General features: G+C 38.0%; 1 protein-coding gene and 2 pseudogenes across 1 annotated transcript; all 3 read right to left on the bottom strand.

Moving 5' to 3' along the window:
- Positions 1–1,216: 1,216 nt before the first annotated feature.
- On the bottom strand, positions 1,217–2,394 carry LOC100014179 (eukaryotic translation initiation factor 3 subunit H-like; annotated as a pseudogene).
- Positions 2,395–18,787: 16,393 nt separating this feature from the next.
- LOC100618103 (olfactory receptor 5V1-like) lies at positions 18,788–19,762 on the bottom strand. The gene has a single exon (XM_007485326.2). The coding sequence runs from the start codon at positions 19,760–19,762 to the stop codon at positions 18,788–18,790; it is 975 nt and encodes a 324-aa protein (XP_007485388.2).
- A 21,519-nt stretch (positions 19,763–41,281) lies between these two features.
- LOC100618062 (olfactory receptor 5V1-like) lies at positions 41,282–42,287 on the bottom strand (annotated as a pseudogene).
- Positions 42,288–72,089: the final 29,802 nt, after the last annotated feature.

The following is a 72,089-nucleotide window of genomic DNA, read 5'->3' as shown; positions in this document are numbered from 1 at the left end:
GAGCAGAAAGTAGGAGGGGAAGCAAAAAGAGAAATAAGGGAAGTGAACTAAAAACTTTGCTCCTGTGGCAAATTTTGCCTACAATTGACCCTGTATATATTTACAAAATAAAACTGCAATGTGGTTCACTTTTTAGTAAGCCTAACTGTAAGTTTATTAGTCACTTTGGGAATCTTTGGGCTTATATTATATATATATTTTTTTAAATGATTATTTCATTTGATTTTCCCAGCAACCTTGAGAAGAAAAGGCTGCACAGCTAATAAAAGTCAGGCCAGACTTGAACTCAGGTCTTCATGACTATAGGTCTAGCACTCTAGCTAGTATGCCACCTAGCTATTTCTATAGATTTTTAGGAAGAAGTGATAGTATCCAAGACGGCGTTTCAATTCATTATCCCCCAGATCGGAAATGAATGACCAGTGTTATCAAAAGTTACAGGATCTAATTTAGAAAGGGAGAGACCTTAGAGGTCAACTAACCAAAACCCTTCATTTTCCAAATGAGGAAACTGAGACTGAGAATGAGTGACTTGCCCAAGATCACACAGATAATAAGTGTATATATAATATACATTAATAATAATAATATACAATAATAATATATATGATATATATATATATGTATATATATATATAATAAGGCTCAGACTCAAACCTAGTTAGTTTGACTTAAAATCAAAGAAATATACTATGAAATAGATGCTTTAGGATAAATGGAATCAGGATGGTGGAGTGGGAAGAGCATTGAGTGGGGAGACAGAAGATTGAGATTCTAGTCTAAGACCTTCCACTTAACAATCAAATTGCCTAGTACAAGTCATCTTTAAATGAGTTTCCTTATACGTAAAATATAGTGGAGGTTGAACAAGGTTTTTTCAAATTCTAGTATTTCTGATTCTTTGAGGTTTGTCCTCTACATCTAAAGAATTTTTGTGTTGTCTAAAGAAAGTAAATTCTAATTTACTCCTCTAGAGCCCATTGAGCTCGTTGTTTTGAATGTTAAAAACCAATTTTATTTTTTTCATAAGAAAAATTTTGCTGCCCAAAACCCCATGATATCAAATGAATACTCTCATTTTCATTAAGAAAATTCTAGTTCTTAAAAAAAGAAAAATCTAGTTCTTGAAAGAACTGTCCACAGGTGGTCTCACAATACATAGCAGCACCTTATCTGGAAACAACTTACCATACCAGAGGTCATGGGTTTCCTCTTTCTAGTTGTTATATTCTTGGAGAACCTGCAACATGAAGACTTTGCCCAAGTTCTGTGCAGTGAACTCTTGGATATTCTGGCAGTATGTGTTCATTTGGCCAGCAATAAGCAGTGAATCCTGTAAAGATTAAAATATAAAGAAAATACAAGTAAGAGAGGCCCGTGTCTAGGCCCAAAGAGCCTATTCACGACTACTCACATCTTGCCTGCTAGGTGGAGAGCTGTGTATGCTCCCAAGCAGAAGTAGGAAAAAGGGCAGAGCCTTTTTACAACCAGGTTAAATACCCCATCTCACTCTTGGCCCAGGTGAGTTTACAAGGCATTCTGGGGAAGTGGAGCAAGGACTTCTGGGGATTGAAGTCCTGGATTCAAGTCTCCATTTTTACAATCCATCCTAGCAGATGGCTAGAAGTTTTTAGAGTTTGGATATGTCCTCTTCAGGGAAAGTCAGTTCTTCTCTGCTCTGGCACTGTAGATTCTCCTGCTGACATTGGCACCAATATTGATATTTCTGCTGTTGCTTCTTAATGGTGTTCCACATGCAGGAGTTGTATTTAATTATATCTTGGTTCATTTCATCCATTCTGTCCATCAACAATTGCAGCCTCTTCCTCAGATGATCACTGCTGGCTAGACTGAGCAGTTCATGTTTCTTTGCCCCAGCTGATTTCTTTTTTAGTTTTCAGATTAGTATATTGATTAAATGGGAATTTAGTTATAATTGGCACTTCTTTAAACATGCACTAAGAGGTGATATTTGCCTTTTTCAGTGCTTCAGGAGAAAAATCTTTCTCTTTACTAATTTCTATCAGCTTAGGAGTCAGCCCATATGCCATCAATGATAGATTTTCTTGAGTAGTTGTTATGGAATCATAAATGAGAACTATAGATTCTTCTATTGCATGTTGGTAACTGGATTGAGAGTCCAGGAGAGCATGAGCGACAAAAGAGCCATAATATGTAGACTGGTACCCACTAGCATATGATCAGGACCGAGCATCATTTCCATTTGATAATGGACTTCATCAAAATCAGCATCATTTTATGTGTGATGGAGAAAACGAAAACAATTGGTATTTTCAGGTGTGTCTTTAGTCATCAGATCAAAAGTACTCCCTGGACAAATCCATTCCCTTGTCCTTCTTCTTGATAATCTTTAGTTATTTTCAAAACAATCATAGTCTATGGTATATGTTGATGATGGAATACTATTGTACCAAAAGAAATAATGAACTAGAGGAATTCCATGCTAAATGAAACTACCTCCAGGAATTGATGCAGAGTGAAAGGAGCAGAACCAGAACATTATACACAGAGACTGATACATTATGGCACAGTTGAATGTGATGGACTTCTCTACTAGCAGCAATACAATGATCCAGGACAATTAGGAGGTGTTTATGAGAAAGAACACTATTTACATCCAGAGAAAGAACTGTGGGAATAGAAATGCAGAAGAAAAAAAAACTGATTGATCACATGGGTCAATGGGGATATGATTGGGGATGTAGACTCTAAATGATCACCCTAGTGCAATTATCAACAATATGGAAATAGGTCTTCATCAATGACAAAAAAATCAGTGGAATTGCTCATTGGCTATGGGAGGGTGTTGGGAAAGAACATGATTCATGTAACCATGGAAAAACATTCAAAATTAATTAATTAATTAAATAAACTTAAAAACATACAAAATAGGTGAATGAAGCAGTATAAAACACAAAAGAGTGCTTATAGTTTCTTGAATGGGAAGAAAATGGATTTCATGAACAAAGAACTGAAATAGTCCAGTTTTAGTATTGAGAACAGAGGCAGAATCAGTCTCTGGCAGCTTGCTACTGACTCCATGCCTAGAATGAAAGAATTTGGGCTTTCTGGGTATAGTAGAAGTCTCCTTTGCTGGCTGCTCTCACTTCTTGCCTCCCCTCAGGGATTTCACCTATGTTAGGTGAAGGACACCAGCTTAAAGATTTCCAAGTTATAAATAAGGTTATTTCCTATTAACCTGGCCAATCCCTAGAGGTCAGAGCAGGCTTTATTCCCTGAGGTTATTCTCTTGAGTCTCTGAACTAGTTCATCCTTAGTTCCTCAAGAAATGAGGCTTTGTTTTCCCCTAGGGTCATAGGCACACAGAACATTTCAGTGGCAAAAAGACCCTGAAAATCATCTCTTTGAGACTCTTCCAGACCTACTTCCTTGCCAATTCTTCTGAGTTTTACTTACTATATAATTCTGGGGCTTTAAAATTTTAGATTTGTTATTAGATTGATTATTATTTTATTACAAAATTTATTATTATTTAATATTAGATTAGATTAAGTGCCTACTGTCTATATCCCACAAGACTAGACACTAACAGAGGTCACTGTCCTTATGGAACTTACAATCTAGTCTGTCTGTTGTGGGGGACTTGAGGTGAACCCTCTAGGTTTCGGGATGGATAATCCCCTTTGTAAGAAGGAAAGACTCCATAACTTAACTTAGAAATAAAAAGAGAAATTAATTAATTTAGAGATCATGTTGAATTTGGCTGGAAGGACAGTGTGCAGGGTTTGACACTGTCTCCTATTGGAGATGTGTTCTGGACTTTTTATAGTCTTACAATACCAAGGGTCTACATGACAAAGGCTGAGATAATGGAATGAGGTTGAGCAGGAGTTGGGGATGTCCTAGATATAACCTGGTGGTATCAGTGTCTGTCTTTGAATCTAAGGTGGTATCAGTGTCTGTCTTTGAATCTAAGGGATATTCCAGTTTCAGCAAAAGGGGAAGAGAAGGAGGAGTTGAAGCCCCAGGTGAGGAATGAGCTATGTGTCCGGCTTTCGCTGGACTATGGCTGCCCCAGAGGTTTGCTGCTGGGAAGATCTTTAGATTTTCCAAACTTTACTGGATGGAGGATCTTGGCTCTCCTCGAGCTGTCCCCAAAAGTGATGAAGAGTTACACATACCTGAAATGATTGACCAACAACAAAATTGAAATAGGCAAAGAGATGGAGAAAAAGACAATCCAGCCATGGGGGGAGGGAGGTGGACAATGTAAGCAAAGTCTGAGTGGCAGGGAATAGCCAGGACATTCAGAATAGACGTATAATAGAAATGACAATAAAGCTAGCATTTATATAGCTCTTTTAAGGTCTGCAAAGTGGTTTACAAATATGATATCATATTCCCCTCACAATAAGCCTGAAAGTTAGTGTTTTACTATCTCCCTTTTATAGAAGAAGAGATTGAAGCAGACAAATGTTAAATGACTTGCTTGGCTTTGTACCTTATTGGAAAGGCTGTGATATCTCTTATCTGCAAAGAGAAAGCTAGAAAATGTGAAGCTATCCTAAAGGTTTGTAGATTCTTTGTATTAAGATTTTTTTTTTTTACAGCAATTTTGGAGAAAGATGTTGCCAATGACTTACCTGCATCAGGAAAGCAGCTCTGCCAGAGAAAATGCTGTAAGAACCATCATGATTCCAGACAGCCTAAAAAGATGACAACAATAGAAAATGCCCCCAGAAATCAGATACTACATCATGAGTAAGCCCATGGATGTAATCAACTGAACTGTCAGGGTTGGGTCACCCATCTCCTTCAGTTCTCCATATACACTGATATTTTATTTTGATTGTAAGACTCTTATGTCAAAAAAAGGGAAAGCCCCCTACTGGCTTCTTATCAATATTTCTAGCAATCATTTTTAATATGTTAAAGAAGCACCTAAATATAGTTAGACCCTGAACAAAGTGTATAATACCTTTGGAATTATTTGAATCCTGGTGAGACAATCCTGAAATGTATAGATATCATTTGGTGGGGAGACTGATATATCTCTCCCAGTGAATCAGAGGGAGGAATGTGAAAAGTTACTATTAATCCAAACCCCTTTTCGGCCCCCCAAACAACCTTTTTTTTTAAAAGCAAAAATATTTTAGGCTTGAAACTCTGGACATATCTCTCTGAGGCCATTGGTGGAATCCTTTCTCCTTTTGTCTGCCATTTTATTTTATTTCTATTTTTTTAAACCCTTACCTTCCGTCTTAGAGTCAATACTGTGTGTTGGTTCCAAGGCAGAAGAGCAGTAAGGGCTAGGCAATGGGGGTCAAGTGACTTGCCCAGGATCACATAGCTGGGAAGTGTCTGAGGCCAGATTTGAACCTAGGACCTCCTATCTCTAGGTCTGACTCTCAATCCACTGAGCCACCCAGCTGCCCCCTGTCTACCATTTTAGAAGGTGCTACATATTTGCTATGCAGCCAGTCTAAATATCTCATAGTTACCCCTGGCATCTGGAAGATCCAATTTGCCTGGACTGAGGTCTGAGTCCAACAATCAGGGAGGCTCAGGAAAGGGACACCATGATGTATATAAATTAGTGAAGGGGATAGGAAGTCACTTTCTTCCCTTGGAACAGTGGATTAGAGAGGATATGTGGTATGGCAGCTGATTCAGCTGGCCCGTGTAGAAGGCAGTTAAAAGAGCATATGGTTTGCATTTCTCTCTTTCTCTGGCCTGCTTTTTTCTATTTAATAAATAATTATAAAATTAAGATACAATCTCCAGAGAATTTTAATCATAACAGAAGTGTCTGAATCTAGATTTGAACTTGGGTCATCTTAACTTCAAGCCAAGTCCAGTGCTTTATCCACTGGCCATCTGCCTATCTCAATGGGAATAATAAATGGAAGAAAGAAAACCCAATGGAGGAAAAGCAACTTTATTCCCTTTTGTCAGAGAAGTTTCTTGGAATTGTGCTGAAAAGTGAAGAACAGTTCGGAGCATAGAGATTTGCATCTATTTCATAGAGAGAGAGAGCCAGCAGACTGAATTTCTTTTGGATTAAAAGAATATGGATTTTCTTCTAATAGGAAAAAAGTTCTAGACAAGCACAATGAAAACTACTCTTTTGTATCTTTCATTATTTTAACCATTATTCTAGTTTTAATATATCTTAGTTAATTATGATATAAGACAGAATTCAGTTCCATAAACATGGAAACTTATAAAGGAAAGGAATTGCTAAACTCTGACAAAAAATTTTTCCCAGCCATTAAGATCTGGAAATCAGGAGGTAGTCTCAAAGGAGGGAATCCAGTCATTAGGTTGGAATCTGGACTTTCTACATTTACTTCTGTACAAAATTAGCCTGTTTCTCAATTTCTTCACTGTATGAAAATATAGACGAAACATTCAGGGACATATATTGTACCTTTTGAGGCTAGCAGACTATCTAAGGCTATGTGATTTTTCAAGGACAATTTGTTATAAGGCCAGGACATCTAAGGTGATGTCATGGAAGTCTGTATTGGGTTCATTGATGGATTTTAAAAAATCTTTTCTTGTGGTATTATCTGCAAGGTCTTTGTGGCACCATCTGGAAAAAACTTAGTTTACAGGTCTTCTTGAAAATTATATGATAACCCTATGGGTGAGGAGACATACAGAGACAAAAACAGAGAGAGAAATATAGATAGATAGATAGATAGAGAGAGAGAGAGAGAGAGAGAGAGAGAGAGAGAGAGAGAGAGAGAGAGAGAATTTCTATTTTTGAGACTCTGAATTGTGGCTGAGATTTGTCTCTCATTCCTTATTTGCTAGGGAATTCAGAGAATGTTTTGCCCTACCCTAGAACATCTCTCAATTTAGGCAGATGGGAGATTGAGATTATAAACCTTAAAGGGCTATATAAATACTAGTTATCATCATTGAAAATAATTAATATCAATATTGATGATAATGATTATGATCATTATTGTTATTCGTCTATATTAGGCTAGTGATGAATTCATTTCCTGAGCCTTTTATTGTACTCCCCTATTCTCATAACACTCCTGTTGAGTTCAATCAATGTTTAACGGAGTATGCCAGTAAATAATAACAAATGGACCCTCCATGGTGAAAAAAGGTGTGCCCACATCCTTTAAAGTTTAATCTTACTTGTTTTAACTTTTTTTCCATTTGAATAAGTTTATTTAGTCAATTTAGAACATTATTCCTTGGTTACAATAATCACATTATTTCCCTCCTCCCCACCACCCACTCTTCCTGCAGCCCACACGCAATTTCATTGGGTATTGCTTGTGTCCTTGATCAGAACCCATTTCCATGTTCTTGTTTGCACTAGGATGTTCATTTAGAGTCTACATCCCCAGCCATATCCCTTCGACCCATGTATTCAAGCAGTTGTTTTTCTTTGGTATTTTTACTCCCACAGTGTTTCCTCTGGATGTGGATAGTGGTTTTTCTCATAGGTTCCTCCGAGTTGTTAAGGGTCATTGCATTGCCACTAATGGAGAAGTCCATTACATTCTATTGTACCACAGTGTATCAGTCTCTGTGTACAATGTTTTCCTGGTTCTGCTCCTCTCACTCTGCATCAATTCCTGGAGGTTGTTCCAGTTCCCATGGAATTCCTCCACTTTATTATTCCTTTGAGCACAATAGTATTCCATTACCAACATATACCACAATTTATTCAGCCATTCCCCAATTGAAGGGCATCCCCTCATTTTCCAATTTTTTTGCCACCACAAAGAGCGCAGCTATGAATATTTTTGTACATGCCTTTTTCCTTATTATCTCTTTGGGGTACAAACCCAGCAGTGGTATGGCTGGATCAAAGGGCAGACAGTCTTTTATTGCCCTTTGGGCATAGTTCCAAATTGCCCTCCAGAATGGTTGTATCAATTCACAACTCCACCAGCAATGCATTAATGTCCCAACTTTGCCACATTCCCTCCAGCATTCATTACTCTCCTTTGCTGTCATGTTAGTCAATCTGCTAGGTGTGAGGTGATACCTCAGAGTTGTTTTGATTTGCATTTCTCTGATTATAAGAGATTTAGAACACTTTTTCATGTGCTTATTAATAGTTTTGATTTCTTTAACTGAAAATTGTCTATTCCTGTCCCTTGCCCATTTTTCAATTGGAGAATGGCTTGATTTTTTTTGTACAACTGGTTTAGCTCTTTATAAATTTGAGTAATTAGACCTTTGTCAGATGTTTTTGTAATGATGACTGTTTTCCAATTTGTTGCCTTCCTTCAATTTTGGATACATTAGTTTTATTTGTACAAAAACTTTTTAATTTGATGTAATCAAAATTATTGACTTTATTTTGTGATTTTTTCTAGCTCTTGCTTGGTTTTAAAGTCTTTCCTTTCCCAAAGATCTGACAAGCATGCTATTCTGTGGTTGCCTAATTTGCTTATAGTTTCCTTCTTTATATTCAGGTCATTCACCCATTCTGAGTTTATCTTGGTGTAGGGTGTGAGGTGTTGGTCCAAGCCTAATCTCTCCCACACTGTCTTCTAATTTTCCCAACAGTTTTTAACAAAAAGTGGGTTTTGGTCCCCAAAACTGGGATCTTTGGGTTTATCATAGTCTGTCCTGCTGAAGTCATTTACCCCAAGTCTATTCCACTGATCTTCCTTTCTGTCTTTTAGCCAGTACCAAATTGTTTTGATAACCACTGCTTTATAGTATAGTTTGAGATCTGGGACTGCAAGTCCTCCTTCCTTTGCATTTTTTTTCATGATTTCCCTGGATATCCTTGATCTTTTGTTCTTCCAAATGAACTTTGTTATGGTTTTTTCTAATTCAGTAAAAAAGTTTTTTTTTTGTAAAAAAGTAAATTGTAAAAAAGTTAATTGTATGGAGAGTGTTTTGTAGTTGTGTTCACATAGTTCCTGTGTTTTTCTCGGCAAATGGAATTTCTCTTTCTAATTCTTGCTGCTGAGATGGATTGGAGATAGATAGAAATGCTGATGACTTATGCGTGTTTATTTTGTAACCTGCAACTGCTAAAGTTGTTGATTATTTCGACTAGCTTTTTGGTTGATTCTCTAGGATTCTTTAAGTATACCATCATATCATCTGCAAAGAGTGATAGCTTGGTCTACTCATTGCCTATTTTAATACCTTCTATTTCTTTTCCTTCTCTAATTGCTACTGCTAGTGTTTCTAGTACAATGTTAAATAATAGGGGTGATAATGGGCATCCTTGTTTCACTCCTGATCTTATTGGGAATGCATCTAGTTTATCCCCATTGCAGATGATGTTTGCTGATGGTTTAAGATATATACTGTTTATTATTTTTAGGAAAGGTTCTTCTATTCATTTACTTTCTGGTGGTTTCACTATGAATGGGTGTTGTATTTTATCAAAGGCTTTTTCTGCATCTATTGAGATAATCATGTGATTTTTGTCTGTTTGCTTGTTGATATGGTCAATTAGGTGGATGGTTTTCCTAATATTGAACCATCCTTGCATTCCTGGTATGAATCCTACCTGGTCATAGTGAATAATCCTCATGACGACTTGCTGGAGTCTTTTTTCTAGGATCCTATTTAAGAGTTTTGCATCTATATTCATTAGGGAAATTAGTCTATAGTTTTCTTTCTCTGTTTTTGACAGGCCTGGCTTTGGGATCAGTACCATGTTTGTGTCGTAAAATGAATTTGGTAGAACTCCTTCTTGGCTTATTCTGTTAAATAGTTTGTAGTGGAGTTGTGAATTGATCCAAACATTCTGGAGGACAATTTGGAACTATGCCCAAAGGGCAATAAAAGATTAAAAAAAGATAAAATTATAAAAGATAAAAGACCCTTTGATCCAGCCATAGTACTGCTGGGTTTGTACCCCAAAGAGTTAATAAGGAAAAAAAAAACTTGTACAAAAATATTCATAGCTGCACTCTTTGTGGTGGCCAAAAATTGGTAAACGAGGGGATGCCCTTCAATTGGGGAATGGCTGAACAAATTGTGGTATATGTTGGTGATGGAATACTATTGTGCTCAAAAGAATAATAAAGTGGAGGAATTCCATGGAGTCTGGAACAACCTCCAGGAAGTGATGCAGAGCGAAAGGAGCAGAACCAGGAAATCATTATACACAGAGACTGATACACTGTGGTACAATAGAATGTAATGGACTTCTTCATTAGGGACAATGCAATGTCCCTGAACAATCTGCAGGAATCTAAAAAACACTATCCACAAGCAGAGGATAAACTGTGAGAGTAAAAACAATGAAGAAAAGCAGCTGCTTGACTACAGGGGTGGAGGGGTTATGACTGAGGAGAGACTCTAAATGAACACTCTAGAGCAAATACAAACAACACGGAAATGGATTTGAGTCAAGAACACATGTGATACCCAGTGGAATCATGCACCGGCTATGGGAGAGGGGGGGGAGGGGAGGAAAAGAAAATGATTTTTATTTACAATGAATAATGTTTGGAAATGACCAAATAAAATAATGTTTAAAAATAGTTTGTATAATATTGGGATTAGTTGTTCTTTGAATGTTTGATAGAATTCATTTGTGAATCCATCTGGACCTGGGGATTTTTTCTTAGGGAGTTCTTTGATGGCTTGTTCAATTTCTTTTTCTGATATGGGGTTGTTTAGGTAATTTATTTCTTCCTCTGTTAGTTTAGGCAATTTATATTTTTGTAAGTATTCATCCATTTCACCTAGATTGCTATATTTGTTGCCATATAATTGGGCATAGTAGTTTTTAATGATTGCCTTAATTTCTTCTTCGTTGGAGGTGAGGTCTCCCATTTCATCTTGGATACAGTCAATTTGGTTTTCTTCTTTCCTTTTTTAAATTAGATTGACCAGTACTTTGTCTATTCTTTTTTGTTTTTTAAAGTACCAGCTTCTAGTCTTATTTATTAAATCAATAGTTCTTTGACTTTCAATTTTATTAATTTCTCCTTTGATTTTTAGGATCTCTAATTTAGTCTTCATCTGAGGATTTTTAATTTGTTTGCTTTCTAGTTTTTTAATTTCCATGCCCAATTCATTGACCTCTGCCCTTCTTAATTTGTTAATATATGAACTCAAGGATATAAATTTCCCCCTGAGTACTGCTTTGGCTGCACCCCATAGGTTTTGAAAGGATGTCTCATCATTGTCACTTTCTTCAATGAAGTTATTGTTTCTATGATTTATTCTTTATCTAACCAGTTTTGGAGAATTGTATTGTTTAATTTCCAATTAATTTTTTATTTACCTTTCCATGTACCCTTACTAATTATTATTTTCATTGCATTATGATCTGAGAAGGTTGCGTTTATTATTTCTACCCTTTTGCACTCATTTGCAATGTTTTCATGCCCTAATACATGGTCAATTTTTGTGAATGTACCATGTGCTGCTGAAAAGAAGGTGTATTCCTTTTTGTCCCTATTTATTTTTCTCCACATGTCTACTAACTCTAATTTTTCTAAGCTTTCATTCACTTCTCTTACCTCTTTCTTATTTATTTTTTTGTTTGATTTATCTAGTTTGGATAGAGGAAGGTGCAGGTCTCCTACTAGTATAGTTTTTCTGTCTATTTCATCCTTGAACTCCTCTAGGTTCTCCTTTAGAAATTTGGATGCTATGCCATTTGGTGCATACATGTTGAGTACAGATATTTCCTCATTGTCTATACTACCTTTTATCAGGATGTAATTACCTTCCCTATCTCTTTTAACTAGATTTATTTTTACTTTGGCTTTGTCAGATATCATGATTGCGACTCCTGCCTTCTTTTTATCAGTTGATGCCCAGTAGATTTGGCTCCATCCTCTTACTTTCACTCTATGCATATCTATCTTCCTCATATGTGTTTCTTGTAAACAGCATATGGTAGGGTTTTGGATTCTAATCCACTCTGCTATTCGCTTACATTTTATGGGTGAGTTCATTCCATTCACATTCAGAGTTATGATTACTAGCTGTGTATTTCCCAGCATTTTTATTTCTACGCCTGGTCCTGATTTTTCTTCTTTCACTATTTCCTTCTACACCAATGTTTGTTTATAATCAGTTCCCTTAGTTCCCACCCTTATTTTACTTCCCTTTCTACCCCCTCCCTTCTTATTCCCCCCTTATTTTCCTGTAGTATTTTTAGAAATGCCCCCCCACTCTCTCCCTCCTTTGTACTGCTTCCATCCCCACAAGTCCATTTGATAGCCTTTTACTTATCTATTCTCTGCCCCAATGGATTGGATTGTTCTTCCCTCTTTGGGTCAGTTTCAAAGCACATAAGAGTTGAGTATTTCCTATCTCCAACCTCTTTACCCTTCCGGTGTATTGATGTTCTCCCCCCATCCGTCATGAACTTCTTTGTGACATATAAATTTACCCCCATTTGTTTCTTTTCCCATTTCTTTTATTATTAACCTCTTTTTTTTTAGCTCTAGTTGTATCTATCTATCTATCCATACACACACACACACACACACACACACACACACACACACACGAATATATATTTATGCATGCATATATCTATATACCTTTTTATTTCTTGTCCTTTTTTTTTAAACCCTTACCTTCCATCTTGGAGTCAATACTATGTATTGGGTCCAAGGCAGAAGAGTGGTAAGGGCTAGGCAATGGGGGTCAAGTGACTTGCCCAGGGTCACACAGCTGGGAAGTGTCTGAGGCCAGATTTGAACCTAGGACCTCCTATCTCTAGGCCTGGCTCTCAATCCACTGAGCCACCCAGCTTCCCCCTATTTCTTGTCCTTTCATCCTATACAGTTTGTCACTGTTCCCTCTAAGTGTAATTCTTCTAGCTGCCGAGGTGATAGCAACAGTTTTTAAGAGTTACCAATGACCTCTTTTCTTATAGGGATATGTATCATTTTAACTTATTGAGTCGCTAAAAAAAATTTTTTTTGGTTGTTGTTTTGTTTTGTTTTTCTTTTCCCCCTCTTTTTTAATTACCTTTTGATGATTCTCTTGAGTTCTGTGCTTGGACATCAAATTTTATGTCCATGTCTGGTCTTTTCTTTAAGAATGCTTGGAATTCTTCTATTGTGTTGAATGACCATACTTTCTCCTGCAAGAATATAGTCAGTTTTGCTGGGTAGTTGATTCTTGGTTGTAGACCTAGTTCCCTTGCTTTCCCGAATATGATATTCCATGCCTTTCGGTCCTTCAGTGTGGATGCAGCCAGATCCTGCATTATCCTCACTATGGTTCCGTAGTATCTGAATGACTTCTTTTTGGCAGCTTGTATTATCTTTTCTTTGGCCTGATAGTTTTTAAATTTGGCTATAACATTCATGGGTGTTGTCAATTGAGGATTAAATATAGGAGGCTATCTGTGGATTCGTTCAATCTCCACTTTCTCCTCTTGTTCTAGGATATCAGGGCAGTTTTCCTGAATAATTTCCTGTAGTATTATGTCCAGGATTTTTCTTTTGTCATGGTTTTCTGGTAGACCAATGGTTCTTAAATTGTCTCTTCTCGAACGATTTTCTAAGTCGTCTGTTTTGTGAATGAGATAGTTCATATTATCCTCAATTTTTTCATTCTTTTCATTTTGTTTTGTAGTGTCCTGCTGCCTTGTGAGGTCACTTAATTCCAGTTGTTGTATTCTGGTTCTTAAAGACTGGATTTCATCCCTGGCTTTTTGGTCATTCTTTTCCTTCTGGCCTGATTTTCTTTGAAGGTTGTCTTTCATCCTCTTTACCTCATCTTTCACCTCCTTTGCCTCATCTTTCATCTCCCTTGCCTCATTTTCCAGCTGGTTGATTTTGGCTTTCAAGACACTATTTTCTCGTTTTAGTTCAAGTGCCTCTGTTTCCAGATGACTTATCTTAATTTTTAAGTTCTTTTCCTAGAGTTCTTCCACAGCCTGTATCCAATTTTCTGGGATTTCTGATTTATCATTTGCTGATCTCTCCCTCTCTGTTCTGTTTGCTGAATAGAAGCTGTCTATTTTAGTTTCTTTCTTCTTTTTCTGTTGTTTGCTCATATTCACCCCTTCTTTACTCCCCATATTTATCTGTGCTCTTGCTCCTCTCATTTTTTGGTTTTGGGGGCTTCTGTCAGTCTTGGAGCTTTAACAGAAGATCTCTTGGTATAGTCTCTGGGGGAAGGTTGTTGGAGGTTTTAGCTTCCCTGTCCTCTGGAGGCTTTTGATTGGCTTAAAGTCCAGCAGTCAATGAGGATGGGTGTGGAGCCTGGGCTTCCCTGAGTTCTGGAGACTTTTGATGGGATTAAGTTCAGCTTAGTTGGGCTGGGTGTGCTCTGAGTCCAAAACCTCCTGGAAGACTGGAGCAAATATGGAGGATCTCCACGGCTCTGGCCAGGCTGCCAGGTCTATGCTCCCTCTCTAGCTCCTTCCCCGCCATCTATGTTGGATGCTCTGAACTTGGCATAGCCCTGCCCGCAAGGTACACCCTCCAGACCAGTACCTTTGCTTGCCCAGAAGTTCCTGCTGCCTCTGGAGTCTCAGAGCTCTGGGTGGGAGGGGGGATGGGTCCTGGGACCTTCCTTCTGTCTTCCCCTTAAACCCAAGTGTTCTCAGATTCTGGCTTTTTGGGGGGCATACCTTTTGAATTAAGTCCAGCAGGAGGGTTCCTTGGTTCTGTCTTGTTGTTAAGTTTGATTTTCTGTCCCCTGGGAGCATTCAGTTTGTGATGGGTTAGGAAGGGTATTCAGAGGTCTGAACTTCTGCTCCTTCTAGGCCTCCATCTTGACTCTGCCCTCTTGTTTTAACTTTTAACAGTATGGGAAATATATAAAACAGTTTGACATTACTCATGATTTAAACAATGTTAGTTGCCACCAAATTGACTTTATAGTGGTATAAATATTAGAAATAAATGCTATTTTTCTTTGTAGTTTTAGGCTGAATTTATTAAGAAACCAAGTCTACAACAAAAGCTAATTTTCAAAACAATTCAGTATTTGACAATTGTGGTTGAGGATGGTTCTCATTCAGAAAAATTTCATTCTTGGATCTGAACTTAAAAAAGCATATTAAAACTTTTTTTTTCTCCTTAATTTGACATGGTTGGTATGCACTAGTGCCAGTTTTCAAAAATTAAGGGTCCTGGTATGGTGATTGGAATGCTGTGAAGTTTCAACTGCATCACTGACCTGTAGTACAGTGAGCAGCAGTTTGAGACCAAGAGAGGGCCATATAAGGTCTTTGGTGCAACTACTTAACTGCCTTTTTAGCACATATGCAATTATAGACAATATACCAATGAATGAGCTTAGCTGTGTTCCAATAAAACTTTATTTATGGACACTGAAATTTTAATTTTGTATAATTTTCATGTATTATGAAATAGTCTTTTAAAATTCTTTTCCAAGTATTTAAAAATGTGAAACCATTCTTAGCTCTTGGTTCATTAAAACAAACAATCAAACAAATGGACAATGGGAATTGGCTTGGGATTCAGTTTCCCAGGCCTGGTTTAGATAATCAACAAAACAAAAAATCCCATCCTAATTTGGAGCCAATGATTTTTGAGGCTTAAATACTCACACTGAAAATTGAAAAATTGGTTTTTATAAACCTCTTAGAGCTAGCTCCACAACACCACTGTGTGTATACAAATGTGTGTGTAGTCCTTCTTGATTCTGTCATCAATGAATAAAGCTTCTAAAGTAACGAATTTGATCTGCCTTGTTTGTCCCATTTCTTTGCCAATTGTATTTAGAGCTCCCTGTATTTTCCCTTCCTCTTTGTTTATTTATTGGCTTAATTTAATTTTTTGTGGGGTCTTTTGCTTTAAATCACCCCTAGAAGTATTATTAATTCATGAGAGAGGCAGTGAAGTATGGTAGAAGTCATGCCAGTCCAACCCAGCCAAAACCCATTACCATGACTGTTCCCATCTCCTAGGGCCAGTAAGTATATCTAGTTCTGAATTTATGTCTCCTTTCTGCCCTGAGTGCTAGTTTCTATCTTTTTATCCTCATTCTATGGATGGGATAAAGTCCTGGCAAGCATAATTCTTGCTCAGAGAAGGTGGTCTCCTATTTTACCCATTTCTCCCAGATGAAACCTATCTATGAAGACCATTTCTTACCACATTTCCCACATGTCTCAGTCTCTCCGCCATTACTCTGATTCTATCTAGTCATCCACTGTTCCACATATTTATTAAGAAACTAAGAAATTACTGTTCCTTTTCTACTCATCTCTAGACTGAGTAGAAGTACATTTCTATTTCCCCTTTCTCATTTAAAAAAAAAAGCAGGTTCACTTACAGTAACATGTAGGAAACTTATTTCATTGCTTAGTCTTTTCTTGATAATTATTTGTTTATATTTTTTATATTTATTGTATTTAGAGTGGTTGTAAGTCAACTATTCTGTTCACTTGTTTTTGTATGGTTGGGCATTAAGGCTTTAAAGGCATTGTTTTATTGTTCAGGGTTTTTATTTTTAAGTGATTATTTCAGCTGTTTTGTAGAATATGTAATATGAGTTGTATCTTGGGTTCTGAGCTTTTTGTAGTATCTTATTAGAATATATTTTTTGTTTTCTCATAGCTATGAAATATTCCTGGACTATATGATTTGATATTTCCTCATCAAAAGACCTTTACTCAATTTACTTCCAAAATGTGTTGTTTCACATTGAAATACTGAAATTAAACTACTACATGCCTTGTGGTTTCAAGTGTGGTGTTTTTATCTGATGATGATCAATGGATCATCAATGGATCCAGTCAATAAGTGTTTTGTAATAGGTACTCAAAAGTTCTAGATAGTTTTCTTAACATTGTTTCCTTCAATACAGTAATATTCTGGTTTTAAATTTTTTAGTCCTTTGAAGTTTATAATATGTATCTCTGCATTGTTTCTTTAAAAGGTCAACCACTTTGACATATAAATTAATATATTATTTCAAAATTTCTTTCTTCTAACTTTTATAAAAACCTTTACCTTCCATATTAGAATCAATACTGTATACAGTATTAATAAGTTTAAGTGACTTGTCCAGGGTCACACAGCTAAGGAAGTTTTTGAGGCCAAATTCAAACCTAGGACCTCCCATCTCTAGGCGTGGCTCTCAATCCATGCGGCCACCTAGTTATGCTCCTTCTAACTATTTTTGCTTCCTGGTTGTTTGTTTCTTTGTTTGTTTGTTTGTTTTTTTAATTAGTTTCAAATCTGTCAATTGCATTTGGAGAACACTCTCTTGTCCTCTGAATCTCCATTAAATGTTTTAAGTGGTCTATTCTCGTTTTTTGTGATTTTGAAAACTCTTACTTCTGACCTAATTCCCATCCAAAATACCCTCTTTTAGACTTACCATTTTTCTTTTGAACCCTTGTAGTGCTTTTTGCTGTTCTGGGTTCTCTATGGAATCAAATAATTCTCTCTTTCACTGGAGGCACTTGGTTCATTTTCTTTCATAGTATAATATTTTAACCCTCTTAGTCCATTATATCTACAGCAGATGTGGTTCACCTCAATATCTCACCCAATTATTTAGCCATTTAGCTATCTACTCTAGACCATCTTATCATCTTCCTGTCACAAGCACAATTACTCATGTCCCATCCCATCCTTTTTCCCTCTTTTTCTCTGACTACCATTTTCCTATATATGTTGTCTTCTCTTCAAAGAATGTAAGCTCCATGAAGATAGGAACTGTCTCTCTTTTTATATTTGTACACAGGGCTAAATACAATATGTGAAATAAAATAAGTCTTTGCTAAATTCTTTTTCATTCATTCCTTCATTCATACTTTTTCTTCTTTATTCAACTTATTCAATCATGTTCACCTGGACACTCTTCCTGATTTCTCCTGTTCTGACCAGTGTCCTTATTGCCACTCTTGACCCATCATTAATACTCTAAGGTTATAAATGAAATGTATGGCTTAAGGAGAATCCTTTGTTCTACAGATGATAAAGTATCTGCCAAATGGTAGGAAAACAATTGTATAGCATATTTTAAATTACATTTTATTACACATATTCTAGGAGAAAAATCATCTGAAAGTGTCATGTAAGTCAAAAGCTTGCAAGCTTATTAACAAATTATGTTAATTTCAGATATGAAAGAGAAATACAGAAATGGTACTCATTAGAAGACTTGACATTAGAGAAATACAAGAATATGAATTTAGACTGTTGTTTTTGACATATGGTTCCCCCAAATGCCAGTATCACAGGATAGTGTGTTAGACATCTACTAGCACCCACTTAGAAAGGATCTTACCTCCTCAACTTTGGTACTTTAAGAAAAATGAATTTAACACATTTTATTGTGTATTATAATTATTTATCCTATTCAATTTTTAGAAAGTCCTAATTATTAAAAAGCTTTCTTGCTTTCCCCAACACATCAAAATTAAAGTTACCTCTTTGTTAATCCCTATTGCCAGGCACTATGCTAAGGGCTGGAGATAGAAAAAGAAAGGCAAAACCAAAACAAATTCCAGTCTTTGCTCTCAAGGAACTTCTAATTGAAGGTCACAATCTGGCACTTTTCATTTACTTTCTAGTTTACAGCCCCTTCAAACCAATTTTAGATGGCCTTCTTAAGGAGTTTAAGCACAAAATGGGAAAAAGATGGGAGGTGACAGCTACCAAGCTATAGAGAGTGTTGTACAGTTGAAAAATGGTCATGTTCAGAGCAATAAGGAAGCAACTAGATAGAGATTGAAGATAAAAATTAGAGAATGGAAATTTTAAAAAGGACAATTTGCTTGGGGAGAATAATGTTTTTTAAGTTCATGAATACATAGGATTAAAAAGGATATCAATTTTATTTAAAATACAGCTAACAAATTTATTTTTAAATCACATTTGTGGACCCCAGGTTAAGAACTGATTTGAACACTGAAACCCCTGTGTAAAATATACCTTTCACATAGTTTCCTCAAGGCAACTTTGACTTCCTTGTTTCTGAGGCTATAGATGAGAGGATTTAACATAGGGGTAACAATACAGAAGAGGACAGAGACTAAGATGTCCATATCCAGAGAGTAGCCTGAGCTGGGCTGGTCATAGTTGAAGTTGGCAGTTCCAAAGAAGATGACCACCACAGTGAAGTGAGAGGCACAGGTGGAGAAGGCTTTGTATCTCCCTTGAGCTGACTGGATCTTCAGGATGGCAGAGATAATGAGCATATAGGACACAGCAGTGAACAGGCAGGGGCTCAAACCAATGGTGGCACTGGACACATAGAGCGCAAACTCATTGACTGAAGTGTCTGAGCAGGAGAGCTTCAAGATTAGAGGGATGTCACAGAGGAAGTGGTTGATCTGATTAGGACCACACAAAGTGACAGTTGCTGTGAGCCCTGTGTGTATCATGGAATTCACTAAACCACACAACCAGGACCCAGCTGCTAAGCAGGCACACACCTTCTTGCTCATGAGAACCAGGTAGCGTAATGGATGGCAAATGGCTATGAATCTATCATAAGCCATGGCAGCCAACAGGACACCCTCAGAGCCAGCAAAAGTAACAAGGAAGAAGAGCTGGGACAGGCAACCTTCATAGGCAATGGTCTTCTTCTTTCGGAAGAAATTCACCAGCATGATGGGAATGGTGGTGGATGTGTAGCAGATGTCCAGGAAGGACAAGTTGCTGAGGAAATAGTACATAGGAGTGTGAAGAGCAGGATTGATTCTGATTGCTGTTAATATGAGAAGATTACCCAGAAGTGTTATCAGATATACAAGTAAAAATATCATGAAGAACAATCCCTGTAATTTGGGGTGATTGGAAAACCCCAGGAAGATGAATTCAGTGACAAGTGTTTGGTTTCCCCTTTCTTTAATGTCCTTCATAGCTGCAATGAAGATAGAAAATTTAATTATTGGGGTGAGGAGAGAGTTATCCCACCATCTACCTTCACTTCCCTTTTGCTACTGGCATCCATGGGAAACCCTTAACCCAGAACACTTAGAGAGAGTCCTAGGAAGGGCAGACATGGACAAACACATACTCCTATGAATACCAAAGGATAGCCACCCAAGGGAGGAACCTTGGCTTGGAGGGAAATTGTCAACTTATGAATTTGGAGTTCTCTGCTGCTGGATTGCTTCATTGAGATTCATTGATCCCTCTGTACTGCATTCAGTGATGGACTGATTTTATACAAAGGCTGTGTGGATGAGACATCCTACAGTCAATAAACTTTAAGTGCCTACTATGTGTCAGACATTGCGCTAACCATTGGAAATACAAGCATTAAAAAAAAAGTCCAATCATACTGATTTCCTTCTTGACTCCATTCTGTAGGGTCAAGATGATATCTGAGGTTAAATTTGAGATATGTTCAGGTCTACTTGACTCCAAGCCCAATGCTCTGTCCACTTGGCCACCTAGCTGCCTTAGGCAGGTTCCAATCTTCCTGGGTCCACTGGATAGGGCCCCTATATGACACCTAGTGTTAAATTATGAGGGCAAAGGGTATAGAGCCAACACACACATTTGCCATTGCATTATTTTTTTTAAACAATTTCGTTTTTACATGTAGAAACAATTTTGACAGTTGTTTTCTTATATTTTGCAATTCAGATTCTCTTCCTCCCTCTCTCCTTTCTCTGAGATAGTAAATAAGTCTGATATAGATTGTACCAGTGCTTTTACACAATACATATTTCCATATTTCTCATGTTGTGATGGAAGACACATATCACATACTTTCCATTATATTATGATATCCTTCACTAAATCTCAAGACTAAACATCCCTAGTCTCTTCATCTCATTTTCATAAGTAGAAATATTTCTAAACACTAACTCTGGGGGATCAGGGAAAGCAGGAAGATTGGAGGGTGAAGAATAAGGAAAGGTGATCTTGGGGGAAATAGTCACCAGAGAACAAAGTAGGAGAAAGAGGCAAAGAGAGAAATCAAAGAACTGAACCATAAACTTGGTTTCCTTGCCAAATTTTTTCTAAACTCCTTTCTTTCTGTCCTAATAACATCTCTAAGAGAGAGGAGCAAAGACTAGATAAATGGGGTTAATTGACATTCCCAGGGCCATAAAGCTAGGAAGTGGCTAAGGCTAAATCTGAACCCAGGTTCTCCTGCCTCCAGACCTGGCTCTCTAACCACTGTGGCCCCTAGCTGTCCCATCCTTGGCAAATTTTGCCTAGAATTGGCCCTGTCTTCATGTATAGACATACCTCAGAAGTACTGCAGATTTGATTCCAGATCACTGTAATAAAGCAAATATCAAAGTAAGCCTGAGGAATTTTTTGGTTTCCCAGTATATAAAAAAGTTATGTTTCCTAGGTCTTGATCAGTGACATAAGTAAAACTCAGTGGCTATGAAAGGCAGGGGGAGGGAAAGAGGGGAGGAAAAGAACATGAATCATGTAACCATGGAAAAATATTCTAAATTAATTAATTAAATAAAATTTCTCAATTAAAAAAATGAATAAAATAAAAGATCTAGAGGGGAAAAAAGTTATGTTTCCACTACACTGTAGCCCAATATGCATAATATCATTTTGTCTAAAAAATAAATAAACCAGTGTACATACCTAAATTAAAAATAAAAAATGCTAATCATCATCTGCCCTTAAGTCACTTAAAACCTCAAATTCAGTTTCCTCAACTGTAAAATGGGAATAACAATAGCACTTACCTCTCAAGGTTGTTTTGAGAATCGAATGAGGTAAAATTTGTAAAACCCTTAACACAGTGAATGGTACAAAGTAGGCACTTAATAGACGCTGTTTCCTTTATTATTCTAATGATATTAATCATAGCTTTTAGGGAACTTCTCTGGGAATTGAACTCCTGGGCTCCCAGGATTACTCTGAAACATCTTTGATGGTGACATATCTTCATTCTTTGAGGGTGGATTTAATTTGTGGGAACAACCAAAGATCATTCCTAACTGTAGTTGGGTTGTAAGAGAATGCGCCTGATTTTCTTGTGACTTTGAAGGGAAACAACACCATGTAGCTTTTTGAAGCACAGGTTCAAGTACCGCTCAGTCCTACCTGACTGGGGATGTGGACATATTCATGTGCCCTTGTACTAGCCCAGTTGTCTTTGATTTTCTATGCCAATGATCCCCCTTGATTAGAGTGAAGAATGGAATTTATATTGATGCTTCTTTGAAGGATGGAATTAGGTATTATCATGTAGGAAGGAAACTGTCTCATAGCAAAGAAAATGTGCCTGCTAAGGTAATGCAGCCCTGCTCACTGCATCATCTCACTCACATCACTTAAGGGGAAATCATTGAGATGAACCCAAACAGAACAGATCTATCAGGACCGTTATAGAGGGCTGACCTTTGTCTACTGTTCAGGGAAGATCATGCACTGTTGGAACCAGATTTGTCTTCATCTCACCTGGATCTGAACCGAGAGTCAAAGGGATCAAGAGAAAGATGCTTCTGAGAGCAGGCTAACTCAGTATTGAAGCTGTGCTGTGATTCTAAAGGTGGTTCTTAAGCTTCTTCAACTTGTGACCTCTTTGTTATATGAACGATTGTAAGAACATAGGGATGGCCAATCTGGGTCCAACTCATAGTCCATTCAGCCTAAATCTTGTTGGACCACAAATACCCTTAAGGAAGTACCATGAGAGCATTTTTGTCTACTCTGATTTCAATTTAAGAGTTGGTAAACCAGGAGCAGTAAGGTGGCTAAGTGGTCTGAGAGTCAGGTCTATAGATGGGAAGTTTTGTGTTCAAATCCTGTCTCAGACACTTCCTGACTATGTGACCCTGGACAAGTCACTTAATCTCCATTGCCAAGCCCTTGTCACTCTTTTGCCTTAGAACTAATACACAGTATTGATTCTAAGACATAATGTAATGTTTTTTGTTTGTTTGTTTGTTTGTTTGTTTGTTTTAGTGTTGGTAAATCACTCTGGGTCTGGGCACCTCTCCCCAATTATCCTTCAGCATTCTATCTTTAGAGCTTCCTCCTGACCCCTTCTCATATATATGAGTGTACTTCCATGGCTCTGTTGCTTCCTAGGACACTCCCATTCAGTTGAATTTAATAAACATTTATTAAATGTCTACTATGGAGGAAAAGGAAGGGACTAACCATTATTCAGACAGGTAGATGTCACAATGAATAGAACAATGAGTCCGAATTAGGAAGACTTGAGTTCAAATCTAACCTCAGACACTTAACTAGATGTATGGCCATGAACTAGTTACTTATCCCTTATTTGTCTGTTTTCTAAACTACAAAATGGACATAATAATAGCACTATCCTTGCAGGGTTGATGTGAGAATGAAATGAGATAATTGCAAAATGCTTAACACACCGCCTGGCACATAGAAGGTACTATATAAATGTTAGCTATTATTTTTTTTTATCATAGTTATCACATTCTCTTACTTTCTCCTACCTTTCTAACCATTCCTTTTGTATCTTTTACAAATCTCTAAAGAAAGGTATCCCCAAAGGGTCTATTCCTGGCCCACTTCTTTTCTTTCCTAGAAAAAACTATTTTTATCCATGCACCCACTTCTAGATTTCTCCAAGACACCATTACCTGGATGTCACATCCATGCTTCAAAAACATGTTACAAACTCAAATGCTCTCTCTGTCTCTCTGTCTCCTTCCTCTCTTCCTCTGTGTGTGTGTGTGTGTTTGTGTCTGTCTTTGTCTCTCTGTCTGTCTCTCTTTCTCTGTCTCTCTCTGTCTCTTTCTCTCTCTCTCTGTCTCTGTCTCTCTGTTTCTCTCTCTGTCTCTGTCTCTGTCTCTGTCTCTCTCCCTCTATGTGTGTGTGTCTGTCTGTCTCTGTGTGTGTCAAATTGTTGTCTAGAGGCAGTAAATTGCCTCCAGGCTAAAAGGTGTCTCTTGCTGAAATCTGGGGGATTGGGGTCGGTGTGTAGGTTTGGGCACATAAGTAGACCAAGGTAGTACTACTTACAGCAAGGCATGTTCACCAAGAAACGTGGTCCTGGAGCTTTAGTTTAATGGGATGATTGGCTCAGGGAATAGCCACCAGCAGGATTTGTTGAATCTTGTTATTTCCTCCCAGCTTTGCTAGGAAACAAATCCTGCCTGTTCTGCCTCCGAACCACCGCTCACACCTGTCCTTTCCAATCTTTGCACTGCTCTCACTGGCTCTCCTCACCAGCTGCCCTCCTGCCCTCCTGTAGGATCCTCAAAGCAAGTCTTTCTTCCTTCCCTCTGTTCCCTGCTCCCTCCCAGCAACTTTCATTCTGCCCTCAATTTTTCTAAAGAACTGATCTGGCAGTTCTACCAGTTGTAATGGCTCCCCAGTCCCTACAGAGTAAAACTGGAAAATGTGCTTGACATTCAAGGCCTCTGACAAACTGGAATTCCTTACCTTTTTATCCTTTCCTTAGTCACATGAATTACTCAGATGTCCAAGCATGGGCTGCACTTTTCTACACCCATGGTTTTCCTCACATTTTTACCTTTGCCAAGAATGTTCTCTTTGTCTACTGTATTTCTTCTTATGCTTTAAAGCCCAATTAAAATGAAACCTCCTCCACTACCTCCTGATCCCTGAGTTGGCACTGCCTAACCCCGTTGGAGCTCCTGGAGTTCTTTGTTCTATGCTTTGATAATACACTTATGACCTCTCCTCTTACTGTACATCATCACCTACTGATGTGTCTTTTCCCTCTGCTAAGGTATAAACTCCAAAGATCCAGGAACCAGGACTCTTACCTCAGCTTCACACCTCGCCGTCTAGGCTCACCTAATATATTCCTTTGCCAACAGTAAGTAGGGGCTTATAAATATTTGTTGAGTTGGATCAAAACACGTGCCACCCTCAGCCACTGGGACACCAGCCCACTCTTCCCAAAGAGATGAGAGAAGAATTCTCTTTTATCGACATCTGTATATGGAAGATATTTCCATCAGGATGACCTGTGGCATGAAATTTAGAAAAATGGGCTCATTGTGTGACTCTGTAGTACCGACAGCTTTTAAAAGAAGATGCTCAGAGACTGAGCCTGGGTGGGACTCATGTTGCCAAAAAGCTTGGTGAAGAATGAAGAATCAGTTGTTTGGCTGATATCCTACCAAATGCTGAGGATGATGGAGCTTGTATTTTGCTGAACTGTCTGATTCCTCCCATTCCCCCCCCCCCCCCATCCCATTAAATGGGCCAGATGTTTTTACCTTACGGAGACTCTGCTGAAAATAAATTTGATTGCTCTCATGACTCCTGGGTTCCACCTTTGGTGATAACATTCTTTTGCCCATAGATTCCCTAGGATAAAGAAATAAATTATTTTAGAAAACTCAGAAAAAGCCAAGAAATTAATTTTAAAATATGACCCACCTCTTTCTTTGGAATGTTCTTCTAAAAAAAAAAACCAATAAAGAAAGTAGGTGAATGAAACTACAAAGGAGAAATTATGGTTTCTTGAATGGAAAAAAGATGAATTTCATAAGGAAAAGCCACAAAAAGCTCCTGCCTTAGTCTTGAGAACAGAGGTGGGACGAGCCTCTGGCAGCTATGACTGGACTGAGAGGATGTGGGCTTTCTGGGTACAGCAGAGGACTCCTTTGCTGGCTGCTCTCCCTTCTTGCCTCACCTGGGGGTTACACCTATGTGAGATGAGGGATCCCAGCTTGAAGATTTCCTAGTTATAAATCAGGTTGTTCCCATTATCCTGGCCAATCCCTAGAGGTCAAAGCAGGCTTTAATCCCTGAGGTTACTCTCTTGAGTCTGGACTAGCTCATCTTTAGTGGCTCAAGCAGCGAGGCTTTACTTTTCCCCTAGAGGCACGGGCTCAAAGGGACCTGAAGATCATGTCTTTGAAGCTTTTCCAGCCTTATTCCTCAGCAAGATTTCTGAGCTTCACTTAAGTGGGGCTGTTCGGCTCCAGTTCAGTAGAGATCTAGTAGGTGTCTGCTGTTTATACCTGTCCGTGCTGCCTGCTTTCTTATGGAGACCCCGGGCTAGTTGGTACATTTCTATGCAGTACCTGCGGCTCTCCTTCTCATATGGCGCCTCTTAGTCCCAGGTTTGAGTTAGAGGCTGAGTGTGGGTGGAGAGTCCCTCCCAAGCACAGTCCGTGATCCTTTATTGGGCTTCTTTTACCAGCCAATCAGAGGGGATTTGGGCTCCAAGCAAAGGGCATCTAATTCACTAATATAGCAGATTAGTGCCTTGAGAGTCGCTCCAGGGGACATCTTTCCACAGGTAACCAGACTGCCAGTGGGCAAGAGGATCTGAACGGGAGTGTGAAGGGAGGGCAGAGAAGGAAGGCACATGGCTGGGCAGAGAAGATACAAGAGGAGCCTTCATGGGTGGAGCACACAGGGCAAGGACAAATGGTGCCTCTGGCCCTGCTGATTGGCCTGTGAAATGCCCCTGCTGTCTTCTGCTGATGGCTCAGAGAAGGATGCTTCTTGCTTCACGAGGCTGGGGGGCTTTCCGAGGCTCCCTCTGCTCCTCTGCTGCAGCTAGGACTTGTGCCCCTTTGGAGGGACTGTGCTGCCTCTTCCTGCTGGGACAAAGTTCAGTTCTTGCAGTCAGAGCCCCAGAGGCTAGACAGGCTGTAACCAACCCAGGAGCCAGCAGACCCCCTCAGGCTTCAATTGCTCTCTTTTAACTTCATTGTTTCAGCCTCAGGCTGCCTCTCTGTGATTCAGTTTACTTTCTGACTTGGAATGAAAAAGGTCCTTTCAACTGCTTTGCACTCTGAGAATGGCAGCTCTGTTCTGGGGGTCTCCTCTGAGGGCAAGACTGAGAGGGGGGCCTTTGCCTCGCGTCTTCCCTCTGTGCCATGCCTCTACGCAGCCCCCCAACTGCCAAGGCACCACACAGAGAGGTATAGGACAGGACAGAACCCCACATGTTACATGCATCAGCGGTATGAAGCAAAGTGCTCTTTGGGGTCTGAGGAGAAAGCGTTATCAGTTACCTGGAACATAAGGGAGGGCTTCCCAGAGGCGGGGGTATCTGAAGTGAGCTTAAAGGATGGCATAAAAGCCAAAGCAACGGAGAAAAAGGCAATGCTGCCCTGTGGGGCAGCGTGAGCAAAGTTTGAGTGCCAGGGAATAGCCGGGGCATTCAGAAGAGCCCTACCAGTAGAGATGACAATAATAACTCCCATATCTATGGTCCTTTGAGGTTGGCCAAGTGGTTTGTCTCTTTCTCAATGGAATAAGAGGTAGGTGTGATCACTCTCCTCACTCTACACACGAGGCAGACATAAGTTCGATGAATTGCCTTGTCTTATGCCTTATTGAAGGGGCTGTGGGACCTCTTCCCTACAGGGAGAAAGTTGGGAAGTCTGAGGCTGATTTATTCACTGGCCTTGATGATAATAAAGGAGGGGAAGAGCGTCTATGGGGAATGGGGTGGTGGTGAAGGAACAATTTTATCCCCTGTTTTCAGAGAAATTATTTGAAAAGTGAAGAACATTTGAGAGTTAAATTTAATCTTCACAGAACCATCCATTTGGAGTTGATTCAAATCGACCTGACTATGTGGTGTAGCAAGGTTTCTTGACCAACCTTTAAATGAAGAATAAAAACAAAAACTCTGGAGTGAGCTGCAATATATTGTTGCTTCTGTAAATAAAGTTTCTCTGCTACTTTTAAAAATAATCTTTTGTTAGTTTATTAGTGGAAGGAGAAAAATGGAGTGGGCACATAATTAGTTCTTATTGTTTTTAACTTCCTATTGCAAATTAATTCTTTATCTTCTATTTTGATAATTTGATCTTTTAAAAAAAATCACTTTGGCTAAAGGTTTATAGATTTTATTGTTCTCAAAGAATCGGCCCTTAGCTTTGTTTTATCATTTCTATAGTATTTTATTTTCCATTTTATTTATTTTTCCTCTATGAGTTCTTTTTGTGTTTACTTTTTTTTTTAAACCTTTACCTTCTGTCTTAGAATCAATTCTAAGTATTAGTTCCAAGGCAGAAGCACAGTAAAGCCTAGGTAACTGGGGTTAAGGGATTTGCCCAAGTCCACATAGCCAGGAAGTGTCTGAGGCCAGATTTGAATGTAGAATTTCCCCATCTCTAGACCTAGTTATCTATCCACTGTTATGGAGAAAATCATCTTTAAAGCTTATTAAAATATTAATTTATGGTCGCCAGGGAATTCAGCTATGTAATTCCCTAAATGAAACACTCAAGTCAGAATGGAGTTTATGGTAGTTTAATCACAACGGGAATAAGAAAAGGGAGAGGTAGAGAAGGAGAGAGGAGGAAAGGGAAAGAGGTTAACTCAACCTTCTGTTAGAGCCAGAGGGAGTTTTAGGCCTGGAAGGCCAAGGTAGAGAAGGGAATCAGTCCTTGACTCACTTGACTGATCTGAAAGAAGCTGTCTGCGGGCCACCTCCCTGCTCAAGCTCCTAGCACGAACTGGTGTCTCGCCCTGTCTACAGGAAGTGAGCGAATTCCAGAGGCTGTTCCCTACCTCACTTCCTGTGCCTCACAAGTGCCAATGGTGGCTCTAGCTTGACCTAGGACTGCCCATAGGTCTGTCCTTTTTTGAACATGTCTGTTGAGGGCCATATTCTCAAATAATTAAATAGTGAGTTTTTTGCTGCAGCTCTTCCTAATCTCTACCTGAGTAGGGTGGAGATTGCAGTTTCCAAGACCTGACTCTGTTACTCCAAGTATCTCCATTGTCATTGATCAGGAAATAGCTAAATCCCATCTTCCAAAGAATGGTCTGAACAGGGTGGAGTAGTTTTGAAATTCACACCACTGAACCATCTAACAGTTCCTACTTTGTGTTTTTTGATGCTCTAGGTTTGAAATAAATTCTATGTTACATTAATTTAACTTTTAAAATTAATTTACTTTAAGTTACTTATTCAACTTTTATTTAATGTTAATTTAATTAGTTTAACTAATTACACTTTTAAAAAGTTTGTTACTTTATTTTTTCCATTTTTCAGTCATATCATGCTCTTCCTTGCCCCACTGACAATAGCATGACAGGCCCTTCTGTCCTTCACTATCTCTTTAAGTCTGTCCAAGTTCATGTTTGTTGCTTCCATATCCACCTCATTCTCTGCTATCCCTTTCTCCTTTTGCCTTCAAATTTCCCAATTGCAGGTCTTTCCAATTAGTCTTGTCTTCTCATTAAGTGGCCAAAGTATGTGATTAAACTTCAGTAGTTGTGCTTGAAAGAATAGTCTGAATTAATTTCTTTAAGTATTGACTGATATGGTCTTGCTGTCGAAGGAACTTTCAAAAGTCTTCTCTAGGGCCATAATTCAAAAGCTCCAGTTCTACAAAGCTCAGCATTTCTTAGAGTCCAACTCTTCCACCCTTACATTGCTATTTGTAAAACCATAGCTTTGACCACAGCAATTTTTGTCAGCAAGGCAATATCTCTTCTTTTTTAGTATGCTGTCCAGTTTTTCCAAAGCTCTCCTTCCAAGGAGGTGGCATGATTACAATTGCCATCTACAGGGATCTTTTAGCCCAAAAATTTCAAAGAAGATCAAATCTGACACTGATTCCATTTATTCTCCCTCTATTTACCATGAATTGATGGTATTTGTTTCCAAGATCTTATTCTTTTTATGTTTAACATCAAGCTTCTTTCACCCTCATTAAGAGGTTTCTTAATTCTTAATTTTCTGTCATTCTCCCAACAACCTTAATTCTGGTTTTTGATTTGTTTAGCCTTGCATTTCACAATTCTGTGTATACATTAAATGTAAGAATATGCAGCCTTTTTATATTCCTTTTTCCATTTTAAAACAATTAGTTGTTTCATGTTTGATTCTAACTTTTACTTTTTTGACCTGCATCCAGGTTCCTCAGAAGACAAATAAAATGATTTGATATTACCATCTCTTTGAGGATTTTCCATATTTTGTTGTGATTCATACAAAACTTTTAGTGTAGTCAATGAAGCAGAAGTAAAGATTTTTTTATGGAACTCCTTACTTTCTCCATAATCCTGTTAATGTTGGCAATTTGGTCTCTAGTTCCTATGCCTTTTTTTAAAACCAGCCTGCTCTTTTAAAATTATTATTAATAGAATTTATTTACAAGTGTTTGAGCACTCCTCTCTTCTTCCCACATTGTAGAAGGCATCATCCAGGAGACATATATGCATATATAAATTTTATCATTCATGTTTTGATTTTTCAATTCACATTCTGGAGGCAACATTCACAAGTTATTCTTCAAGTATTAAATCTGTACCTGTGTATAATATCCTCTTGGTTCTACTCATTCTACTATTCATTATCCCATTTAATTCTTTCCAAGTTTTATTTTAGTTGGCCTATTTCTTATAACAGTTTTATCCTGTCATGATCATGTACTACAATTTGTTTAGCCCTTCACCAATTGAGGAGCATCCCCTATAAGGGGTAAATTTAGGGTTGAGACTGAATATATTTTAGTTGATTGCCAGGGATTGAAAATTCTAAATACCAATGAAATACTCAAGTCAGAATGGAATTTTATGGTGATTTGTTTACAATAGAAGGAAGAAATCAAGAATGAGAAAGAGAGAGGAAAAGGGAATTGAACTGCCCTGGTCTGGTCTAAGCCAGGCAGGAGTTCAGAGGCCTCAAGGGAAAGGGGAGTTAGCCTTATCACTCACCATGTGACCATCTAAAGGGAAAGCAGTTTGAGGACTGAAACTGAGCTCCTCTAGGCTCGAATTCCAGGGCCAAGTTCACAAAATATTCCTCTGATAGGAAGTGACACAAAGTATAAAGGCAGTTCTTTACGTCACTTTCTGTGTCTCAAATGTGCCAATGGTGGCTTAAACTTGGCTTAGGAAAGCCCAGGGGGTCAGTCAGTTGTTTCTGTTTTGTCACTTGCTAGTGCATGCCAGTCATAGGCCTTCTCCCCCACATCTAATCCTTAAGTGGGGCTGTATACATTCCTGGTTGCTAGAATTCTAAAGACTAAGCAGGGTAGAAAAAAACTAAAATTCACACCCCTCAATTTACAGTTCTTTGTTGCTACAAAGAGAACTGCTATAAATATTTTGGAACACATAGATTCTTTTCCTTTTTCTCTGATCTCCTTGGGAAACAGAGCCAACAATGGTATTGCTGGGTTTAAGGGTATACATAGTTTTATAACTCTCCAGGTGTAATTCCAAATTGCTGTCCAAAATGGTTGGATCAGTTCACAGCTACAGCAATAGTGTATTACTGCCCCCATTTTCCACATCTTCAACATTTGTCATTGTGCTTTTCTCATTTTAGCCAATCTGACAAGTATGAGATCATACCTTAGAAATGTTTTGGTATGCATTTCTCTAATTAGTAGTGATTTGGAGCATTTTTTTCATATACCTACATGTGGTTTTGATTTCTTCATTCAAATATTGTCTATTCATATTATTTGCCCATTTATCAATTGGGGAATAATTCTTCTTCTTATCAATATGACAAAAGTTTTCTATATATTAAGTATGACACCTCTGGCTGAGAAGTTATCTATAACACTTTCCCCTAATTTTCTGCTTTCCTTCTAATTTTGGCAGCTTTTGTTTAATTTGTACAATTTTCAATCTGATATATTCAAAATTATCCATTTTATATCTCACAAGGCTCTCTGTCTCTGTTTGACTCATAAATTTCTCTCCTATTCATAAATGTGATACATAATATGTTCCCTGTTCTTCTAATTTACTAGTCTACACTTCTGGTAATTCTCAGTTCACATATTGCAACATCTTAAACATAACTTTTCTGGTATGTGAAATGAGTATAATTATTATGTGATTTGGCATTGCCCTTCTTTAGGATTGGGATGTAAATCTTTTCTAATCCAGTGGCCACTGTTGAATTTTCCAAACTCCCTGGCATATTGAGGGAACCATGTGAATAGCATCATCTTTTGGGATTTTAATTAGCTCAGCTAGAATTCAATTATACCACTAGCCTTATTATTGGCATTGCTTCCTACTTTAGACTGCTTTAAGTGCACCCTGAAACTTTTGCTATGTTGTCTCTACATTCTACCTCTCCCTTCCCTCTTCTAAAGATGGGATGGTACCCAAAGTATTCCTGGGCATTCTCTGTATGTATACTCCTTCTAACTGTCATAACAATGACAAAGTTAAGAGTTACAAGTATCATCTTCCTGTGTAGGCATGTAAATAGTTTAACCTTACTGAATCTCTTTTATTTTCTCTTTCCTGTTTATCTTTTCAAACATCTCTTTAGTCTTGTATTTGAGCATAATATTTTCTGTTCAGGTTTAGTCTTTTCATCAGGAATGCTTGAAATTCTTTTATTTAATTAAATATCTATTTCTTGCTCTGGAGGATTATTCTTGGTTTCTCTAGGTAGGTAATTTTTAGTTGTAATCTTAGCACCTTTACATTCCAGAACATTATATTATAATCCCTCCAATCCTTTAATGTAGAAGCAGCTAAATATTATGTTATCCTGACTGTGACTCCATGATATTTGAATTGTTTCTTCCTAGCTGCTTGCAATATTTTCTCCTTTACCTGGGATCTCTGGAATTTAGCTATAATATTCCTGGTTGTTTTCATTTGGAGATATCTTTCAAGAGGTGATTGGTGGATTCTTTCAATTTCTATTTTATCCATTGGTTCTAGATATCAGTTTTCCTTGAAAATTTCTTAAAAGATGATGTAAGGGCTCTTTCTTTGATCATGGCTTTCAAGTAGTCTAATAATTCTTAAACTATCCTTCCTGGACCTATTTTCCAGTTCTGTTGTTTTTCCAATGAGATATTTCACTTTTTTTTTATTAAAAAAATTTTTTTAAGTTTTCTTGTCTCATGGAGTCATTCCCCAATTCTTATTTTAAAGAAGTTTTTGTATTTCATTTTCTATTTGGGCAATTCTACTTTTTAAAGAGGTGTTTTCTTTAGTGAATTTTTGTACCTTATTTTCCATTCAGTCAATTCTACTCTTAAAGAAGTTATTTTTTGAGTGAATTTTTGTTGTTCTTTTCCATTTTTTGTGATTTCATTACCAAGCTGTTGACTTTTTTCATAATTCTCTTGCATCACTCTCCCTTTTTTCCCCAATTTTTGTCATCCCTCTCTTATTTGATTTCTTTCTACCTCTCTTATTTGATTTCCTCCAGAAGTTCTTTTTTTGACTTGATACCATTTCATATTTTTATTTCAGGTTTCACATGTAGCTGTTTTTTTTTTTTTAAACACTTAAGGCAGAAGAGTGGTAAGGGCTAGGCAATGGGGGTCAAGTGACTTGGCCAGGGTCACACAGCTGGGAAGTGTCTGAGGCCAGATTTGAACCTATGATCTCCCGTCGCTAGGCCTGGCTCTCAATCCACTGAGCCACCCAGCTGACCCCACACATGTAGCTGTTTTGACATTATTGTCCTTTTCTGGATTTTGTGTTTTGATCTTCCCTGTCACTATGGAATCTTTTGTATGGTCAAATTATGATATATTTTTTTCTCATTTATAATCTATTTCATGAGTTTTAACTTTATGCTAAAGTTGGACTTTGCTCCTGGGTTGGAGGGGACACTGTGCCAAGCTTCTTGTGCTAGGGGTATTGGCGAATGGGTACTTATTTGCCTGGGGTTTACATTGAGGATGCAGGAATCCTAACTGCTATCTTGCTGGGTCTTGCTGCTGACTTGCCCAGATGCTGCCTACACTAGACTGTGATCCTTTCTTATCTAGGGAGTCTGATTTTTTCCTGATGATGCTCTCATTTATCTTGAACATGGAAAATTATCTCACTTCATTCTTTTATTGGCTCCACTGATCCAAAATTCATCTTGAGGCAATTTTATAGCTTTAAGGTGGTGAATTTTGGATAGATCAGGGATTTCTGCCTTATTCTGTCATCTTGGCTTCACCCTGCCGACTAGTAAAAATTTTTTTAAACTTTAAGTGACTTGATGTAAAGATTGGAATGCTGTCAAGTTCTGATCATAATACTAATTTGTAGTGTAATGAGCAACAGTTTGAGATTAGGAAAGGACCACTTACTATTTCTGGAGGAACTACACAACTCTGTTATTGTATATCCTACAACTATAGACAATATATCAACCAATGAGCATATCTATGTTATTTCTTACATCATTTCTTTCAGTACATTAGTATTCTGGCTTAATTATTTTAAAGTCTTTTGAAATATATAATATATGTACATATATATTTATCTGTGTATCTTATTTTTAAGGTCGGTCATTCTGACTTCAAATTAATATACTATTTCACATGTTTTCTTTTTTTTCTTCTAATAAACTATTTTCTACTTCTATGTTTTTAATGAGTTATAAATCCATTATTTTCCTTTGCAGAACCCTCTATTATTCTCTGAATCTTCACTTTATGTTTTTAGTTGTCTATACTATTCTTTGTGATTTTGAAAGCTCTTATTTCTAACCTAATTACTATCCAAATATCTTCTTTTAGACATTTTATTTTTCTTTTGAACTATTAAGGGATTTCTCATTATTGTTCTGAGATCTCAGTGGAATCAAATAATTGCCTCTTCCACTGGAGGTGTTTGGTTTATTTTCTTTCACTATATAATATTTATAGTTCAGACTAACCCTCTTAGGCCATTATATCTATTGACTTCAGACACTAGGCATGCTTCATCTCAATATCACATCTAGTCATCTAGTCAGCCATCTGTCTACCCCAGGTCATCTTATCACCTGACTATTGTGAATTTTAGATTTACTCCTCCCTGCTTAATCTTTAGAATTCTAGCAACCAGGAATGTATATGTCCCCACTTAAGGATTAACTGTAGGGGAAGATGCTCTGTGACCTGTGTGTGCTAGCAAGTGACAAATCAGAAACAACTGACTGACCCCCCCTGGGCTGCCCTAAGCCAATTTTAAGCCACCATTGGTACATGTGAGACATAGGAAGTGATGTAAAGAACTGCCTATATATTTCACATCACTTCCTGTGAGAGGAACTTTTGTGGCTTTTGCAGACTTGGGTGGTGGAATTTGCCTTGGAAGAGCTCTGAAGTGTGGATCTAAATGGGACTGCTTCCCTTAGGCAACCATGTGGTGAGTGTCAATGCCGACTTCCCTTTCCCTTGACCCTTCTGAATGTTCCAGCCTCCAAGGAGGCCCCTCAACTTGGAGGAGACCTCCTAGCTGGAAGCCAAGCTAGATTTAATCTTCTGGGAAGGCCCCTTGAATGAGAGGCCTCTGAACTTCCCCCGGCTCAGGCCAGGCCAGAGAATATCTTTACCCCTTTCCCTCTTTCTCCTTCTTCTTAATTTCTTCCTTCTATTGTAAATAAACCACAATAGATTCCCATTCTGACTTGAGTATTTCATTGGGATTTAGAATTTAAATCCTTGGCGACAACTAAATAATATATTCAGTCTCAACCCTAAAATTTATCCTTAACACTGGGGAATGCATAACTACTCACATCCCACCCCAATCCCTTTTTACTTCTCTTTCCCTGGCTATCATTTGCCTATATAGTTGTAAGAATGTAAGTTCATTGAAGGCAAAAACTGTCACTCTTTTTATATTTCTACCCAGGACTGTGAATCTTAAAAACTACTCAGACTCTACTTTAGAAGATTTGATATAGCCATTCCCTTATTGTAACAATGGAGATACTTGGTCTAACAAGAATCAGGAATGTATTGGGAACTTTAAAAATTACTCCACCCTAATTAGATATACCTTAGGGGAAGATAAAGTTGTAAACTCCTGATTGAACAATGAAAGTCCTTAACTCATACCTAATAGTGAAGCTAGAATCTTAAGATAGGTCTATTTTTAGATCTAATACAAAAAGGTGTTAAGTACCTGTAAAGCTTAAATTAACCACAAAAAGGTCAAGTAAGTACAAAAGGCAAGCTTAGCAAAGAGGTGTGAAGTACTCAGAAGATATAATCTAACCGGAGAAGGTGAGAACCAAAGAAGGTGAGGACTAAGAATGGGCAGTCCTGGAAAAAAAAAAAAAGCATCTACTGTGATTGGTAGACCTGAAAATTTAGTGGAGGTGACATAAGAGAAAATTTCTTTAAAAGGAAGGGGTAAAAAGTCAGTTGGAAGCAATGGAGTTTGGAATCAAGTTAGATTCTGAATTGAGTTCAGGAAATAGTTTTCAGTGGAGGACTGGAACCCAGCTTGGAGATGGTCTCGTGGTGAGTTATAAGACTGACTCCTCTTTCCCTTAGGCTCAGGGAGGCCACTTTGGCCTATACCTTTAACTACTGCTTGGCTCAGCCTGAGCCAGAGCAGTTTAAATTAATTCTCTCTCTCTCTCTCTCTCTCTCTCTCTCTCTCTCTCTCTCTCTCTCTCTCTCTCTCTCTCTCTCTCTTTCTCTATCTCTCTCCTTCCCTTAATTCCTTCTCTCTTTATTTATTAATTCCCATGGTGATCACTTATTTAGATATTAAGTCAAAACACTAAAATTATCTCACAGGACTAAGCATAATATGTGATCCATAGAGAATCTTTCCTATATGATTTTTTCTTTCATTCATACATTTCTTTCTTCCTTCATACTTTTTCTACCTCACTAATTTTAATGAGTCATTCACTTGGCTTCTTCCATTTTGACCTATTTCCTTGTTGACTACTCTTGACATATCATTGATGGCATAAGATAGTACTTGGCTCATGGAGAGTCCTTAGTTCTATAGTATGGAGATGGGATTAAATCTCCCCTGCCAATTTTTAGATTTAATTAACAGACTATATACATCCGAATTTATCATTAAGTGGGGGAAGACTGTGACCCACATGTACTAAAAGGGGTGATGAATCAGAAATGAATGACTGCCCACCAGGCAGTCATAAGCAAAGCTAAAGCTACAATTGGTCCATGTAAAGTGGAGGAAGGCACAGGAAGTAACACAAAGAAGCATCTTTAAAAGCAATTGCAACATCCTGTAAGGAGGGGGGGGGGGATTCTTCGCAGTTTGGAGTCCTACTTCAAGGCTGGTGAAGAATCTCTTTTGGGGACCTGAGACTCTAAAACTTTGGTGAGACTGTTCTTGAATCTCTCCCTTTGAACTACCATGTGGGTGAGTGAAAAGGCTTACTTCTTTCCTGACTTTCTAGAGAGACAAGTCTCTGTAGAGGCCCCGTTTTGGAGAAAGCCTCATGGCTGGAATCCTTGCTTAAATTGCCTTTGAGCCCCCCTCCTTCTGGGTCCTTTGAAGCCCTGCCTGGTTCTAAACAGCTAGAGTAATTATTTACTCTATTCTCCCTCATTACTCCTTATTTTCACTTTCTCCTTTTGTAAATATACTGCCATAAAAAGTCATTCTGACTTGAGTAATATATTTTAGGTGACCACATTTTTATACATTTAGTTCAACCTTAAAGTTTTAACCTTTACATTCAATGATCTAATGCTTTCCAAGTGCTAGGGCAATTGAATGGTATATTTAAAATGACATTTTATTGCATATATCCTAGGATAAAAATCATCTGAAATTATCATGTAAGAAGTCAAAAGCTTGCAAGCTTATTAACAACATGTAGTATTCATAGACTTAAAAAGAAGTACAGAAATGGTACTCATTAGAAGACTTGATGTTGTAGAAATATAGCAGAATGAAACGTGTAATGTAAATATCACAGGACAATGTGTTAGATATCTGTAAGCCCCCATTTAGTAAGGATCTTTCCCCCTCAACCTTGGTACTTTTAAAAAATGAATTTAAAAGAGGTTATTGTATATTATAGTTACTTAGCTCATTCTACTTTTAGAAAGTTCTAATTATTTAGAAGCTTCTCTTCCCTTTCCCCAAACACATCACATCACCTACCTCCTCTTTAATCGCTTACAGTGCCAGGCACTATGCTAAGGTCAAGAGATATAAACAGAAAGGCCAAAATAACCCAAACAAATCCAGGCCTTGCTCTCAAAGAGATTCTATTCGGACCTGACAGTCCTGGATTGTTGCTCTACTCTTTAGGTTTGAACCCCTTCAAACCTTCCTTGTTATTTCCACCTTAGGAAACATTTACACAGGAAGAGATATATTGATTTAGACTAGGGGCTCTTAACCTTTTTTGTGGCATAGACCCCTTTGGTAGTCTGATGAAGCCTATGGATGCACTTTTTCATCAGTCAATATGCATTTTATGAAGCATTTGTAATAAATCATCTGCTAGGTGTTGAGAATATGAAGACAAAGGATACAGAAAAAGGGCACATACAGTTTAAGTGTCTGAGGCCACATCTGAAAGGTTTACAAAGGATACAAAAAAAGATAGCCCCCTGCTCTCAAGGAGCACATAGTCTAATGAGGGAGACAACATGAAAAGTTATGTACACAAAAGCTATATATAGAATAATTATAGGCAAGGCACTAGAATTAAGGGAGATTGGGAAAGGCTTCTTAAAGAAGGTAGGTTTTTAGGTGACAGAGCTGCTAAGTGGCTAGGATAAAGCATCTGATCTATAGTCAGTGAGACCTGACACTAATATGGCCTCAGTCACTGACCATTTATGTTACTCCAGGCAAGTCTCTTAATCCTGTTTGCCTTATTTTTCTCATCTATAAAATGAACTGGAAAAGGAAATGGCAAATCATTCCAATATCTTTGCCAAGAAAACCCCAAATGGGCTCTCAAAGAAATGGACATGGCTGAAATGGCTGAATACCACCAACAAAAGATTTTAGGTGGTGCATGAAGGGAGGCAGGGAACCCAGGAAGTAGAAGTGAGATAGAAAAGCATATTCTCCAGGCGTGGGGGATAGTCGGTGAAAATGCCTGGAGTCAGAAGATAGTGTCTTTTTCAAGGAACAACAAGGCCACCAGTGTCACTGAATGACAGAGTACATAGTAGAATATAAGAAATAAGAAGACTAATGGTGAGGAAGAGCAGGTTATAAGGAACTATACGTATGTTGTGGGGGACTGGAGATTAACGCTTGGTCTGGGGAGGAAACCATTTCAAAAATTCCAGTAGAAACCCTTTAAAGATAGAGATTTATTTAGGTTGAGTGGTCAGGAGACAGCATGCAGAACTAACTGCCTCCCTGAACAGAGAAAAGTTCAAGATTTTTGTATCCCAAAGGCATGGGGTCTAAGTGACTTGGAAGTGAAGGGCTGGGGATGAACAATGAGAACAAACAAGTGGGGCAAACAGGGGTGAATTGGTAACAGAACAGGTGCCAAAGGTCTGGAGGCTTAACCATAAGCACATATTATTTGTGACATCCTGATCATACAGGTGGGTCTGGGGGCATAATAGAAGTATACTTCCTTTATGTGAAAGTGGAATTGGGAAAGCATGCAAAAGCCACAGGAAAAGCATGCAGCAAGGCAAAAAGCAATGGCTGGAGGTTGATCAGCTGTCAATCAAAGAAAGATTCCATTTGGAATGTTACCGGGAAACAGTTGAAGGCAAGAGTCAACTGCTGACCAATTTCTGGGCTTCTTGGCTGAAGGAGGTGACTTTGAAGGAAGAAGTTGGGTTTATCTCTGGGACTTGGGATAATCAAGTTGGAGGTGGACATGGCTGATTTGAAGGCAGAAGAAGAAGAAGGACAAGAGTCCATATATCTCTCTCTCTGACTTGCTCTGTTTCATGGGTAGTGACTGAATTGCCATTTCTCTCAATATCCTCCAACCTAAGGCTCACTGTAGATAATAAGAAAACCCCCAACCCTCTTACCTCCATCCTCCATCTTTTCCTGTTATCCCCAATAAACCTCTACTTGAGATAAAGAAGAGAAAAGAGTATTTCCTCTGAAACATCATAGCTCACCCTGAGTGACATAGAAGGAGGCTGAAGAAGAAAGGGGGAGGGGAAGAAGAGAGAGGCTGAAGAAGAGGTTGGAAGAGGGAGAAAGGGAGATAGAGAGTGAGGAGGGTAGGCAAAAGAAGATAACTACCTGATCCATTAGTTATCATCTATCCATCAAATATACCCCCTTCAATATTCTCTATTACATTTATGGTATCCTTATCATGCTGCCCATCTTGAGAAACCTTGGGGATGTTTGGGATCATAAGCAATGTTTGAGATGTAGGGAACATAAAACTGGGTAAATTATCTGGAGGAACCTAATGTGTTTGAGAGGTATCCCATCATGCTCAGACCCTTATCTTAAGGCTAGTGTAAATACATCCAAAGTTTAGAGATAGAGGATCCTATGTTTGTTCAGTTGCCAGCCCTGCCAGGTAAATTCCTCACATAATCTTTGACCTGTGGTGTCTCTAGGAATTTGGGCTGTACCAGGGGACCCTTGTGCCTACCACAAGTATAAGACCATTTGATCCTTGAAATACTAGGGACCACTGGAGTTTATTCAGTTGGGGAGCAAGATTGTCAGACCTATGATTCAGGAATATCATTTTCACATCTGAATAAGGATAAACTGTGGTAGAAAGCAGGCTAATAGACCAGACCTGAGATGATATGGAATATAGTGCCAGTGTTAGAGGAGAGAAGCATATGCAAGAGATATTGTGGTGGCTAAATCACCAGTGGAAATTGATCAGACTTGGGGAATGAGAATGAGTTGTAAAGGACCACACCCAAGTTGTGATCTTAGGGGAGTAGAATGATACTACTAGGTACTAGGGAGAAAGAAAGATCGGGGGGGGGGGGTGGGGGTGGAGATAGTGAGTTCGGGTTTAGATGTGTTGGGTTTAAGATGTCTGTGGAACATCTAGTTCAAGCTGTCCAATCCATAGTTGGAGATATGGGACATTAGGTTAGTAGAGAGACTTAGTACTGGATAAAAATATTTAAGCACCAGCAGGCAGCAGAGAGATGATAACTGAATCCATGGAAGCTGATATAGTTACCAAAAGAAGTAGTATAGAGAGAAAACAGAAGAGTATCCAGGACAGAATCCTGTGGGGCATCTACTAATAGTGGATGTAACCTAAATAAAGATCAACTGAAGGAAACTGAGAACCAATGATCATATAGGTAGGAGGAGAACTATGAGCAAATGGCGTCAGGAAACCTAGAAAAATGATGTACCTAGGAGAAGAGAGTGATAAATGGTGTTAAAGGCTGAATATGAGGATTAAGAAAGGCTATTAGATTCAGCGATTAGGGAATCTTTGATAAACTTTGGAGAGAGAAATTTCAGTTGAAGGACAACTTCAGAAAGGAGATTCTAGAGAATTTAGAGAGAATGAGAGGAAAGGAAAAGGAGGCATTAATTTTAGATGGTCTTCTTAAAGAGTTTAATCACAAAATGGAGGAGAGATAGTAGGTGATAGCTATGAGGCTTTGGAAGATGAGAAATGGGCATGTTCATAGGCAGTAAGGAAGCAACCAGTAGACTTTGAAAATAAAAATGAGAGAATAACAATAATAGAAAGGACAATTTTTGGGGGTGGGGGGAGAATACTGTTTTTAAATACATATAATACATAGGATTAAAAAGAAAACCAAATATACTAAAAACACAATTAATAAATATTCTCTTAAACCAAGTTCATGGCCAGATTAAAAACTTATTTGAACAAAGGAATCTCTGGATAAAATATACCCTTCACATAGTTTCCTCAAGGCAACTTTGACTTCCTTGTTTCTCAGGCTGTAGATGAGAGGATTTAGCATAGGGGTAAAAATACAGAAGAGGACAGAAACTAGAACATCCACATCCAGAGAGTAGCCTGAGCTGGGCTGATCATAGTTGAAGGTTCCAGTTCCATAGTAGATGATCACCACAGTGAAGTGAGAGGCGCAGGTGGAGAAGGCTTTGTGTCTCCCTTGAGTGGACTGGATTTTCAGGATGGCAGAGATAATGAACATATAGGACACAATAATAAACAGGCAGGGGCTCAAAGCAATGGTGGCACTGGACACATAGAGTGCAAACTCATTGACTGAAGTGTCTGAGCAAGAGAGTTTCAGTAGTAGGGGGATGTCACAGAGAAAATGACTGATCTGATTAGGACCACAAAAAGTAAGAATTGCTGTGAGCCCTGTGTGTATCATGGAATTCACTAAACCACACAACAAGGACCCAGCTGCTAAGTAGGCACAGACTTTCTTACTCATGAGAACTGGGTAGCGTAATGGATGGCAAATGGCTATGAATCTGTCATAAGCCATGGCAGCCAACAGGACACACTCAGAGCCTGCAAAAGTAACAAGGAAGAAGAGCTGGGACAGGCAACCTTCATAGGCAATGGTCTTCTTCTCTCGGAAGAAATTCACCAGCATGATGGGGACGGTGGTGGACGTTTAGCAGATGTCCAGGAAGGACAAGTTGCTGAGGAAATAGTACATAGGAGTGTGAAGAGCAGGATTGATTCTGATTGCTGTTAATATGAGAAGGTTACCCAGAAGTGTTACCAGATATATGAGTAAAAATATCAGGAAGAACAATCCCCGCAATTCTGGATGGTTGGAGAACCCCAGGAAGATGAATTCAGTGACAAGTGTTTGGTTTCCCCTTTCTTTAATGTCCTTCATAGCTGCAATGAAAATGGAAGATTTAAGTGTTTGGGGAAGGAGGGTATTATCCCCTTCCTCTTCATCAGTCCCAATCATACAATGTTGACCACAGCAATCCATGGGAAACACAATCCAAAAGAACTTAACCCAGAACAGAAAGTCATGGGAAGGACAAACATGAACAAACACATACTCCTGTGAATACCAAAGGATAGCCACTCAAAGGAGGAGGCTTGGCTCATACAGTAATTCTCCACTCGTGATTTTGGAGTTCTTTTTCACTGAATTACTTCACTGATATTTATTGACTCCTCTGCACTTATCTCAGGGATGGTCTGACTTTAATTTTATACAAAGGCTATGTTGGTATAATGTTCTTTCAGCCAGTCAATAAACATTTATTAAGTGCCTATTATATGCCAGGCTTTGCCGAGCATTAGAGACACATATATGAAAAAAGAAAGACAGTCCAATCATGTCGATTTCTTTCCTGATGCCTACCTGTGTCTCCAAGGTCACATAGCTGGTGTCTGAGGTCACCCTAACTCCAGGCCCAGCACTAGCTGTATCAGGCAGGTCACAACCTTCCTGAGCCCCACTGGATCCCAGGGCCCTAATGTAAGGCGAATTCTTGTTATTATGGGGTCATGTGAAATAGTGCCAACACACCCATTCACCATTGCATGATGCTGTTCCTCACTAAAGGTCTTTTCAAGGCTAAATACCCCCAGGCTCTTCAACTCATTTCCATAAGAGGAAGTATGCCAAACACTAGGCTATGGGGGAAGAGGGAGGCATAAAGACTAAGGAAATAGTCACTAGAACAAAGCAGGAGAGGGAGGTGATTAAGTTGGGATATAAAAGAAGGAGACTGATTCCCTTGTGCTATTTATAAACTGACCTTGAAGGGAAATGAAACCAGGTAGACCTTTGAATCATAGGATCAAGTATCCCTCAGGCCTTCCCTATTGGGGTTGTAGACATTTTCTTGTGTTGTTGCCCAGCCCAGTTTTTTTTTTTAATTTTCTATGCCAATAATCCTCCTTCATTGGAGTAAGGAATGGAATGTCTTAGGTATTTTGGGTGCTTCTTTTAAGGATATAATTAGATATTATCATGTAGGAAGGAAACTTTCATGGCAAAGAAAATGCACATGCTCACTCCATTATCTTAATCATATAATTTAAGATGAAAGCATTGAGATGAACTCAAACTCTGAACAGATCTATCAGAATAATTAGAGAGGGCTGACCTTTGTCCATTGTTTAGAGTGGATCATTCACTGCTAGAACCAAATTTGTCTTCATCCCTCTTGGATCTGAAATGAGAGTCAAAGAAATCAAGAAAAAGATACTTTGGAGGGCAGGTTAGCTGAATGATGTGGTAGAACAGAAGATGTCTGTGATTCTAAAAGTAGTTCTCAAGATCCTTCAACCTGTGACCTCTTGGTATTTTGAGAGAATATAAGAATATAGGAATGACCACCCTGTGTCCAACTCATAGTCCAGTTAATTCAAATCCTATTGATAGTAGAAATCCTAAAGGGAAGTAGTACAAAAGAATATTTTGTTCATTCTAATGTCAGTTAAAGACTTGGTCACTAGGTATAGCCCAGCTTCATCTTATTTTCCTAGAAAGGGAAGTAATAGTCCTGTTTACACTATATATATAGAATGGTTTAGGGCATTTCATTTTATTAAAGTTCAGAGAAGCCTACATTTAAAGCCTAAAGGGAGCTAGAGATCTACTAGACCAATTTCCTCATTTTAATGAGGAGGAAAGTAGTACCCAAAGTGGTTAGTTAGGTAAGTCATTTGCCTAAAGTTACACAGGTAGCAAGCAGCAGAGGTGAACCCAGATCCTCTGACCTCAAGGTCAATCCCTTTTCCAGTGTTCCATGTTGCTTCTCTGAGTCTGGACTTCATAGCCATCATTCTTTTAGTTCTCCTAATTTCTTAACTACTCCTACATCCTTTTTAGACTTCTGAAGGAAGGTATTCCTCAAGGATCCAGCTCTGACATAGTTTTATTCTCTCTCTATTCTCTCTCCTTTGAAAATCTATTCAATCCTTTGACTTCAACTAGTTTTATGCCAGTGACTCTGAAACTTATATTTGTAATACTGAATCTATAGAGGTAAATCTCTACAAAGAAGTGAAAGAAAGAATAATAGATTAGGAATAAAAACATCCTGGAGGAAAAGGTAATATGGAAAAATGAAGCAAAACCCAATAATATTAAGTAGTCAATCAATATATTTGATACATGATCTACATACAAGTAAAACACATTAATCTTGAAGACAAAAATTGAAGAAATAACTTACGAATTATTGGTTACCCTAAAGAACATGAAAAGTCAAAAACACCTCACACCATTATGCAAGAAATAATATAAGAAAACTGTCCAGAATTTTTGAATATAGAAAATATAACACCAATAGAAAGAGTCCATAGATCATCTCCAGAAATATACAACAGTCCTGGACTTCAAACTTCAAGACACCTAGTCACAAAATTTCACAATTCTAATGACAAGCAACAAATTCTGCAAGCAACCAAGAGAAATACCTAGAATTAAAAAGGAATAGAAATTTGTAGAATCTTACCCTGCTTCTCATTCTCTGTATTCCATCACTGATGCTGTGTGTCCTCTTTATTCCGTGCCCCATCTTAAGGAAATAAATTTCCATTCCCAAGTATCCCTTTGAAGGAGTTTTGTTAAATAGTACTTCTGCTGCCTGATCCTTTCCCCAAGTCCTATTGAGCTAGGGCCAGTAGGGCTTTTGGTTACCCAAGTTCTCAACCTGTGATTATCAATTACCTTTTGGGAAACAACATAATCACCTTGTTTAAGAGAAGGAGAAGAAAGTGGGAAGGACAAGGCTTGAGGTCATGGCAAAGAGGTGAGAAAAAAGGAATGTTGAAATTTGACCATGTATACCAAGGCTCCTGAATTCTTGAACCAAAGAAGTAGAAAGAAAAAGATTTAGACAGTCCTTTGGCATACTTCTGTTGTTCCAATCCAATTCATTCCATATGATTTTGTCTTAATTTGATTACATGGTCAGTCAGTTTAAGATTTCACTTGTTTCTACCTTCCACCCCCTTACAAACTTCACCTTCACTATTAATCACTTATAATTATATATCCCTGTGGAACTCTTAACATCTGATTTCACTGCTTCACTTCTAAGTGTCAGCAGAGAAAATCACAAAAACTTGATGATTTCAACAATTAAAAGTTTAAGTTACCACGCCTGTTTCTTGACAATCCTGGTCTACTTCATTCATTTCCTGTGTTATTCCCCAATAGCATCAATTCCAACTTCTTTTCTACCTCTAAATCGCATTCTTGCAAAAGATGATTTTTCCACTAGTTGGGTGGGTTATGGTGGGGACCAGAAGGATGGTGCAAGACAGCCATTGAGGTCCCTTCTAACTCAAATTGCTCCTCCTCTTTCACTAGGAAGTTTGAGGACATGAGAAATCAACTTCAGTCAAGTTCACTCTTCCTTTCCTAAAATGTTTCAGTATCAACATCCCATTTTCTTCTACTTCCCTCTTTGCAGACTGAGGCATCTGTTCTCCTAACAAGGTCTACTTTTTCTCCCTTTGCTTTGAACCCATTATCTACTCCCTCCTTCAGGATGTTACTACAGCAAAATTCTCTCTTTCATGTACCATCAATCTCCTTCTTCTCTCTGTGTAGATATGGTCAGGTCTTCCCAATTATAGAACAAAAAAATAAACAAACAAGAAACAAGTTTGCTTAATCTTACCAAATAGAATTCTGAGTCTTTTCTTGTTGCTAAATTTCTTGTAAACAACTCCACCAAATGCCTCCACTTCATCATAAACCCACCTTCTCCTCAACCCCCAGTATCAAGCTTCCATCCCCACCATTCAATTGAAAACAGCCCCTCAATGGGGTGCTCCCCAGTGACCTCTCACTTCAGATAATGTAACCTTTTTTTTCTGCAAGTTCTCATTCTTTTTGAATTCCTACTGCTTTTCTTTCCTTCCTTCCAATTACTTTTGGATATACTTATTTGGCTTTATAACCAAGGCAGCTAGTGTGGCATGCCTCCTATCAGGAAAAACTGAGTTCAAATCCAGCCTCTGACATTTATTCACTGTCCAACCATAGGCAAGTCATTTAATCCTGTTTGCCTCAATTTTCTCAACTGTAAAATGGGAACAACAAAAACACTTACATTGTGAAATTGCTGTGAGGATGAAATGAGATAATAATTGTAAATGCCTAGCACATTGGAAGTCATATATAAATGTTAATTATAATTATCATAGTTAATGCATTCTCTTACTTTCCTTTTTAACCACTCCTCTATCCTTTGCAGAAAGGTATTCCTGAAAGGTCTGTTCTCTGCCCACTTCTCTTCTCTCTTTCCTCATTCTCCTTTGACAATTTAATCCTATTGCTTCAACTATGTCTATGGAAATGACTGAAACTTTATCAGAAGTCTTGACCTCCCATATAATTTCCAGACCCAATTCTAAAAAAAAAAAACAAAAAACCCTTTCTTTGATGATTCTACTACAACTGGCCGTCATCTCACCTTTCCTCTCTCCTTCAATGCTGACTTTCTAGAAAAAGTTGCTTATACCCATGTGCACACTTCTAGGTTTTTCCAAAACATCATCACCTGATGGTCACATCCACACTTCAAATACAACATGTAACAAAGTGAGGTTCCTTGCTCTTTCTTTGTCTCTCCCTGTCTCTGTCTCTCTTCACCATGTTTTGGCATTTCAGCTTGTGGCACCCTCTTCTTTTGTTAATAATAATAGCTAACATTTATAGAACTCTTACTACATAACAGGCACTGTGCTACATATTTTAAAGTTATTATCTCATTTGATCTTGACAACCCTGTGAAGTAGGGGTCACACAGCAAGTAACCATTGGGCAAAATTTGAACTCCAGTCTTCCTGACTCCATGACTAGTATGCTATCCACTACACCCCCTTGCTGTCTTTACAAGTGTCTGCCAAACTCTTTAGGAGGAAGTGATAGAATCCTGGGTAGTTTTTAGCTCTTTATAGTAATTGGTTTATCCACAGATCATAAAGGACTGATCAGGGCCACTATAGGTTATAAAGGATCTGACTAGAACTGGAAAGGACCTTAGAAGCCATTGAACCCAAACGCTTTATCTTCTAAATGAGGAAACTGACTCTGAGATAGAGTGATTTACACAAGGTCACACAGGTAGTAAGTGGCCAGGTTCAGGGTCAAAGTACTTTGACTCTAAATAAGAGGAATATGTTGTGAGAGGGAAGTTTTAGTGTGAATGGAGAAAGGATGGTGGAGTGGGAGGACCACTTGATCTTGAGATAGAGAACTTGGATTCTAGTGCCAGGCCTTCTAATAAAGACTCAGAGGGTCTTAGAGAAGTCATAGTTAACTGTTTGAGTCTGAGTTGCTTCCCACTTATGCCTAAATATATATATATATATGTAATAAAAATATAATTATAAAATAAAATGTATATTCATTAAAATTTAAATTTAATTAAAACTTTACAATATACTTTAAAATATAAATTATATGTATATTATATATGTTATATATAATAATATAAATATAAATAACATGTATTATTTATATAATTTAAATATATAATATATTATAATATATAGTAATATATTAGGGTTAGGGTTATGTAATATATTATAATACTATATTATTATATATCATATATGAGAGCAAATTTATATTATATATATATAAATATAAAGTGGAGGTTGGATGAAATGACCTCTAAGGTTCTTTCCAATTCTAATATTTCTGTGGTTCTTTGAGGTTCCCTTGCTAAAGGACATGCTCACTTTTCTAAAACATCCTTGTGTCTCGGTTTCTTATTTAAAATGGTAAATTGCCTCCAGGCTAAGAGGTGTCTCTCACTGAGGTCCTGGTGTTGAGCTTGGCATGCAGGCTTGGGTACATAAGTAGACTAAGGCAGTACTACACACAATAGGAAGATTCACCAGCAAACATGGTGCTGGAGCTTCTAGTTCAATGGAATGATTGGCTCAGGGGCTAGATAAATGGGAAGAGCAGCCAGGAGCAGGATTTGTTGAAATCTTGTTATTTCCTCCCAACTTTGCTGGAAGACAAATCCTGCCCGGTCTTCCTCTGAACTGTCTGCCTTCTGTCCTTCCCATTCTCCCCATGGCTCCCACTGCCCTCCTCACTAGCTGCTTCTTCTTGCATTCCTGTAGGGACCCTGGAAACAGGTCTTCCTCCTCTTCTCTCTGCTCCCTTCCAAGCAGCCTTCATGCTGCCTCAGCTCGATCTTATTTAGATCTGGTGATACCATTATTCTGCTTCTTCATATGCAATGGCTCCCTACTCCCTACAGAGAAAAACTAGATATTTGCCTGACATTCAAGGTCTCTGACAACCTGGAGCTCCTTACCTTTTATGCCCTTTCTCAGTCAGATGAACTACTCACATGGTCAAGCATGTCTCTGTCTCACATCAGTCTCACAAGCTTTGCCAAGAATATTCTCTTTTCCTCTTGTGCTTCTTCCTATGCTTTAGAACTCAATTTAAATGCCCCCTCCTCCATGAAGCTACCCTGATCCCCCAGTGACCACTGACAGCCCTGTGGAGCTCAGAGAGCTCTTTCATAAGACACTTTTTATCATCGGTTACAGCATGTTGTCACCTACTGATGTGTCTCATCCCTCTAAAACTCCAAGAAGGCCAGGACCAGGACCAGTGTCTTTCTTAAGCTTTGCACCTCTGTCTGGGCTCACCTAATATATTCCTCCCCCAGCACTAGGGGCTTATGAGTATTTGTTGACTTGACTTGAAGCATGTGCCACCCTCAGCCAGTAGGGCACAAAACCATTCCTCCCCTGGAGACTAGAGAAGAATTCTCCTTGGTCGATGTCAGTGTATGGAAGATATTTCTCTTAAGTCAACCTGTGACATGAAATTTAGAAAAGGGGGCTCATTGTGTGACTCCAACATAGCACCAACATAGAGGAAGCATTTTTTAAAAAATAGCTCTTACGGGAAGCCCAGGCTCCCCATCCATCCTCACTGACTGCTGAACTTTAAGCCAATCAAAAGCCTCCAGAGGACAGTAAAGCTCAAACCCCCAACAACCCTCCCTCAGAGATTACACCAAGAGATCCTCTGTTAAAGCTCCAAGAGGGGAGACTGATAGAAGTCCCTAAAAAACAGAAAAATGAGAGGAACAAGAGCACAGACAAATACAGGGAGGAAAGAAGGGGTGAATTTGAACAAACAACAGAAACAGAAGAAAGAAACTACAATAGACAGCTACTACTCACCAAATGGAACAGAGGGGGAGAGATCAGCAAACGATAAACCAGAAATCCCAGCGAATTGGATACAGGCTGTGGAAGAACTCAAAACACAGCTAAGAGAGGCTGAAGACAATTGGGAAAAGAACTTAAAAATTAGGATAAGTCATTTGGAAACAGAGGCACTTGAACTAAAACAAGAAAATAGTGTCCTGAAAGCCAAAATCATCCAGCTGGAAAATGAGGCAAAGGAGATGAAAGATGAAGCAAAGGAGATGAAAGACGAGATAAAGAGGATGAAAGAAAATCTTCAAAGAAACTCAGACCAGAAGGAAAAAGACAACCAAAAAGCCAAAGATGAAATCCAATCTTTAAGAACCCGAGTAAAACAACTAGAATCAAGTGACCTCACAAGGCAGCAGGACACTATAAGACAAAACAAAAAGAATGAAAAAATTGAGGAAAATGTGAAGCATCTCATTCACAAAACAGACGATTTAGAAAATCGTTCAAGAAGAGACAATTTAAGAATAATTGGACTACCAGAAGACCACGACAAAAGAAAAAGCCTGGACATAATACTAGAGGAAATTATCCAGGAAAACTGTCCCGAAATCCTAGAACAAGAGGGGAAAGTGGAGATTGAAAGAATCCACAGATCACCCCCTGTTTTTAATCCCCAACTGACAACACCAAGAAATGTTATAGCCAAATTCAAAAACAATCAGATAAAAGAACAGGTATTACAAGCTGCCAAAAAGAAACCATTCGGATACCATGGAAACATGGTGAGGATAACACAGGATCTTTCTGCATCCACACTGAAGGACCGAAAGGCATGGAATATGATATTCCGGAAAGCAAGGGAACTAGGGCTACAGCCAAGAATAAAATACCCATCAAAACTGACTATATTCTTACAGGGGAAAGTATGGTCATTTAACACAACAGAGGAATTCCAAGCATTCATAAATAAAAGACCAGACCTGAACAGAAAATTTGAAGTCCAACCACAGAATTCAAGAGAATCATCAAAAGGTAATTAAAAAAGAGGGGGAAAACAACAACAACAACAAAGGTTTTTTTTAAGAGACTCAATAAGTTAAAATGATATGTATCCCTATAAGAAAAGAGGTCATTGGCAACTCTTAAAAACTGTTGCTATCACCTAAGCAGCTAGAAGAACTACACTCAGAGGGAAGGGACAAACTGTATAGGATGAAAGGACAAGACATAAATAGGTATATAGAGATATGCATGCATAAATACATATACATGTGTATGTATATATATATATACATGACTAAAGCTAAAAAAGAAAAGAGGTTATGACTAAAAGAAATGGGAAAAGAAACAAATGGGGGTAAATTTATATGTCACAAAGAAGCTCATGGCGGGAGGGGGGAGAACATCGATACACTGGAAGGGTAAAGAGGTCGGAGATAGGAAATATTCAACTCTTACGTACTTTGAAACTGACCCAAAGAGGGAAGAACAATCCAATCCATTGGGGAAGAGAATAGATTTGCACCCTATAGAGGAGTAGAAGGGTAAAAAACAGACTGGTGGGGAGGGAAGCAGTACAAGGGAGGGAGGGGGGGGAATTTTTAAAAAGACTACAGGGGAAAATAAGGGAGGGAATTAGAAGGGAGGGGGGTAGAAAGGGAAATACAAGGGGGACTGATTTAAAGTAAATCACTGGACTAAAAGGTAGAGCTGAAGAAGAAAGGTTAGAATTAGGGAAGGATATCAAAATGCCAGGGAGTCCACAAGTGACAGTCATAACATTGAACGTGAATGGGATGAACTCACCCATAAAACGTAAACAAATAGAAGAATGGATTAGAATCCAAAACCCTACCATATGTTGTCTCCAAGAAACACACATGAGGCGGGTAGACACCCACAAGGTCAGAATTAAAGGATGGAGTAAGACCTTCTGGGCCTCAAGTGACAGAAAGAAGGCGGGAGTGGCAATCATGATATCTGATAAAGCCAAAGCAAAAATAGACCTGATCAAAAGGGATAGGGAAGGTTATTATATTTTGTTAAAAGGGACTTTAGATAATGAGGAAATATCACTAATCAACATATATGCACCAAATAATATAGCACCCAAATTTCTAATGGAGAAACTAGGAGAATTGAAGGAAGAAATAGACAGTAAAACCATATTAGTGGGAGACTTAAACCAACCATTATCAAATTTAGATAAATCAAATCAAAAAATAAATAAGAAAGAGGTAAAAGAAGTGAATGAAATCTTAGAAAAATTAGAATTAATAGACATATGGAGAAAAATAAATAGGGATAAAAAGGAATACACCTTCTTCTCAGCACCACATGGCACATTCACAAAGATTGACCATACATTAGGTCACAGAAACATGGCACACAAATGCAGAAAAGCAGAAATAATAAATGCAGCCTTTTCAGACCACAAGGCAATAAAAATAACGATCAGTAATGGTACATGGAAAACCAAATCAAAAACTAATTGGAAACTAAACAATATGATACTCCAAAATCGTTTAGTTAGAGAAGAAATCATAGAAACAATTAATAATTTCATCAAGGAAAATGACAATGGCGAGACATCCTTTCAAACCTTTTGGGATGCAGCCAAAGCAGTAATCAGAGGTAAATTCATATCCCTGAGTGCATATATTAACAAACTAGGGAGAGCAGAGATCAATCAATTGGAAATGCAAATAAAAAAACTCGAAAGTGACCAAATTAAAAACCCCCAGCAGAAAACCAAACTAGAAATCCTAAAAATTAGGGGAGAAATTAATAAAATTGAAAGTGATAGAACTATTGATTTAATAAATAAGACAAGAAGCTGGTACTTTGAAAAAACAAACAAAATAGACAAAGTACTGGTCAATCTAATTAAAAAAAGGAAGGAAGAAAAGCAAATTAACAGCATCAAAGATGAAAAGGGGGACATCACCTCTGAGGAAGAGGAAATTAAGGCAATCATTAGAAAGTACTTTGCCCAATTATATGGCAATAAATATACCAATTTAAGTGATATGGATGAATATATACAAAAATACAAACTGCCTAGACTAACAGAAGAGGAAATAGAATTCTTAAATAATCCCATATCAGAAAATGAAATCCACCAAGCCATCAAAGAACTTTCTAAGAAAAAATCCCCAGGGCCTGATGGATTCACCAGTGAATTCTATCAAACATTCAGAGAACAGTTAATCCCAATACTATACAAACTATTTGACATAATAAGCAAAGAGGGAGTTCTACCAAACTCCTTTTATGACACAAACATGGTACTGATTCCAAAACCAGGCAAGTCAAAAACAGAGAAAGAAAACTATAGACCAATCTCCCTAATGAATATAGATGCAAAAATCTTAAATAGGATACTAGCAAAAAGACTTCAGCAAGTGATCAGAAGGGTCATCCACCATGATCAAGTAGGATTTATACCAGGGATGCAGGGCTGGTTCAATATTAGGAAAACCATCCACATAATTGACCACATTAACAAGCAAACCAACAAGAACCACATGATTATCTCAATAGATGCAGAAAAAGCCTTTGATAAAATACAACACCCATTCCTATTAAAAACACTAGAAAGCATAGGAATAGAAGGGTCATTCCTAAAAATAATAAACAGTATATATCTAAAACCATCAGCTAATATCATTTGCAATGGGGATAAACTAGATGCATTCCCAATAAGATCAGGAGTGAAACAAGGATGCCCATTATCACCTCTATTATTTGACATCGTACTAGAAACACTAGCAGTAGCAATTAGAGAAGAAAAAGAAATTGAAGGCATCAAAATAGGCAAGGAGGAGACCAAGTTATCACTTTTTGCAGATGACATGATGGTCTACTTAAAGAATCCTAGAGATTCAACCAAAAAGCTAATTGAAATAATCAACAACTTTAGCAAAGTTGCAGGATACAAAATAAACCCACATAAGTCATCAGCTTTTCTATATATCTCCAACACAGCTCAGCAGCAAGAACTAGAAAGAGAAATCCCATTCAAAATCACCTTAGACAAAATAAAATACCTAGGAATCTACCTCCCAAGACAAACACAGGAACTATATGAACACAACTACAAAACACTCGCCACACAACTAAAACTAGACTTGAGCAATTGGAAAAACATTAACTGCTCATGGGTAGGACGAGCCAACATAATAAAAATGACTATCCTGCCCAAACTTATTTATCTATTTAGTGCCATACCCATGGAACTCCCAAAAAATTTCTTTACTGATTTGGAAAAAAGCATAACAAAGTTCATTTGGAATAACAAAAGATCAAGGATATCCAGGGAAATAATGAAAAAAAACACTAATGAGGGGGGCCTAGCAGTCCCAGACCTCAAACTATATTACAAAGCAGCAGTCATCAAAACAATTTGGTACTGGCTAAGAGACAGAAAGGAGGATCAGTGGAATAGACTGGGGGAAAGCGACCTCAGCCAGATAGTATACGATAAACCCAAAGATCCCAGGTCTTGGGACAAAAATTCACTATTTGATAAGAACTGCTGGGAAAATTGGAAGACAGTGTGGGAGAGAATAGGAATTGATCAACACCTCACACCCTACACCAAGATAAATTCAAAATGGGTGAAAGAATTAAACATAAAGAAGGAAACCATAAGTAAATTGGGTAAACACAGAATAGTATACATGTCAGACCTTTGGGAAGGGAAAGACTTTAAAACCAAGCAAGACATAGAGAGAATCACAAAATGTAAAATAAATAATTTCGACTACATCAAATTAAAAGGCTTTTGTACAAACAAAAGCAATGTAACTAAAATCAGAAGGAAAACAACAAGTTGGGAAAAAATCTTCATAAAAACCTCTGACAAAGGTTTAATTACTCAAATTTATAAAGAGCTAAATCAATTGTACAAAAAATCAAGCCATTCCCCAATTGATAAATGGGCAAGGGACATGGATAGACAGTTTTCAGATAAAGAAATCAAAACTATTAATAAGCACATGAAGAAGTGCTCCACATCTCTTATAATCAGAGAGATGCAAATCAAAACAACTCTGAGGTATCACCTCACACCTAGCAGATTGGCTAACATGACAGTTATGGAAAGTAATGAATGCTGGAGGGGATGTGGCAAAGTAGGGACATTAATTAATTGCTGGTGGAGTTGTGAACTGATCCAGCCATTCTGGAGGGCAATTTGGAACTATGCACAAAGGGCGATAAAAGAATGTCTACCCTTTGATCCAGCCATAGCACTGCTGGGTTTGTACCCCAAAGAGATAATGGACAAAAAGACTTGTACAAAAATATTCATAGCTGCGCTCTTTGTGGTGGCCAAAAATTGGAAAATGAGGGGATGCCCATCAATCGGGGAATGGCTGAACAAATTGTGGTATATGTTGGTGATGGAATACTATTGTGCTCAAAGGAATAATAAAGTGGAGGATTTCCATGTGAACTGGAACAACCTCCAAGAAGTGATGCAGAGCGAGAGGAGCAGAACCAGGAGAACATTGTACACAGAGACAAACACACTGTGGTATCATCGAACGTAATGGACTTCTCCAATAGTGGTGGTGTAATGTCCCTGCACAATCTGCAGGGATCAAGGAGAAAAAAACACTATCCAAAAGCAGAGGACAAACTGAGGGAATAGAAATACCAAGGAAAAGCAACTGCCTGACTACAATGGCTGAGGGGACATGACAGAGGAAAGACTCGGAGCGAACACTCTGATGCAAATACTAACAACATGGCAATGGGTTCAAGTCAAGAACACATATGATACCAGTGGAATCACACGTCGGCCACGGGGGGTGGGAGGGAGGAAAAGAAAATGATCTTTGCTTTTATTAAAAATGCATGGAAATGATCAAATAAAATACTATTAAAAAAAATAGCTCTTACTTTCTATCCTAGTCACAACTCTAAGACAGAAGGGCAAAGCTAGGCAAATGAGGGTAAGCCACTTGCTCAGGGTCACACAGTTAGGAAGTATCTGAGGCTAGATTTGAACCCAGGTCCTTCCAGCTCTGGGCCTGGCTCTCTATCTACTGTAGCACCAAGCTGCCCCTAGGAAACATTTTTTTTAAAAGCAAGATACACAAAGACTGAGACTAGGTGTGACTCATGCTGCCAAAACACCTGGTGAAGATTGAAGAACCAGTTACCAAGTGCTGAGGATGGCTGGTCGTATTTTGCTGAATGGACAGATTTTTAAAAAATTAGATTGATCAGATGTTTTTCCCTTCAGAGACTCTGCTGAAAATAAATCTGATTGCTGCTATTCCTCCTGCATTTCACCTTGGCTGGGAACATATTCCCCATCCCTCAGATATCCTAGGTCAGTTTTGGTGAAGGTTTTCAAGTTTGTATGCCCAAACTGTAGCTTCGAATTATCTGTGAGCCCCCATATCATCCCAGAGAGTGGAGGGAGGAGGGAGGAAGTGCTGGCTTTGGGTGGCTGGACCGAGGGGCTGGACATGCAAAAAAAAAGATCTTGGGTGCTAGGAAGAGGGGGAATGGAGCAGCTCCCCCCATTCCTCTTCCCTGTGCCGGCTCAGCACTCGTGCCAATATTTCGCCAATGCTGCCCTGGGATAAAGAATTAAATCAATTTAGAATACTCAGAAAAAAAAATTAAGGTTCTTATATGAATTACACCAACATGACTTACCTCTTTTTAAAACAATTTTCTCCTTTTTTAAGAAAAAGAAATTAGATGAATGAAACTGGATGTAAAACACAAAGGAGAGGCTGCATTTTCTTGAATGGAAAGAAAAGAAATTTCATAAGCAAACCCCCAAAAGCTCCTGCCTTAGTCTTGAGAACAGAGGTGGGATGAGCCTCTGGCAGCTATAACTGGACTGAGAGGATGTGGGTTTTCTGGGTATAGCAGAGGACTCCTTTGCTGGCTGCTCTCCCTTCTTGCCTCACCTGGGGGTTACACCTATGTGAAATGAGGGATCCCAGCTTGAAGATTTCCAAGTTATAAATCAGGTTGTTCCCATTATCTTGGCCAATCCCTAGAGGTTAGAGCAGGCTTTAATCCCTGAGGTTACTCTCTTGAGTCTCTGGACGAGCTCATCTTTAGTGGCTCAAGCAATGAGACTTTACCCTAGGGTTGTTGCGGGGTACTAAAATTGAACCGTCCCCCCTCCCCTGGGTTCAGGAAGGGTACCTTTTGCAAGGATGCAAGACTCTGAAACTTCGCTTAAAAATAAAAGGAGAAATTTATTAATTTAGAAAATAATGTGGAATCTGGCCAGGAGGACAGCAAGGTGGAACAGCAAGATGGCAAGCCATTCCTTGGGAGGACAGGATGGATGGAAAAGCTGTCCCCCAGATGACATCAATTCTGGGGATTTTATCCTCTTTACAGCAGAGTAGACCTGTTGCTGTGTCATGACTGTAGAGTGGTAAACACTCAGGCATTCTGTGGAGGGTTTGGTCATCGGACCAGGTCTGCCTGGAGACATAGGGGTGACCCTCACAGTTTAGGGGACAGATGGATGTCTGAGATACTGCCCGAAGGTATGGAGGTGCATCTCTGTGTCCATCTCCAATCTAAGGGACAATCCAAGGAGGAGAATCCTCTCAGGGTCTTATAGGAGCAAAGGAATTTCCCTGGCACTGTCCATGCTCCCTTCTTTCTTATAGAGACCCCAAGCTAGTTGTCCCAGGTTTGAGTTACAGGGTGAGTGTGGGTGGAGAGTCCCTCACAAGCACAGTCCGTGATCCTTTATTGCGCTTCTTTTACCAGCCAATCAGAGGGGATTTGGGCTCCAAGCAAAGGGCATCTAATTCACTAATATAGCAGATTAGTGCCTTGAGAGTCGCTCCAGGGGACATCTTTCCACAGGTAACCAGACTGCCAGTGGGAAAGAGGATCTGAACGGGAGTGTGAAGGGAGGGCAGAGAAGGAAGGCACATGGCTGGGCAGAGAAGATACAAGAGGAGCCTTCATGGATGGAGCACACAGGGCAAGGACAAATGGTGCCTCTGGCCCTGCTGATTGGCCTGTGAAATGCCCCTGCTGTCTTCTGCTGATGGCTCAGAGAAGGATGCTTCTTGCTTCACGAGGCTGGGGGGCTTTCCGAGGCTCCCTCTGCTCCTCTGCTGCAGCTAGGACTTGTGCCCCTTTGGAGGGACTGTGCTGCCTCTTCCTGCTGGGACAAAGTTCAGTTCTTGGAGTCAGAGCCCCAGAGGCTAGACAGGCTGTAACCAACCCAGGAGCCAGCAGACCCCCTCAGGCTTCAATTGCTGTCTTTTAACTTCATTGTTTCGGCCTCAGGCTGCCTCTCTGTGATTCAGTTTACTTTCTGACTTGGAATGAAAAAGGTCCTTTCAACTGCTTTGCACTCTGAGGATGGCAGCTCTGTTCTGGGGGTCTCCTCTGAGGGCAAGACTTTGCCTCGCGTCTTCCCCCTGTGCCATGCCTCTACGCAGCCCCCCAACAACCAAGGCACCACACAGAGAGGTATAGGACAGGACAGAACCCCACATGTTACATGCATCAGCGGTATGAAGCAAAGTGCTCTTTGGGGTCTGAGGAGAAAGTGTTATCAGTTACCTGGAACATAAGGGAGGGCTTCCCAGAGGAGGGGGTGTCTGAACTGAGCTTAAAGGATGGCATAAAAGCCAAAGCAACGGAGAAAAAGGCAATGCTGCCCTGTGGGGCAGCGTGAGCAAAGTTTGAGTGCCAGGGAATAGCCGGGGCATTCAGAAGAGCCCTACCAGTAGAGATGACAATAATAACTCCCATATCTATGTCACTTTGAGGTTGGCCAAGTGGTTTGTCTCTTTCTCAATGGAATAAGAGGTAGGTGTTATCACTCTCCTCACTCTACACACGAGGCAGACATAAGTTCGATGAATTGCCTTGTCTTATGCCTTATTGAAGGGGCTGTGGGACCTCTTCCCTACAGGGAGAAAGTTGGGAAGAGTCTGAGGCTGATTTATTCACTGGCCTTGATGATAATAAAGGAGGGGAAGAGCGTCTATGGGGAATGGGGTGGTGGTGAAGGAACAACTTTATCCCATGTTTTCAGAGAAATTATTTGAAAAGTGAAGAACATTTGGGAGACTCGAAGAATTCTATATTCTGAACAAGTCTATTTCATACATAGGCAGAGCCAGTAGACTGAATTTCTCTTGGATTAACTACTTGTTTTAAAAAAATCCCCCGAAAACATATAAACCAGTGTAGCTAGTAGTGGCTAGATAAGAGCTTGTTGTTGGAGCAGTTCTTTCAGGTCTTCAGAAGCTTCCTTGAGATGTTGATGGTGTGCTCTAAGTGTTCTATTTAGTTTTATTTGTTAAGTCAAGGGCAGAGCAATTTTTAACCTTGCCATTCCTCTTTTGAAGCTCCCCCTCCCCTGCACTTTCAATCACCTGAACAATAGTTTAATTTCTGATTTGGGGATCTGGACCCTAGGGAAGAGGAGGAGGAAGACTACTTCTCTTTTTCTTCCTTCTCCTCCTCCTTCCTAGGACCCAGACCCCAAGCCAAAAAGTAGAAGTCAGGCCCTAGCTATGAGAAATACACCTGGACAGATGTCTAGGTGGACAAATGGACCATGACAAAGAGGAAACAACCAGCATTTCTCTTAAGTCAAGGAGAAGAAGCTCAAGAAAGGCCCAAAGAAGTTCAAGGAAGGCCAAGAAGCCAGAGCATTGGTTAGAAGTCCTCTCTAGTAGCAGAGAGGAGCAAGAAATGAGGATCTGGAATCAAGAGAGAAGCTTAAGTTCAGCAGACCTTTCTAAGGGAGGACGGATTGGTAGCAGAAACAGAGGGATTGTAAAGATGAGCCACAGAATATTGCAAGAAAGCAGCATTCTGGCAATAGGAACTGTAGGGGTGAAAAAGAGGTTATCTTATAAAAAGGGTTGGACTGGACTATTTAAGAATAAGGGTACCAGGAATTTAATTTATTCCAAAGAGATTTATTTACAATTTATTTACAAAATATAGAAAGAGTAAGTAAGAAAATCAGAGAGAGGATAGGGTAAGATATCTAGTCTAAGGACTAAGTAATTTATTCCCATCCCTTGGCTCAAACCGGGCAGGGAGAATTAGTATTTAGCTGGAGAGGCCTCGGCAAAGCCAAGAACCTGGGGATGTCTCTCTCAAGAGGTAGGTCTCTCTTGAGGCTAGTCTCCTTAGAAAACCCAGGAAAGGAGTCAGCTTTTTCACTCACCATGTGTCAGTCCAAAGGAAGAGATTCAAAGACAATCTCACCAGGAACAGGGTCTCATTTTCAGTCATCAGTTTCATCAGTTTGGACCAGCCTCCAACTTGAACTCAGAATCCAGAAGAAACCAAAGTCCAAGTTGAACTCCAAGTAGAACTCCAACAGAAGTGGAAGTCCAAGTTGAACTCCACTCAGGAAGTTGACACTCCCTTTTAAAGACACTTTCCTTTGCATCACTTCCTGTGCCTTCCCCTAATTTTATATCTACCAATCACAGTTGAAGATTAGCTTAGGACAGCCCACAGAGCAGTCAGTTTAATTCTGATTTGTCACCCATTATTGCACAGATAGGTCACAGACCTTCCCACTTAAAAATTAAATGGGATGTTTACACTTTTGGTGATTAAATCTAAAATTTGGCAGGAGAGTTAATTTAATTTTCACACTCAGGGGAGAGTTAAATTTGATCTTCACAGAACCATCCATTTGGAGTTGACTCAAATCGACCTGACTATGTGGTGTAGCAAGGTTTCTTGACCAACCTGTAAATGAAGAATAAAAACAAAAACTCTGGAGTGAGCTGCAATATATTGTTGCTTCTATAAATAAAGTTTCTCTGCTACTTTTTAAAATAATCTTTTGTTAGTTTATCAGTGGAGGGAGAAAAAGGGAGTGGGCACATAATTAGTTCTTATTGTTTTTAACTTCCTATTGAAAATTAATTCTTTATCTTCTATTTTGATAATTTGATCTTTTTAAAAAAAATCACTTTGGCTAAAGGTTTATAGATTTTATTGGTCTCAAAGAATCGGCCCTCAGCTTTGTTTTATCACTTCTATAGTATTTTATTTTCCATTTTATTTCTTTTTCCTATATGAGTTCTTTTTGTGTTTACTTTTTTTTTTTAAACCTTTACCTTCTGTCTTAGAATCAATTCTAAGTATTAGTTCCAAGGCAGAAGCACAGTAAAGCCTAGGTAACTGGGGTTAAGGGATTTGCTCAAGTCCACATAGTCAGGAAGTGTCTGAGGCCAGATTTGAATGTAGAATTTCCCCATCTCTAGACCTAGTTATCTATCCACTGAACCATCTAACACTTCCTACTTTGTGTTTTTTGATGCCCTAGGTTTGAAATAAATTCTATGCTACATTAATTTATTTTTTAAAATTAATTTACTTTAAGTTACTTATTAATTCAACTTTTATTTAATGTTAATTTAATTAGTTCAACTAATTACACTTTTTTAAAGTTTGTTACTTTATTTTTTCCGTTTTTCAGTCATATCATGTTCTTCCTTGCCCCACTGACAATAGCATGGCAGGCCCTTCTGTCCTCCACTATCTCTTTAAGTCTGTCCAAGTTCATTGCTTCCATATCCACCTCATTCTCTGCCATCCCTTTCTCTTTTTGCCTTCAAATTTCCCAATTGCAGGTCTTTTCCAGTTAGTCTTGTCTTCTCATTAAGTGGCCAAAGTATGTGATTAAACTTCAGTAGTTGTGCTTGAAAGAATAGTCTGAATTAATTTCTTTAAGTATTGACTGATATGATATTGCTGTCCAAGGAACTTTCAAAATCTTTTCTAGGGTCATAATTCAAAAGCTTCAGTTCTGTAAAGCTCAGCAATTCTTAGAGTCCAACTCTTCCACCCTTACATTGCTGTTGGAAAAACCATAGCTTTGACCACAGGAATCTTTGTCACTAAGGCAATATCTCTGCTTTTTTAGTATGCTGTCCAGTTTTTCCAAAGCTCTCCTTCCAAAGAGGTGGCATGATCACAATTGTCATCTACAAGGATTTTTTAGCCCAAAAATTTCAAAGAAGATCAAATCTGACACTGATTCCATTTATTCTCCCTGTATTTGCCATAAAGTGATGAGATTTGTTGCCAAGATCTTATTCGTTTTATGTTTAACTTCAAGCTTCTTTCACTCTCATTAAGAAGTTTCTTAATTCTTAAGTTTCTGCCATCAGCATGTCATTCTTCCAACAATCTTAATTCTGGTTTTTGATTTGTTTAGCCTTGCATTTCACAACTGTAAAGATTAAAATTTAGGTGAGACCGAGGCAGGTAGAAATTAGTTTCTCTCTGCAAGGAGTATTATATTTTTTAGAGGTTTATTAAGGATTAAGGATTAAAGAAAATACAGGATAAGGAAAATGTGCCTAGGCCAGAGGCCTAGACAAGACCTCACCTACATTATGGAAAGAGCCACATCTGCTCCAAAAGGGAAGTCCAAAAAGAGACCCAAAAACCTTTGCCACCAGGTTAAATACCTTCTCGATCTCGGCCCACCTGAGAATTTCCGTGGGATTACAAAGCATTTTGGGGAAGTGGAGCAAAGGCTTGTGGGGATTGTAGTCCTGTAATTGAGTCTATTTTTTACATAACTCTGTGTATACATTAAATGTAACAATATACAGCCTTGTTATACTCCTTTTTCCATTTAAAAACAACTAGTTGTTCCATGTTTGATTCTAACTTTTACTTTTTTGACCTGCATCCAGGTTCCTCAGAAGACAAGTAAAATTATTTGATCTTCTTATCTCTCTGAGGATTTTCAATATTTTGTTGTGATTCATACAAAACTTTTAGTGTAGTCAATGAAGCAGAAGTAGAGATTTTTTTCTGGAACTCCTTACTTTCTCCATTATCCTGATAATGTTGGCAATTTGGTCTCTAGTTTCTCTGCCTCTTTGAAAACCAGCCTGCTCTTTTAAAATTATTATAAATAGAATTTATTTACAAGTGTTTGAGCACTCCTCTCTTCTCCCCACATTGTAGAAGGCATCATCCAGGAGGCATATATGCATATATAAATTTTATCATTCATGTTTTGATTTTTCAATTCACATTCTGGAGGCAACATTCACAAGTTATTCTTCAAGTATTAAATCTGTACCTGTGTATAATATTCTCTTGGTTCTACTCATTCTGCTATTCATTATCCCATTTAATTCTTTCCAAGTTTTATTTTAATTGGTCTATTTCTTATAACATGGTTTTATCCTGTCATGATCATGTACTACAATTTGTTTAGCCCTTCACCAATTGATGAGTAAATTTAGGGTTGAGACTGAATATATTTTAGTTGATTGCCAGAGATTGAAAATTCTAAATACCAATGAAATACTCAAGTCAGAATGGAATTTTATGGTGGTTTATTTACAATAGAAGGAAGAAATATATATATATATATATATATATATATGGAGAGAGAGAGACAGAGAGAGAGAGAGAGAGAGACAGAGAGAGAGAGAGAGAGAGAGAGAGAGAGAGAGAGAGAGAGAGAGAGAGAGAGAGAGAGAGAGAGAAAGAGAGAGAGAGGAAAAGGAAATTGAGCCAGGCAGGAGTTCAGAGGCCTCAACCAAGAGGCCTCTCCAGAAGGCCAAGGGAAAGGGGAGTCAGTCTTATCACTCACCATATGACTGTCTAAAGGGAAAGCAGTCTGAGGTCTCACGCTGAGCTCCTCTAGGCTCGAATTCCAGGGCCAAGTCCACAAAAGGTTCCTCTCATAGGAAGTGACACAAAGTATAAAGGCAGTTCTTTACATCACTTCCTGTGTCTCACATGTGCCAATGGCAGCTTAACTTTGGCTTAGGACAGTCAGTTGTTTCTGATTTGTCACTTGCTAGCATAAGCCAGTCATAGGCCTTCCCCTCCACCCCAATCCTTAAGTGGGGCTGTATACATTCATGGTTGCAAGAATTCTAAAGACTAAGCAGGATGGAGTAAAACTAAAATTCATACCCCTCAATTTCCAGTTCTTTGCTGCTATAAGAAGAGCTGCTGTAAATATTTTGGAACACATAGATTCTTTTCCTTTTTCTCTGATCTCCTTGGGAAACAGAGCCAACAATGGTATTGCTGGGTTTAAGGGTATACATAGTTTTATAACTCTCCAGGTGTAATTCCAAATTGCTCTCCAAAATGGTTGGATCAGTTCACAGCTACAGCAATAGTGTATTACTGCCCCCATTTTCCACATCTCCTCCAATGTTTGTCATTGTGTTTTTATCATTTTAGCCAATCTGACAAGTATGAGATCATATCTTAGAAATGTTTTGGTATGCATTTCTCTAATTAGTAGTGATTTGGAACATTTTTTCATATACCTACATGTGGTTTTGATTTCTTCATTCAAATATTGTCTTTTCATTGCCCATTTATCATTTGGGGAATAATTCTTCTTCTTATAAATATGACAAAAGTTTTCTATATATTAAGTATGACACCTCTGGCTGAGAAGTTATTTATAACATTTTCCCCAATTTTCTGCTTTCCTTCTAATCTTAACAGCTTTTGTTTAATTTGTACAGAAAAATTTCAATTTGATATACTCAAAATTATCCATTTTACATCTCACAAGGCTCTCTGTCTCTGGTTGACTCATAAATTTCTCTCCTATCCTTAAATGTGATACATAATATGTTCCTTGTTCTTCTAATTTACTAGTCTGCTCTTCTGATAATTCTCAGTTCACATATTGCAACATCTTAAACATAACTTTTCTGGTATGTGAAATGAGTACAATTACTATGTGATTTGGCATTGCCCTTCTTTAGGATTGGGATGTAAAGCTTTTCTAATTCAGTGGCCACTGTTGAATTTTCCAAACTCCCTGGCATATTGAGGGAACCACTTGAACAGCATCATCCCTTAGGATTTTAATTAGCTTAGCTAGAATTCTATTGTACCACTAGTCTGATTATTGACATTGCTTCTTACAACCCATTTGACTTTAGACTGCTTTATGTGCACCCTGAAATTTTTGCTATGTTGTATAATTATTATTGTTCTCTTGAATATGATTTCTCTGATTTGTTCTTTGATTTATTCATTCAGGATATCACTATTAAGTTTCAATTTTCATCTTTTGTTTCCTATATTAAATCATATACCTATTTTGACCTTCTCTTGGTATACAGTGTGAGATGCTAATTTATACCTAGCTTCTGTCATAATGTTTTCCAATTTTTCCAGCAATTATTGTCAAATAGCAAGTTCTTGTCAAAAAGCTTACATTTTGGGATTTATCAAACACTAAATTACTATGTTCATTTACTACTCTGTTTTTTGTACCTAATGTATTCTACTGTTCTGTTTCTTAGCTTGTACCAGATTGCTTTGATGATTACTACTTTATCATACACCTTCCTTCATATTTTTTATTAATTAAATTTTCATTAATTGATGTTTTTTACCTTTTTTCTTCTATATAAATTTTGTTATTGTCAGGGTCCAGGGGAGAAGAGCCCCAAGGGCCCAGACCAAGGGCCGAGGGTCCCTTAGGTAGAAGTGAGAGAAAAATAAAGACAAGAAAACAGCTTTTTGGGGTCAGAAGGGCTACAGAAGCTGATGGCAACTGCTAACAAAGTTTATTGGATAGGGGCAGGGTATATAAAGGAAAAACCCACAAAGAATGAGGGAGTGGGGGAGCATCAGTACATGTGGGGTTTAGCGAGTTCATGGTTAAAAGAAGTACAAAACATGTTTTTCTCAAAACTTTTTCCAGCCATCTGTGTCTACTTCCTAAGATATTTTGTCTACTAGGATAGGGGAGATGTTTACATTCCAACCTTTGTCCTTAGACTTGGAATATTATTTGCATGGCTTAGACCTTTGCCTAGTTTCCTAGGTGCCAAGCCTTATTTGTCTCTGTCAAGTTATTATTTTTTTCTAGCTCTATAAAAGAATCTTTTGGTAGTTTATTTTAGCACTAAATAAGTTAATTGAGATAGAGTTGTCATTTTTTTATATTGACGCAGTCTACCCATGAGCAATTAATAGTTTCCCAATTAGTTATATTTGACTTTATTTGTGTGAAAAGTGTTTTGTAATTATATTCATGTAGCTCCCAGGTTTGTCTTGGTATGAAGACTCCTAGGTATTTCTATTGTCTACAGTTATTTCAAATAAAATTTCTCTTTCTATCTTTTATGACTGGACTTTGTTGGTAAGATATAGAATGGCTGATGATTTATGCAGGTTTATTTTATATCCTGAGACTATGCTAAAGTTGTTCATTTTTTGCACTAGTTTTTTAGTTGATTCTCTTAGATTATCTAAATATGTCACCATTTCATCTGCAAAGTATAATAGTTTTATTTCCTCATTTTAATAATTATATTATATTATAATTATTCCTTATTATTATAATTCCTTCCATTTATTTTTTTCTTCTCTTATTGCTATAGTACATTTCTAGTAAAATATTGAATACAGTAGGACCTTACTTTTAGTGAACAATATATTCCCAAACCTTTTGGGTCAGTTGAAAATCATGCATAATTGAAAACCCCATTAACTAAGTATTTCTTATATGAACATACCTAGACACTTTATGATTTTTCTTAGGCTTATTAGAACTACCAGCATCATTACTCTTTACTTGGGGACTATTATTAACAAAATAGTGTTAATGAAATAAAGAGAAGCACTTTACATCTGAGATGGACACATAAGCAAGAACTCTGGACAAAGAGTGATGGGGAAGCTAATGTTTGGCAAAAAACAATGTAATGACTCACATTAATGCTTCTCAGAGCAAGAATGAGTGTGATTGGGTGAACTGTTGTTTGGGAAAATGGCACCATGAGTAGTAAATAAAAATGTTTATTTTACATATTTTTTCTGCCTTTATTTTTAAAAATTGCTAATTGTGTATACCTAAGTTTGTATGTGTTGAGTTCTCATAAAACAAGATCCTACTGTAATAGTGGTGATAATGGCCATCCTTGCTTCACCTCTGATTTCATTGGGAAGGCTTCTAGGTTGTCCCCATTACAGATAATGCTTTCTGATGGTTTTAGATAGATACTACTTATCATTTTGAGGAAAGTTCCATCTATTCCTATGCTTTCTAATGTGCTGGTTTTTTTTTTTAAAAGGAAGAGGTGATATATTTTATCAAAACCTTTTCTGCATCTACTGAGATAATCATTTGGTATGGTCATTTATGCAGATAGTTTTCCTAATATCGAACCAGTCCTGCATTCTGGTATAAATCATACTTAGTCATAGTGTATGATACTTGTTATGTATTACTGTAGTCCCCTTGCTATTACTCTATTTAAATTTTTTTGGTATCAATATTCATTAGGGAAATTGATGTATGGTTTTATTTTTCTGTTTTCATTCTTCCTGGTTTGGGTATCAACACTATATTTGTGTCATAAAAGGAAGTTTTTAGGACTATTTCTTTGCCTATTTTTCCATGTAGTTTAAATAATATGGAAATTAATTGTTCTTTAAATATTTCATAGAATTTATTTATGATCTATTTGGTCCTGGCTTGTTCAATTAATTTTTCTAAGATGGTGTTATTTGAGTATTCTATTTCCTCTTCCATTAATCTAGGCAATTTATATTTTAGTAAATATTCATCCATTTCTGACTTGGTAAATATTCATGCAGCTTATTGCTTCCCCTAATTTGCCCCACTTTCTATCAATCCTTTCCTTTTTCTTATTTCTCTCCTCTCCTACCTCTTTATAGGGCAAGATAGATTTCTATAACCAGATGAGTATGTATGTTATTTTCTTGTTGAGCCAATTCTGGTGAGAATAAGGTCCAAGCATTATCTGCCAAGTCCTCTCCCTTTCCTCTCCACTGTAATAACTCTTTTGTGCCTCTCCATTCTACCTCTCCCTTCCCTCATCTCAAGATAGGATGGTACCCAAATTATTCCTGGGCGTTCTCTGTATGTATACTCCTTCTAACTACCCTAACAATGACAAAGTTAAGAGTCACAAGTATCATCTTCCTGTGTAGGAATGTAAACAGTTTAACCTTACTGAATCTCTTTTATTTTCTCTTTCCTGTATATCTTTTTAAACATCTCTTTAGTCATGTATTTGAGCATAAAATTTTCTGTTTAGATTTGGTCTTTTCATCAGGAATGCTGGAAAGTCTTTTATTTAATTAAATATCCATTTCCTGCCCTGAAGGATTATTCTTAGTTTCACTAGGTAGGTAATTTTTAGTTGTAATCTTAGCCCCTTTACATTCCAGAACATTATATTATAATCCCTCCAATCCTTTAATGTAGGAGCAGCTAAATATTATGTTATCCTGACTATGACTCCATGATATTTGAATTGTTTCTTCCTACCTGCTTGAAGTATTTTCTCCTTTACCTGGGATCTCTGGAATTTAGTTATAATATTCATGGTTGTTTTCATTTGGAGATATCTTTCAAGAGGTGATTGGTGGATTCTTTCAATTTCTATTTTACCCTTTTGTTCTAGAATATCAGTTTTCCTTGAAAATTTCTTAAAAGATGACATAAGGACTCTTTTTTTGATCATGGATTTCAAGTAGTCTAATAATTCTTAAACTATCCTTCCTGGACCTATTTTCCAGGTCTGTTGTTTTTCCAATGAAATATTTCACATTTTTTTCATTTTAAAAAATTTTGTTTTATGTTTTCTTGTCTCATGGAGTCATTAGCTTCCATTTCCCCAATTATTATTGTTAAGGAGTTATTGTATTTCATTTTCCATTTGGGCAATTCTAATTTTTAAAGAGGTGTTTTCTTTAGTGAATTTTTGTACCTTCTTCCAATTCAGTCAATTCAACTATTTAAGAAGTTGTTTTTTCAGTGAATTTTTGTTGATCTTTTCCGTTTTTTGTGATTTCCTTATCAAACTATTGACTTTTTCCATAATTCTCTTGTATCACTCCCTTCTTTCCCCAATTTTTATCATACCTGCCTTATTTGATTTCTTCCTATCTGTTATTTGATTTCCTCCAGAAGTTCTTTTTTGACTTGATGTCATTTCATATTTTTATTTCAGGTTTCACATGTAGCTGTTTTGACATTATTGTCCTCTTCTGTATTTTGTGTTTTGCTCTTTCCTGTCACTATGGAATCTTTGTATGGTCAGATTATGGTGGGGTTTTTTTTGCTCATTTATAATCTATTTCATGAGTTTTAACTTTATACTAAAATTGGACTCTGCTCCTGGGTTGGAGGGGACACCATGCTGTAAGGATAACTTTAGGGTTGTGACCTAATCTAAAATAATTTGGTTGCCAGAGAAAATCCCAAATAAAATTCCCAAGTCAGTTTGAAAATTTATGGTGATTTAAATTAATATAGAGGGAAGGAATTAAGGAGAAGAGAGGGAAAGGGGCTATAGGATTTCTCCCTCCTGGCCTGTGCCAGAGGGAGTTCAAAGACCTCCACCATGAGGTCTTTGAAGAAGATTAGAGGCTTTTCTAAGAGCTCAGTAAACATGTCTCACCTGAATTAGACTACTAAGCTTCTCCTAGTATAGTATCAAGGAAAACTCACCACCAAACTGGACAATAGCTGCCACCATGCCAAGATGCTGAAATACTCAGCAAGCTGCCGCCAGAGCTACCTCTCTGCTGAAAGAGGCCATAGAGAGGAAGTGACATGAAATATATAGATGAATTTTATATCACTTTCCTGTGTCTCACATGTACCAATGGTAGCTTAAGCTTGAATTAGGACAACCCAGTGGTCTTTCAATTGTTTCTGATTTGTCATTTGCTAGCACATGTCTGTCATAGGCCATCCTCCTAAATACTTAATCCTTAAGTATGGGTGTAGACATTCCTGTTTTTGTTAGACTAAGTAGAGTGGAGTAATCTCAAATTCACAATCCCCCTGATGATTATTGGGAGACTAGTCTCCCCAATTGATCACTAAACATAATCATCCTGCACCTCCAAATTCTCTAACTGCAGGTGCATATATAACTTCAACTTCTAAGAGGAAATTACAATAGTTAGGTAGAAGAAGGAAATAGAAGAAAGACAGACAGCCAAACCAATGTTTGTTGGGCACATTGACAAAAACCAATTAGGGGGTAGTCCCCTTTTGGCATAAGAGTATACATTCAAATAAATGTTCAGTCAAACTTCAGTTCAATCAACCACACCCAAAGTTCATTCTGGATCTTCTTGATGTAGTGTATGTTTTCTGGCATCTTTCTGCAACAGCTCATTTTCTGGATTTAGGAGTTAGCAAGCTTCTTTCCTTGAAGATCTTTTCTTGGATTTTTATTAAAATACAATTCCCCCTTGAAGTTGGTGTTAAGAAACATCCAGTTCAGCTCAGGATGCATGGTTGAGTTATGGGGGCATATGCGTCAATTATAAAAAAAAAAAAAGAAAAACAAAAAAAATTAAAAATGGAAGAAAGTTAAACTTTTAGTAGAAAGAAAAAATTCAAAACCAGAATAAAAATACCAAAATCTATGTATATAAAATGTTGAGTAAGTAAGAATAAATTCATAATAGGCCCTTGTATAGGTCCAATTTGAAGTAATATCTATCCCACAAGTCTGTAGGACAGAATGCAGTAATATTTCACCTACCCATTTGTAGCCAATACTACAGGAAGTTGCCATACTATAAGAAGAAAAAGAACTAGAATTCTATTTTGATAGGGAAGTGTCATTCCCTGATCTGATTTTTAGTCATTCTCAGGGATATGGGGAGCCAGCATGATAGTCAAACTTTGGTACTTGTCTGAATATTTCACAAAGATTGTAGATAAGGAAGTCCTATGACTTAACATATGTCAAACACCGCAACCTCAAGTCTCTCACTAGTTTTTTTTACCTGTAAAGGTTCAAATTATGGCTGAGACTGAATGTATAATTAATTTAGGTCGCCAAGGATTTCATTTATAAAAATCCTAATGAAAAACCCAAATAATAAAATACCCAAGTCAGCTGCCAAATTTTATGGTGATTTAATTCATATAATAGAGAAATTTAAGAAGAAGGGAGAAGGTCACCACCAAAACCAAGACAATAACTGCCACCACTCCCAAGATGTTGGAACACCTAGCACACTGCCAGCCAGAGTAGCCTCTCCAGGGAAAGACAAAGAGGCAGGAAGTGACGTGCCTTATATGGACATGTTTACATTACTTTTCTGTGTCCCATCTGTACCAATGAGGACTTAGCTTGACTTAGGACAGCCCAGAGGTCTGTCCTTTTTTCTGCACATGTCTGTTGAAGCCCATCTCCTCAGATAATTAAATCTTGAGTTTGATGTAGACCTTCAAAATCTTGTTAAACTGAGTTGGGTGGAGAATGTAGAGTTTCCAAGACCTGATTCTGTTCTTCCAAGTATCTCCATTGTTACTGATCAGGAAATAGCTAATCACATCTTCTAAAGAATTGTCTGATTAGGGTGGAATACTTTTAAAATTCACAATCCCCCTGAGGCCTGAGGAAGACTAGTCTCTCCAATGGGTCTTGTAAACATACCAGCTATGAAATTTCAATAGTTATAGATAAGGGGGAAATAGGAGAGATAGACAGAGAGACAACAAAACCAATGTTTTGCTGGGTGCATTGACAAAAGTCAATTAGGGGGAAGTCCCCTTTGGCATAAGAGTGTACATTCAAAATAAATGTTCAATCATCCTTAAGTTCAATCAACCACATCCCAAGGTTCTGTCTTGATCTTGATGTAATGTAGGTTTTCTGGCATCTTTCTGCAACAGTTCATTCTCTGGATTTAAGAGTTAGCAAGCTTCTTCCTTGAAGATCTTTCTTGAACAAAAAAAATTTCAAAATCTTGGATTTTTATTAATCACCCCCTGAAGTGGGTGTTAAAAAAAACCATCCAGTTCAGCTCAGAATGCATTGTTGAGTTATGGGGGTGTACGAGTCAATTATTAAAAGAATTCAAAAACAATAAAAGCAAAACAAAACAAAAATATATGGTGAGAAAATATGGAAGAAAGTTAAACTTTTGGGAGAAAGAAAAAATAAAATTCAAAATCAGAATCAAAATACCAAAAATCTATGTATATAAAATGTTGAGTAAGCAAGAATAAATTACTAATGGGCCCTTGTACAGGTCCAATTTAAAGTAATTTCTATCCCCCACATCTGTAGGACAGAATGCAGTAATATTTCACCTACCCATTTGTAGCCAATACTACAGGAAGTTGCCATACTATAAGAAGGAAAGGAACTAGAATTCCATTTTGATAGGGAAGCATCATTCCCAGGTCTGATTTTTAGTCATTCTCAGGGATAGAGGGAGCCAGCATGATAGTCAAATTTTGGTACTTGTATGAATACTTCACAAAGAGTGTAGATACTGTAAAGGATAATTTTAGTATTTTGACTTAAATCTAAATGATTGGTCACCAGGGAAAATTCCCAAATAATAAAATACCCAAGTCAGCTGGGAATTATGGTGGTTTTAATTAATAGAGAGAGAAGTAATAAAGGGAGAGAGACAGACAGAGAGAGAGAGAGAGACAGAGAGAGAGAGAGAGAGAGAGAGAGAGAGAGAGAGAGAGAGAGAGAGAGAGAGAGAGAGAGAGAGAGAGAGAGGGAGAGAATTAATTTAAA

This window comes from Monodelphis domestica, chromosome 2 (assembly GCF_027887165.1).
Source record: "Monodelphis domestica isolate mMonDom1 chromosome 2, mMonDom1.pri, whole genome shotgun sequence".
Lineage (NCBI taxonomy): Eukaryota > Metazoa > Chordata > Mammalia > Didelphimorphia > Didelphidae > Monodelphis > Monodelphis domestica.
This window is presented reverse-complemented; position numbering and strand designations above follow the sequence as displayed.

Excerpts from the sequence above, each read along its gene's own strand:
- LOC100618103 (XM_007485326.2), bottom strand. The coding sequence starts at position 19,762 with ATGAAGGACATTAAAGAAAGGGGAAACCAAACACTTGTCACTGAATTC.